A 62894-nucleotide genomic window follows, 5' to 3' on the forward strand; every position below is an offset into this window, starting at 1 on the left:
CAAAAATGAATATCAAAACAAAATAGCCAATAACCATTTTCTGTCAGTTTTCACATTGGCTCATCTGAGCTTTCTGATCCTAAGTTGTTTCTGTGTTTGTTCATGTGCTACTGACCCACCCAAAGAAAAGCTTTGTTCCCTCTTCTTTGTAATTCTCTTCTCAGGTGTTCCTCATGGGGCTGACTGGATTTGCATTTCAGTAGTAGAGGTGGCCATTGGCTCTACATTTCAGTAGTAGAGGTGGCCATTGGCTCTACATTTCAGTAGTAGAGATGACCATTGGCTCTACATTTCAGTAGCAGAGGTGGTCTTTGCGTAAAGGACAAAACTCCACTCTGTCAAAACACTGCTCATGAGTTATTCAGTCTGTTTTCTTCTCTGATTTGCTGCTTCATGAGCTGTAGGAAGCTCACACAGCAGCCACCGTGACTACCAGAGTAAAAGCCCCTCCCTCAGCTAAAGGGGAAAGGATGGTCCACAGACACCAGCAGCTCTCTCCCCAAATTAGTTCCTTTCCCTTTCGTGCCTGATGTTTTTGTGCATGTGATGTATGTGAGTGTGCGATGTACTGTAGCTTTGTAGCCATTTCTTGACCACCAGCCCCTGTGGAAAGGCCCTGCTTTGAAGCTTTACATATTTCCCCATCTGTGTTAGTGTTAGAGTGTGCAGATGCTACGCAGATTTCAAAACCATTTCTTTTTTTAAACAAGAATTTATTTATTATTTGGTGGGAGGTGTTGTGGTTGGTGTGGTGTAAGGTATCTGTCTTTTTAGGCATTCTGTTCTTGTGTTCTATTACACGAGTATCCAGATTGATGTCAATGTGAACTGATTTTGTTTTGATGTTTCTTAGTTTGTCTGATGTTTATTAAGCAAGTGTTTCTATGACTTTACTATCAGGTTTTTGTGTGGTGCTATTCATTCCCTATTACAGTTTTTGTGGATGGGGCTCCTGCCCTCCTGAATACCCAGTCTTGCTGAATCATAAATGAATACTCTGCTCGGACCCAAAAAGTGATCTTCTTACTCTTTTTCAGCAGCTCTCGCTGTGGTTCAATTGTCTTCCATGATTATAAGAAGAAAGCTTTTGAAAGCATAGTGCAACCCCAAGCCAAAGATATAGACTACGTTATTGAAGACAATCTTCCTCCCAGGACTGACTCCCAGTTGCCCTCTAAGATGACATCATTCCAAGACTGGAGATGAAAGTAATGGGGTACCGCCATGCTGGACACCCTTTAAGCTGCAGGGTCATTTTCTATGTCAGTTCTTCTGGTTTTCCCAGTTGCCGGCAATAATGAAAGAGGGTGGCCCTCTAGCTGTTCATATGCACAGTCGTTGTAAATAAGGTACTTTGTCTTCCCCCACTCTGGAGAGTGTTCACTCAAACACAAACACTTTAGAATTTCTTGTGTTCTTTAGACCCCATAAGTCTTGTGTCATGAGAGACAATTATTGGTAATGCAGGAAATAACTATCCTTAGTTACTAAAAGCATCAAGAAGAGAGAGATAGGATTTAAAAATAGAAAAAGAAAAAAAACTAAAAGTGTGTGTATGTGGGTGGGAAAACTTAATTTAGAAGTACTTCATGGTTATGGGTTTTTTTGTTTGTTTGTTTGTTTTTGTAACTCAAAATGTTCTTTTCCTCACCTTCCGCAAAAGGACTTTAGTCATGGGAACTGCAGGTTTTAATTTCTCTGGTAGATAAACAGAAAGGAGCCTAGAGGTGTGCATGCTTTTGAATGGCTCATGAAATATGAAACATGATGCACCGTTATATAGTGATCGTAGGATAAGGATGGGTGTTTCATGTCAGGAGAGGTTGCCTTGGTGAGAATGGACCAGGCAGACATCAGGGAAGAAAAAATGGACCTCGGACTGAGTTCATTAGTGCTGTTTCCACTGCAGTCTGACTTGGTGCTCAGTGTCCTGTCCTCACCCACTGGACTCTGAATTAGGTGCTGGAAGGAGACAATGCAGACATGAAGGGGGAAGGGGGAGCAGGACCCAGGATCTCTGCCTGAGAGAAGTCCTGTTCCAGGGGTGACCGGGTTTGGGACTATCACTGGTTTCATTCAGAATTCCAAATTTATAATTTTCTCCAGGCCATTTTTATATTTAATTTATTTCATAAAGAAAAAGCTCTTTCATAGTGAATCACTTGGTCAAAATCAATGAAATGTTTGGTTTTGTTAAGAGTTAACAAATATTATGGTATTGGTAGCTTCATTGCCAGTTGCATTGTCGACAAGAGCCAATTTGTAAGGGGATATTAATTTCTATATCAGTTTTCTGCCTCCTGAGTGCTGGCTCCCCCTAATTGTCTTCTTATCTCTACATACCCTCCATGGCAACTGTACACACACACACACACACACACACACACACACGCCTGCACGTGCACACACACATCCATGCACACACACAACCATGAATGCACATGTACACTCAATAAAGTGTAATACATTTAAAAGATTTAAATAATGATATGAGATAAGGTAGAAAGGGCCAAATTTAATACTGATTTATTGATTTATTGAATTTACCTAAAGTACAGTTTGTACTATTTGCCAAGAATGACTTCATTTGTTACCTGCAACACCATGATCTGGAGAAACAGCTGAAGCAATGGGTCATTGACCTTGACAACCTGCTGACTGTCACATATGCTTGTGTAAATGCTCGCTTATTTGCCTGCCCAATTTGTACTATTTTATAATTATTCTTTAAATATCTGGTTGTTTTCTAATGAGAGAGAAAGAAATGGTATGGATTTGAATAGCAGGAGAAATGGGGAGGATCTGGGAGGAGTTGGGGGAGGGGAACAGTACTCAGAATCAATTGTATGGGAAAGACTATTTTCAATAAAACAAAAGTGGAAAAAATGAGAACACCAACTGGAGCCGGCATGGGAGCCTTGTGGGGGCCATCCTGACTTTGGGTCTTTAGTGCCATCTCCTGTCTTCCACCTTTGCTGAGCTCAAGTGATTACTCCAGGAAGATTCACACAACAATAAGACATGGATAATTGACTAGTGTTTTAAATCAAATGACCACATTTTATGTGGTATATCATGTGGATATTCAAAATTATTTTTAAGGCAGTGGGGCCTTTTTCTGAAACAGGAAACCCAAAGGTTTGTGTGATCACCCTTGGAAGGATGAAAAGTCAGAGACCCAAAGAAGGTAAAAGACTAATGAGGAATTGCTGTGGAGCAACCTTTGCACACTGTAAATATGTATTACTCTCATTGGTTAGTAAAGAGATGACTGGTCTATAGCTGGGCAGAAGGAGATTGTGCAGGAAAGCCAGAATAGGAGGATGTTGAGAAGTGTGTGTGTGTGTGTGGGGGGGCGGTCTGAGGAGATGCCATGAGATGCAGAGTGAACAGGGTGGGAAGTATGTACATGAGGTAAAACAGCCTTGGGTGGCACACAGATTAATAGTAATGGGTTAAATTAAGTTATAAGAGCTAGCCAGAAACAACCCTAAGATATTGGCTGAGAATTTAAAATTAATATTAAGTCTCTGTGTGGTTATTTGGGGAGCAGCTGGTGGGATAGAAAAGTCTGCCTACAAGGAATCCTAACACATAGTATCTTTTCCTCATCCCACTATTATCAAAAGGGCTTGGTTGGACAAGCATTGTGGTATACATCTTTAATCCCAGTCTGTTGTGTGCAAGGTCATCAATCTACTCCTTCAGTACATTGCTAGTCCATGTACTATAATCTTAAAACAAGAGAACATGACCACATATACACCCACCACAAACTTGTTCAACCCAGGGGTTCCCAGTGCTGGCTACACCTGGGGAGGAGCTGTGTAAAAGGAGAATTCAGACTGTAACTGTGGAGACGATGACGCTCCTGTTTGGAGGGCGGAGCCTGAGCACTTGTCCTTATGACACTCTCCATATGATCTAAGGATCAGACATGGTCTTGAACCTCTGGTCTAGGCCTTCCCTCTCCTTCTCTAGACTGCATCCTTGAGTATGAAAACACATGGAAGGTACATCACTGGCCTTCACAGGTGAGGCCTCTTATCCCAGTTCTTCTTATTCTACTCCAGGACTGCAGCTAGGGAAGTCAGAGGTGATAATAATCCTTATGTTTATTATGATATCATGACCCAAGGGTGATTCTTACAGACAAAAAGGACATGGAAATGTCTACTCACCTGGTGTGGTGGCTAATTCCAGGTCTAATTTTTGATCATTCCCTAGACCAGGGAATTGTACCCTGTAGCAGTAGGACCCATGGTCATCTAGAGTCACATTCTCTATGGTCAGGGACACATCTCCTTTGAGGAAATTCCCCTTTAGCTGCTATCTGCTGGATTTCTGATATGTCACCTTTCTTTCATCATCTGAGACCCCAATTGACAACTGTGAAAAGAGACAGGGTCCCTTGTCCCAGCACATAGGCACAGGTGTCTCAAGGGCAGGTACGGTGTAGCTGCAGGGCAGATATGCATTCTTACCGACGAACTCTGCTACAAATGCATCTTCCAAAGACCCTACACAGAGAGGAAAGGAGGGCAAGATGTGAGGGAGAGGGTCCATTTCTGTTGGTAATGGCTCACAGAATAAAAGAGGAAACTATGGCTGCCCTGTTGGGAGGAGGATTGACTGTGCCAATGATTCTCTGACTTCAGAGGCAGCAGAAGCAGCAGAAGAGAGTCCTGTTCAAACACTTACTATGATTGCACATGCCTCTAATCCTGGAGCTTGGCAGGTGGAGACAGGAAGATCTGAATTAGGGACCAGACTGAACTATGGAACAAGTTCTAGGCTAGCCTGAGTGATGAAATCTTCTCTCCAAAAAGAAACTGACAGGTCAGAAAGTGATGACTTATACCTTTAATCCCTGTACTGAGGAATCTGTGGCAGAACTTCAGTGAGTTTGAGACCAGCCTGGGCAACCTGTGCTCATTCCCTAAAATGTCTGCCTCCATTGGTCTGAGGTGGAACATGGGAACTTGTGTTTGTGTTGTGTGTCCTTGACTCCCCACCCCCCACTTTTAGAATCATGGTCCTCCAACAGAATTCCTAACAGCTCTTTAAAGTTAAAAGGCAGAGCTAATGGAATCAACACTCAGGAAAAAAATGGGCATTGTTCCCCCAGGAAAATGGCCCATCTGTTGGGGTTCTGAGCTAGTTGTCTGTTCATTAGCCAAGGAAAGGGTGACCGAATCACCCCAATACAGTGAACAAAAACCTCGACAAATAAGAAGCTTGTGCATGTCAAACTACTGGGGTTGTTTTAAGAAGCTTGTGCATGTCAAACTACTGGGGTTGTTTTAATGTTTAGCATTAATTCATTTCACTAAATCTATATGTACTCATCTATGAACATGTGTGAAGTCATGACTCCCGTTCCAAACTCTTCCCATTCCATTCTGCTCATTTTGAGTCCAAACATTAAAATGTTTCCACACATTGCTGTTCCCTGACATTGTGTGTGTTGTGCCCAGGTTGTAAGACCCTCAAGCAAGACCACCACAGAGCCAATATCTGATGCAAGCACATAGAGGTTTTTAATAACAAAACAAGCAAGCTTGGTTAGAGTTCAACATCCAATACAGCAGGTGGCCCCGAGCACTCACTTTAAGGGGTTTATATAGGAAAGGTTTACTTGCAGCTTGGGATTGGATGAGGGGGCTAGGTGTGAGGTAGTTCTATGAAGTTACTGGCTGAACTATAAGCATGAGGTTACTGATGGCTAACAGGATTCAGGGTATCTATAGATACATAAATTTTTACTCCCTATGTCCTGCTTTTGTTGAACCCAGAATACATACATTCAGATTTATTGTTCCAGTTCTACTCTCCCCTGAGTTCAACTTCTTGTCAGTTGAGCCCATTACTCCTCATATCTTGTTTTGCCAAGTCCAGGATACATAGATTTATTGTCCCAGCCTTGTAAGTTCAACTTCTGGTCACTTCTAAAACTGCTGGTCAACAAATACCTTTGGAGGAGAGGATGGGGAAGCATCTCTCAAGATGGCTACTGATTTTTCCCTTTTATTTGCACAAACAGAAGTGTGTGTGAATCTACACCTTGATTTTCTCAGTAGCATTGTGGCTGATAGTATTCTACACTGGGTTGATCAATCAGGCTCATGATTTATATCATGGATATATCACATTTACTTAGTTTCCCACAGGTAGACATTTAGCATGCTGCCAACATGTGCTGTTACAAGCATCATTGCTATGACCATCCCTGTGTCTCTCTCCTGCCTTCTATGACATACTGATGTCATTACTGCTCAGCTGTGAGCTGAACTTGACATAAAACTCTTCAGTGAAAAGGAAAAGTAACTGGGCTGCTCTAGGAAGACTGTTTCACATGTTTATTCTATAATAGATTTCTATACCAGCATCCCCTGCTGGGCTGGAGCAATTTGGTTATAGTAAAGTTTACCATAGAGTTCAGACAAACATTCCTGACCTGGTGTTGACAGAACTGTTGTGGAATAATTCTCTTGTAGACTATAAAGTTTTGTTACTCGAATTGCTCTAATAAAATGTTGATTGGCCAATAGCCAGGCAGGAAGTATCGTTGGGGTGACCAAACTAAGGATGCTGAGATGAAGTAATGTAGAGTTAAGAGAGTCTCCAAGAGATACAGAGAAACAAAATGGGCATGTCATACTGAGAAAAGGTACCAAGTCACATGGTAAAAATACATAAGAAATATGGGGTTAATTTAAGTATAAGAGTTAGTTAGTAACAAGCCTGAGTTATCGGCTGAGTATTTATCATTTATATTAAGCCTCCATGTAGGTTATTTGGGAAACCAAAATGCAGAAAAGCTCTACCTACAGTGGAAGGAAAGCTCCAGTGCTGAAGGTGAGGGGCCTCAAGGCCTGTCTGCTCCAGGTCTCAGTGAAGTTCTCTGCAGTTTTCACTGTTCCTTCCAACAATGACATCTACCATCCTCCTCAGGCTAAAAGTTCCCATAAACATGCAGCAGCCTTACTATCCTGGAAGTTCAGGTAAAGACTCAAATCTGACATTTCACACCCTTCTAGCTGCTTCTTTCCAGTCAAGGTGTCACAAGGACCCTCTGGGCAGGGCAGCCTGATGAAGCTAATTGCTTTACAGTAGCCTGGGAAGATAGAGATCTCCTTGGATTGTTTATTTCCTTGTTGCTGTTGTTCAACTTTTTATCCTGAAATAATTTGGATCTGCAGCAAAATCCAAAATGTCCCTGTAATCATCCAGAGACATGCCAGCAGGGTACACACTATGATACTTTGATCAAAATGAAGAAACTGGCATGATATTGTTAACTGAGCCATGCTCCTTACTGAGAGTCCTAGGATTGATTCCTTAAGTTTGAATGTTTAGTTGGGTGTGAAATTCCAGCACTGGAGTGAAATTCTAATTGCTAATATGATGTCAGCCTGGTCTGTATAGCAAGACCCTGTGTCAAAAAAAAAAAAAAAATCAAAAAAGAAATAAACGAGTTGGAACTACAGGTCAGTAGTATAAATAAATAAATAAATAAATAAATAAATAAATAAATAAATAAATAATAACATGAAAGATTATGTTAATCTATACTGAAATATTAAAAAAAAATCAAAGTAAAATATACAGCAGAAATGACAATCATGAAATCTGGTACTCCAGAACTAGAGCTAATGGATAATGTAATATCATCCTCAGCTACAGAGACCTGAGATTCCTGGATTACATGAAACCTCGTCTCAAAACAAATAAACAAAACAACCAGCCAAGCACACAAAGACAAGCAGAGTCTAAGTTAAACACTGGAAATTCCTCATTCTGCTGTCATTGGGCATTCCCACAATCCCCAGGAGAGAATCATATAATTGCTCTGTCCTTCTGACTAGCACTGTCCAGTACTAATACAGTAAGGACTGCATAGCAGTTTTAATTTTCTACTACCATATTAAAAAGAAATGGGTGACAGAGCTTGAGAGATGGCTCAGCAGTTAGACGTACTCGCTGCCTAATCATGAAGGCCAGACTGAGCATCCGAGCCCTCACATAAGAAGACACCACCCCAAGAACACCTGATTCCCAGCCCTGAAATGGGGAGAGGGTGACAAAGGGAAATGGTAGACTTCTGGCTTCCAGTGTACTGAGAAAACCTGAGGTCCAGATCAGGGCGATCCTGACTCAGAGGAATAGGCAGGGAAATAGAAGAGGACACCAGATACCCTCTTCTGGCCTTCATGTGTGTGTACACCCCAGTACAAACACACACTGTGTATCCACTAAGAAAAGAAAATAATAAAAAAAACTAAAGCCCCCATTTAACATATACTTGTATATTGGTGAGTCTTCTCAAATACTCAGATGATGCATAAGTATAGAACATCAAGGCCAGAGAGATGGCTTCGTGGTTGGGAGTACTTCCTGCCCTTGCAGAGGACCTAGGTTAAGTTCTCAGCACCCACAGGACAACTCATCCCATGTGTCTCCAGTTTCAGAGGATCCATGGCCCTCACTTGGTGCCTGTGGGCTTATCCATGCACATGGTGCATGTACATATAGCCCTCCTCCTGGTATTAATATAATAAATTTTACAAACTTAAAAAAGAAATTTATTTTAAAAATAGAGAGCTTTAAACTCAAAATCTTTTTTATTTCATCCTGTTTCTCTACTAGGGATGGAACAATTTCTCCCTCCCCCCTTCATCCCACTCTCCATCTATCTATCTATCTATCTATCTATCTATCTATCTATCTATCTATCTATCCATCCATCTATCCATCCATCATCTATCCATCCATCTATCTATCTATCTATCTATCTATCTATCTATCTATCTATCTATCTATCCATCCATCATCTATCTAAATAAATAAATAAATAAATAAATAAATAAATAAATAAATAAATGAATGAATAAATAAAGTCTTACTTGATCAAGCTCTCTAGCTAGGCCAGGCTAACTTATTCCCCATATAGACCAGGCTAGCTTCAAACTCACAAAGCTCTGCCTCCTCTTGCCTTCCCAGTGATCCCCAATTTGCTCATGCCAAAACTGACCACTAGATCCCAGCCACACTCCCTGACCTGGAGTTGACCGTGCTGTTGTTGGGCAAAAGCTCCAGTGCCGAGGGCGAGGGGCTTTGAGACCTGTCTGCTCCAGGCCTCAGTGAAGTTCTCTGCAGGTTTCATCATTTCATCCAACAGTGATAACAACCATCTTCCTTAGACAATAAATTCCTGCTACAATTGCATCAACCTCACCATCCTGAAAGTTCAGATGAAGACTACAAACTCTGACATTCCACACTGCTCCAGCTGCTTCTTTCCAGTCAAGGAGTCATAAGAACGCTCTGGGCCGGGCAGCCTGCTGGAAGTTAGGACTCAACCTCAGCTCACCTCTCAGACTTTACTGGGGGCCACTATCTTGTTCTAGTTACAGTTTTGCTTTTGCCACCCACACAGACGGTTACTGGGGGTTCTCTGTTCCTGTCTTGTTTCTGCTGGGCCTTGACAGAGGTGGTGTATTCTCTTGTTTCAGAACAGACCTCAAAGGTCACCTCCCAATGTGCTCTCGCCGTTTGCATTTGTGAGAAAGGATGCTCTAAAGCATCCTGTTCTGGTGCACAATGTCTTGTTCTCTGAGAACTGAGAATATACCACTGTTATGAAAGTGTGTCAGGCCTTGGCTGATGGGAGTATTTAGGTCTTGAGTGTGGTGATGGTCTCCAAGTACAATCAAACTGAATGTTATTTTTTTCCTGAGACAGTCTCTCCTGCAGCCCACCCCGGCCTGGAACTCACTGTGGATGAGCTTAAACTTCTGATCCTCCTGCGTCTACCTCCAGAGAGTGTTGCAATTACAGATGTGGCACTGGGGGCTTCCTGCATGCTACAAAAGCCACTTTACCCCTGAACTACACCTTCAGACCCTAAGTTACTTGTTCAAGTAAAGACAAGTTGCTATGTGTGCTGATCACTGTGAGGAGAAACCCCAGTTCTTGAATTCCAGGCATCGTTCAGTGTTAAAGAGAGGTGCCTGAAAAAGCAACATAGAAACCCACACAGAGAGAGGTTGTGTTGTGTTTCCTAAAAAGTGTGGGTATATCTATAAATTAAAGAGTATTTGTACTTTTTCAATTATTGTGCATGTGTAATGTTACTGAGTTCAGAACTGGCCAGAAGAGCTGGACTTAGGACTCAGTTTACTCTCGCTGCAGGACTGAACCATTTTCTCATTCTGCCTTATGGCCTTATTGACAGTCTTGGTGACAGGTGCTAATGTACACTGAGAACACACTGTGACCAGACACTGGACTAACCATTCTGGACCCATTTTCTTATTGAAATCCCACAAGATGTAGCTTACGAGATGTATGACATGATGAGATGGGACTTCACCTATATTTCTCTCCTGTTACAGATAAATGAAAATAACTTCATAGAGTTTAAAAGCAGCACTCTACCCAGAAGTAAGTTGAGATTAACCTTCCTGATCAATGTGTCCTGAGGTCAGCTTCTTCTGTCCTATTTGTCTTCTGGGACAGCTTCCAACCTTGACTCTAGGAAGAATTCAGCTCCTCCTTATGTGGCTGAAATCTGAGGGAGCTGATGGTCTGCATTCAGCTAGAAAGGGCCCTGATTTCATCTAATCAATCCCTTAGCCCTGAATATAAGTAACAGTGTCAGCCAAGATTAAATCAGAAAATAACAAAGACAATAACCCATTACACTAAGTTTGCTTAACATTTAACTTAAATAGAATCATTTCTTATTTTACTAACTTCTTTAAAATTTATTTTACATACAGACCACAGTTTCCTCTCCCTTCTCTTCTCCCTTTCCTTCTCCCTCACCTCCCATCTTCCTCCATCTCCATCCACTCTTCCTCCATTTCCATTCAGAAAGGCGCAGGCCTCCCATGGGCTTGAACAAAGCCTGACACATCAAGTTGAGGTGGGACTGAGCTCCTCCCCCTTCATCAAGGCTGGGCGAGGTAATTCAGCATGGGGAACAGGTTCCCAAAAGCCAGCTAAGCACCTGGAACAGGTCCTGATCTCACTGCTAGAAACCTTAGAAATAGACCAAGCTACAGCCACAGAGAAATAGACACAGATACAGACACACACACACAGACACAGACACACACACACACACACACACACACACACACACACACACACACACACACACCTATATATTGAGACAGGATCTCTCTATTTAGCCCAGGCTACCTGTAACTCACTAAGTAGATCAGGCTGCCCTTGAACTTACAGGAAGCTGCCTGCCTTTGCCTCCCAAGTGTTGAGACTAACAGCATATACCACCATGCTAACCTCATACAATTCTAGTGTAGAGGATACCCATGCCTTTGCTTCTGCGTCTTTTCTCCCCACAGGCTGTGGTTAAGATACATTCAGCCATATCCTGCTTTTCATGGGGGTTCTTATACTCAACCTCAGGTCCTCATTCTTGGGAATATCTTTTTATCCATTGAGCCATCTCCCCAGCACCCTTGACAGCTTTTGACATATTTGTCCACATGCTGGGAATATTCCATATAGCAAGATGAAAATGCCTAGTTCAAATGAATTGGTGAACCTGAAAAAAAATGGCAAGTCATTTTTCAAAGAAACAATACTTTTTATTTTTTAATTATTATTTTATTATTTGGTGCTTATGGGTGTTTTGCCTGCATGTACGTCTGTGCACCATAGGCTTGTAGTTTCCATGGATGTCTGAAGAAAGTGTCTGATCCCCTGGGGATGGAGTTCAGACCATTGTGGGTTACCCTGTAGGTGCTGGAGATCAATCCAGATCTTCTGGGAGAGCAGCTAGTGTGCTTAACCATTGAGCCACAAGTCTAGCTTCTGAATATTGCATTTTTATTAATGATCAAGTGTTGAAGCTATCTTCTTCCAAGGCAGAGTACAGGTAATGGAATTGACAGTGTCTTGAGAGATCAGTATTGAAACACCATTCAACATGATCAAACAAGGCTTGTCCCAGGCAAGGCAGTGCACAACTTCAATCCCAGCATTCAGAAAGCAGAAGTAGGCGGGTCTCTGTGAATTTCAGGCTAGCCTATTCTACAGATGAAAATCCTAGGACAGTAGAGGTTACTTAGTAAGATCTTGTCTCAAGAAAACAAAACAAGGTGAAGCTAAAAACCAACCCCCCCCACATATATATGGTAATTTTTTTCACATTAACTAAATTTTTCTCCTTCCATCCTATTAATCCCCTGAGTTAACAATTTTTCCCATGATGTGAGAAAATTACAAAACATGAACTTTTTCAAAGGAAAACAACTTTTTTTTTTGTTTTTGTTTTTGTTTTTTGTTTTTTGTTTTTCGAGACAGGGTTTCTCTGTGTAGCTTTGCGCCTTTTCCTGGAACTCACTTGGTAGCCCAGGCTGGCCTCGAACTCACGGAGATTCGCCTGCCTCTGCCTCCCGAGTGCTGGGATTAAAGGCGTGCGCCACCACCGCCCGGCAGAAAACAACTTTTTAAAGAAAGATGACACATAAGATATTTATGAATGTATCAATAGTTAAGTCATTTACGGAACAAAAACTCCTGATCTCTTATTATTGTGGAATCTACTGGAGGAAAATTCTCACTCTGTAGGTTTTTCATCTTTAAAGAACTATTTTTTAATTTCATTTGAGATTTATTTGTATTTGTGTACCAGTGTGTGCCCACAGGGCCAGAAGGGAGGTGGTACATCCCCTGGAGCTAGAGTCCCAGGCAGTTATAAAACTCCTACTGTGGGTGCTGGGAACCCTCAGATCCTCTGCAAGAGCAGTATACCCTCTTGAGCCATCCCTACAAATCTTCAGAAACTCTCATGAGTAACATTTCATTGCAATGGCCACTATACACCAAGGTCAGCGTGGAAATGGTAACATTAGACAGATGGAGAGAAATAGGAACACAGAAGAAGTTCTACTACTGTTGTTACTCAGTGCTAGGATTCGAGCCCTGTTTTCCACTGAATCCCATATATTCGGTTGCACAGAACGCGCTAGTGCCATGTTCTTGACTGCAAGCAGGTTTAGGGAATGGGACAGACTGACCATGTCTACCATGCATCTCTAGGGAGACTGAAGAACCGAGCAGGCATCACAATTTCAGAGCCCTGCACCCACCAGGCAGGAATCAGGAAGGAGGCAGAAAGCTAAAGCCCTGCTTTGGTGTATAAGTGCCTCAAGCATAAGAAAAAGAAAACACTGTTGTTTAAATACAATCATTTCTAGAGCAAGTGAGGAAACCCCATTCAACAAACATTCAACAGAACTTTCCTTATCTGACCTCCCCAAGAAATCCCGAATCAGACACATGTTTATTTCCTAGAACTCTGTAGAACAGCAGTGGACTGTGGACTGAGATCCAGCATCCTGCTCTCCTACGGGCTGAGTGTCTCTAACTGGAGTCAGGACTTATTCACACTGAAATAGACATTAATATCCTCTTGAAAATCTGCTCTTCTCAACAACCAAACTGTTAATGAAGATGTCAATACAACAGCCTTTGTTAACTCTAGAAAAACCAAATATTTCATTAATTGTGATAAACTGATCTACTATGAAAAATGCTTTGTCTTTCTGAAATAAATTTAAGTCTGGAGGCAATTATACATTTAGAACCATGAATGAAACCAGTGATAGTTCCAAACCCGGTCACCCCTGGAACAGGACTTCTCTCAGGCAGAGAGCCTGGGTCCTGCTCCCCCTTTCCCCTTCATGTCTGCATTGTCTCCTTCCAGCACCTAATTCAGAGTCCAGTGGGTGAGGACAGGACACTGAGCACCAAGTCAGACTGCAGTGGAAACAGCACTAATGAACTCAGTCCTTGGTCCACTGTTTTCTTCCCTGATGTCTGCCTGGTCCATTCTCACCAAGGCAACCTCTCCTGACATGCAACACCCATCCTTATCCTAAGATTAGCCACATAACCACAAATCATATTTCAAGATCCATGAGAAAGTATGCACACCTCTAATGGTGATATTAGTCTCTCTTCTGTTCATCTATGGAGGAAAGTAAAACCTGTAGCTTCCATGACTAGAGCCCCTTGGAGATAGTAAGGATAAGTGACGTTTTGAGTTACACTAAGTAGACAAGACATAACCATGAAGTGCTTCTAACTTAAATCTCACCCTCCCCACTTTCGTTTTATTTTATTTTTATCTTTAAATCCTATTTCCTCTCTGCTGGATGGTTTTAGTAAACAACATAGAAGTCAATGGCCTCCATTACCAATGATTTTTCTTTCATGGACAAAAGAATTGTGGGGTCTAAAGGAAATCCAAACTATTAAAGTGTTCATGTTGAAAAAGGCTCTGCGGTGAGTGGAGAGACTGGACATCATTTCAACAGTGAGAGTGAGGCTGGCCAGGCAGAGGATCATCTTCTTCACTATGGCTGGAAAGCAGGAACACCCGATGAACCGACACAGAAAATAGTCCTGGAGCTTAAAGGGGTGTCCAGCTTGGTGACATCTCGTTGCTGTGTTCCACTGCAACTTAATCTTTGACAGGAGGACTGTCTTCAATAATGTAGATGTTTTCCTGGACTCGTGGTCGCACGTTCTTTGAGTTCTGTAAAGTTCTGATCTTACAGACACGGAATGCTACCAAGCTGCAGAGAGAGAGAGAGAGAGAGAGAGAGAGAGAGAGAGAGAGAGAGAGAGAGAGAGAGAGAGAGAGAGAGATGTTGACGAAAATAACTTGAGGTCACCATCACCATTCAGGGCTGAGCAGAGCTTTTACTTATGATGTACACTGGGGATTTGAGGGGCCCTATTCACAAAAACTGTAACAGTGAACAGAGCCACACAGGGCCCTAGTATTAAGCCATAGAAAAGTATGTTTCATAGGCATCAGACTAAGAATTATTTTAAAAATATCAGTTCATATTGGCATCCATCAGGATATGCATGTAATGGAACTCAACAGTGGATGATCCAAAGAGACACATACCTAACATCAAACCACCTAGTCACGATGTGTATGTGGGACCTGTGTTTGGAACAGGATGATGGCTGTGTTTACAGCTTTGCACTGTGACCCTTTAGAATGGGTCAGGAGAGCCTCGTGACCTGAGTGAGATCCCTGGAGCCCACATAAAGGTAGAAGGAAAGAGCCAGCTCCACAAAGTTGTCCTCTGACCTCCACAGATGCCATGGAACCTGTACACACACACACACACACACACACACACACACACACACACTAATAAATTCTTATTTAAAAGTAGAAAGGGTTTTGAAATCTGCATAGTATCTACATTCCCTAACATTAAGCATGGAGTACAAAAACATAGAAAAATACAGCGCCTTTTCACAAAAGCTGGCGGTCTATGACACAGTTTCAAAGACTACATGTATGCCATGCATATGACACAAGCCCAAAATTGTCGGTTATTTGAGGTCAAGGAATTAGTTTTGGGAGAGCGCTGTTAGTATCTGGGCACCAGCTATGCTCTCAGCTGTGGGAGGGGCTTCACTTGCAGAGCTCATCCTGCATCCCTATTAGTCAGGGTAGGCACAGTGGACTGACATTTGAGCTTCCAGAACTCATGGAGGGGCAAACCAGAGAAGAAAACAGATTAGCTTTAACTCATGGGTGGCATTTCAACACAGTGGAGTTTGTCATTTGTACACAGTGGCCGTCTCTATTACTGAAATGTGGAACCAGCACGAATAGTCAGGCACATGAAGAACACACCTCCTCTGAGAATTACAGAGAATGTGGACAAAGCTTTCCTACAATTTGTCAAGAAGTGGACTGTGTTTACTTGCCTGTTTAGTTTTGTTGCTTTTGTTTTTACTAGTTTAGTTTTTACTTTTCTTGCTAGAAGTCTAGGCTGGCCTCAAACAGCTTATTTTTCTTTTTATATGTTACATTTTCTTTGGTGTTTCTGAATAAATAACAACAACAACAATAATAATACAAACCCAAGATTTGGGGCTGGAGACATGATTTAGGGATAAGTGCATTTGTTGCACAAAGCAACTCATTCAATTCAGCTCCAAAGACCAAAATTTACCATTCAGCACTTACAACAAGTTGTCAGAGCTGAGGAGCTCCTTCGGTACCAGTTCAGACCCACAGATAGGGAAATCAGAATGCTGACACATCCCTGGAAGGTACGGTAACAAGAGAGGCTCCGGGAACTATAGTCTCCAAGGTGAACAATAGGAGCCAGGCAAAATGTCTCTGCCTGGAAAATGAAGGAGGAGAAAGAGGAAGATGGGAGGGGAGAGGGAAGGAAGGAAGAGGGAGAGAGATGGGAAGAGGAGAAGGAGAGGAGGAGGAAAGGGGAGAGGAGGAGGAGAAAAGAACAACAGCAACAAAAATCTCCAAGATAGCAAGTTCTCCAGAGCAAGCGACAGAAGCCAAGCCAGCTTACCTTAGAGATCCTGGCTTCTTTTTCACAAAGACGCAATCTAAATTTGGGTGAGAGGAGGCAGGGAGGGGGGGTTAAAAAGAAAATCGAACATGTCCTCAGAAACACTTGTGGTGCTTTTTTTCTTCTAATCAAGGATATTGTTTCTGTTTTTAGTTGAACCATTCCCTGGGAGGTTCCTTCCTATACCCTATAGGAAGTATCTTCTCTTCATTCATGGTTTGATACATTCACCCACATAGCATCCCTAACACACTAGAATGGCATCGGTAAATTGTCTTTCACTGAAAGAAATGAAGAACTCTCGGTTTTTAATTTGGCTGCTGGAGAATAAGCTAAATATAGACTCTACAAGGTGATCTGAGACACTGGTCCTGTTAATGATCTTGTCCATCAGGGATCCTTTAAAAACACTCACTAAAGTGACACTATATTGGCTTTCACTCCTTCCTTAGTGTAACTTAGGAGGTGTGGACCACTTACTCTCCCACCCACCCCTACTTCCTGTTAAAGATCTTTATATTCCCAGTAACCACCCTCCTTCAGGGGAGAATAAACATTGTCGGGCTAAAGAAGGGAATGTATTTGTAATTTATTTTACAATTTTTAGTCCCCTCTTTTAAACATTATCTTACTATTATAGTCCATGAGCTATGATTCTTCTGCCTCAGCAGCCCGAGTCCTGGAATTATAGGTGCATACCACCAGAGTCAGCTTAATCATTTTAGATAAACAAGATCTAAATAGAGGCAGGCATATTCTGATTCTCCGTTTTCTATCTAGTCATGTGAAACAGATCAATAATGAGCTCATGTTCGATGTCTTGGAACAAAAAAAAAACATGCATGCAAAGAACAATGCATAGACTGAGGAGGTTGTATTTAGGAATATATGTATGTATGCATATACATTCATGCATGTAATAATTTATGTAAAAGGTCATGAATTTGAGAGACAGAATGATATATGGGAGAGCTTGGGGGAAGAAAAGGTGAGGGGGAAATGATGTTATTATAGTATATTCTTAAAAAATAAAAGAAGTAATATTTAAAAAACGGCTGGAGCTAGAGACTTGGCTCAGTGGTTAAGAGCACTTGTTGCTTTTGCAGAGAACACTGATTGGGCTCCTAGTACCCATGTAGTGACTCAAAACGAAGGTCACATAATATTTCATAAGTTTTAGAAACAATCTCAGTGCACAGTATGTCCTAACACCTCCCTGGGATCCAGAAGGGATTGCAGTATGTATCTTGGATTGGGGAATATAGAGGAGTCATGTGAAATGTGAACCCCATGGCATGTGGAGTTACTGGAAGGCAGTCAGAGTGGCTGAGAATCCTTGTTCTAGTACCTTGGTCTGGGAAACCCACATGAAACATACTGTCTTCTAGCAAAGGGCTAAAGAAGACAGAGGAAGTGCCATCTTGAAAGAAATGTGGGAAGACTCCATTGGCAAGAAGAGCTGTGGAATAAGCATTTTCCTACCATCAAAATCTATGCTCAGACTCCATTCTCCCTAGTCACTGCACTGCTTTATAGGGCCAGTCTCAGGAGAATGCGAGGCCAAGCTCTGGGCATTTAGAGCACAGGACCCTTGATTTACACTTAAAGGCCCAGTGGGACCCCCACGGTATGCTTGTTCAGTGGATTAAAATGGCTTTGCACCCTTCTACAGAAGTAAAACCTTTTTCTTTGCAAACATTCTTTGGATTCTATGACCATTTATTATTTACCGTTTATCATTTATCCTACCATTTGGAACTATCTTAAAATTACTTACTTGTGATAACCATTGTGCTAACAAGAAGTAGAAGCACCAAGGCAATGGAGATTCCAATGTAGAAGCTTTTAGTCATGATCCTTGGTGGGTTCTGTGTCGGATCAGTTCCTAGGGAAATAGAAGTAAACTGAAGAGGGACCAAGTGAAATGAACAGGAAAATATCCTAGACCTTAGCATAGACCTTTACCTTTATTGGCCTGTGGCTAATCTAGAATATGGAAGAAGACCCAATGATCAGAGATAGCCATGCACAGTGGAACTCTGGGACTATAAAATGTATTTGACGATGATGGAAGTGTGTTCTTTTTTTGCTTGGGGTGATTACATAGATATATACCTCTTTCAAAATTCTAAGGAATGCATCATTTTTGTGCTTTTATCTGCATTAACAGTCAGTAGGGTATACCTCTACTGAGAAAAACAGTGGCTCTTCTCTGAATTGACATACTCTGATGTTACCCCAATGTGCTCAACTACTGGTTTGGGCTTTCATCACAGACCCTACTTGTCTTGTAAAAGGCAATTGAGCATAAACAATCAAGCCCAGTGATGAGTTTGGAATTAAACTGAGTGATTTGCTTTGTAAAAGAGGCACATGAATATGTGACTTCCACAGATCCCAGATACTGTGAGTAATATGGTAGCATAGCTGTCATCATATCTATGGCCAAAGAAACTTGGGAAGAAAATGGTTTACTCAGCTTATGCTTCCACCTCACAGTTCATCATCAATGAAGTCCAGATAGGAACTCAAGCAGGGCGGGGTCCTGGAGTCAGGAGCTGATGAAGAGGCCATGGATGCTGCTTACTGGCTTGCTCATCATGGCTTGCTCAGCCAGCTTTCTTATAGAATCCAGGGATGGCACCACTCACAATGGGCTGGGCCCTCTCCTGTCAATCACTAAGCAAGAAAATGCCCTTCAGGCTTTCCTCTATCCTGATCTTATAGAGAAATTTTCTTAATTGCAGTTCCCTCCTCTCAAATGACTTTAGTTTGTGTCAAGTTAACACAAAACTATCAGGCCTAGGAAGCATGAGATATGGGAAGGAAAATGGCTCATTGTCCTAAGATGGAGGAAAGGATACTATATTACCCACCTTGTTGACAGAGACATTGTTTCAGGTGACTGAGGTAGGGTGATCTATGAGTTTGAGGCCAGACTACTGATTGATATAGTGAGTTCCAGGCAAATAAGAGCTACAGAGTTATCCCACATCTTAAAGAAAAACAAATGAACAAACAAAAAACCTCAAAAAGATTCCACTAAATACCCCTAGCTGATCACATGATCACATCAGCCATCACTTTTTTTTTCTAAATCTCTGTTTTTCATCAGTCACTTATCCTTATCCTCCAAACTCAGCCATGAGCCCATCTTCTGAAACAGGCAGAAACTAAGTATTGAAAAGTTCTGTCAGTCCTGAGAGATCTCACAGTTCTCTAGTGTGTGCAGCCACCTGGAATAAAGTGCATTTTCTCACAAATCCTTATGCTCTAAAATCTCAATTATAACCTAGAGCCGTCTGCAAACTCATCTTGTAGTCTAGGCCTTCAGAGTCCTCCTAGTTGATGTACCCACCAGCCAATGGGAGGTGAGGAAATCAATACTTTTTCTAGGAAGAAAAAGCTGTGACACTTCTATTGCTTGCTAGAATTCCAGGATTTAGAAAGCAACATGAAAGCACAGATGGGTCAACAAGAAGAGACAAGAGCTTTTGCTATAGCACCAGCAAGAGGCTGTCCCCAGGCAGAGGCTTCTCTCCTGAACTTCTGTTCTTTGTCATTGACCAACTAGGACTGGGCAGGACTAATAGGAGGCAGCTGCACTTATCACATGGAGCTGAGTACAGAGCCCATGTTCCTAAGGACACACTGTATAAATGACAGGTGTCAGGTCCTCAGATGTCTAAGCATCTCTGTGAGATTGTGAGGGTATGGGGGCCCTGGGACTGATTGTCTACCTTTCACTGGTAAGTGACTGACTTCTACAGATTACAAGATCAGTATGCACAAAGCAGTCAGTTATAAGGGTACATACCACACAGCCCTGCATCTTAGCTGAAAGTAAACTAGCCCCATTGGCCTATGAGAGATCCCATGCGAGGCCCAACACAAGGGATTTGCTCATTTGAGTATAGAATGGACATACTATTCCTTTGTTTCTTCCAATCTAAGAGAAACAGGGTGAATTTCCCTTATCCAGAATTGCTTGGTACCAGGAGTTTCATAATTTGGGTATTTCTGAAAGTTTTGGGCTATTGCATATAGGTAATAACTTATGGATGGGGCTCAAGTCTAAATATGAATTGCCACAACATATACATATAGCCACATTGGTTAATACTGGTATGGTAACAAAGTCTTGATAATGCATGGAAATGGATAGTGCATGGAAATGACATGGTGTTGGATTTTCCAGATTTATCATCAAGTCAGTGCCCCCAAGTTCTCAGATCCTGAAGCACTGCATGTTGGGTAATAGTCTCAGGTCATGAGGCATTGAGTCAGGTTTTACTGAGTAATAGGCCCTAGCCATAAATAATTGAATAGCCCCATGCTGACCATTCAGTTCCACCTGCAGAAACAATATGCCTGGGTATTGAAAACAACCAACCCCACTCCTGGTCAAACCACGAAACAGCTGTAACTTCCTGGTAGCTGCGTGCACACACACACACACACACACACACACACACACACACACACACACACACAGAGTGTATGTGTATAATTATGTGTGTGAGTGGCGTGTGTGTGTGTGTGTGTGTGTGTGTTCCTCATCCCCTCTAAATGTGCTCAACCATCATCCCACAGAAAGGCCAGGGCTCCTCACTGTTCTAATAAAGCAGTCTTAGGCAGTTTTGAGATCGAGTCTGCTTTTCTGCCACATTTTTCTCACACTCAGACTTTGGATTCTCAAATTAGGCAGACTTGATCGGGAATTCACAAATCAAGAGTCAGGAGTGCTGTAAGAATCCAAACAGCTTACTGATGTTCTGAGAGTGCACAGATAGCCAATGAAGGGAATTAAGGGAAACGGGAGCCTGGAAGGAAATACTGAGTGAAGGACCCCAGCAGGAGCACACAGTGTTTTTGTCAGATGACAAGTTCCCTCATAAGCAGCTTTATCCAATCCTAACTCTGCTAACTACAAAATAAAACCTTGGGAATTGAGAACAATTGGCTTGACCTTGCTTTCCTTTAAAGGATAAAATGTAATTTGGAATCTAGATAGCTTTTGCCTTGAAAAAAGGAAAAGAAATGTGTGTACCTACAATATGCAGGGAAGCAGTAAATGCAAGGGTCAGCCTTCCTCTGTGTGTGTGTGTGTGTGTGTGTGTGTGTGTGTGTGTGTGTGTGTGTGTGTGTGTCCTATATGTAGAGGTCAGAGGACAGCTTGAGAGATGTTTTTTTCCTTCTACCTTGTGAGTCCCAGGACTTGAACTCAGGTTATTGAGCTTGGTAACAAGTGCTCCTACCATGGAAATGGAGCCATCTCTAACACCCTCTAACCCTTGTTCTTTGTAATGGCCAAATAGTAAATGTTTTCAGCCTGGGAACCTAAAAACATTGTTGACTAGCAAGCATGCACCTCAACCAGTTGGAAAGTCACGGCTTCCAACACAGCAATGAGTCCTGTGGCTGTGCTTCAGTGAAACTCTTCACACCAGTGAGTGGGTCTGTCACCTAACCAGATCCAGTCCTGGCTAAAGTTTGCTGAATCAGTCTAATGTGTAGCCAGATGCTTGAGCATGATCCAAGCCCCTCTCTGGAGAGTATAAATCTCTGAGGTGGAGAGAAAAGCAAGCCTGTGAAAAATCTAGTCAGAAGGTCACTATGAGAACAAATCCAGGAAAGAACCATCAGCTCAAGACCTTTGCTTTTCTTGCTCTGGGGCATTTTTTTCCTCCCAGGTAGATGGGGAAGTCCAAAGGAGCTGATGAGGGTCCTGGGACGCTGAAGAGGAAGCTCCGTGTGTTTAAACCATGAGAAGATATAGACTTGGTTGTTAAAGGATAAGGCAGAGTGTCACTCATGGACCCATTGACCAGCCAGCCAGAAGACTTTTCAACAGTGACCTGTGAAAGAATTTCTAAGCTTGATTAAAGCCTACTCTTAATAATTTCATGCAACTAGACATGGCAATATAGGCTTTTAATCCCATCACTCAGAAAGCAGGGGCAGTTGGATCTGTGTGTTCGAGGCCAGTCTGATCTACATATGGACATCCAGACCAGCCATACTATACACTGTGATCCTATATCAGCAATAAATAAATAAGTCAAAGAAATAAAAAATAAAAAGCAAAGTATAAGGTTGATATATACAATTACAAGATAATGGTCTGAATTGAAAAAGAATGCAGACAGGTTACCATAAACTTCTATAGTCAAGGGGATTAGGAAATAGCATCAGAAGTTGGCACATCCTCACAATTCAACCTTTAACTAAAAGCTGAAAGAAAATCAGGATGTCCACATCACAAAGGAACTCTAATGATTTAAGACCTAGAGCTTTCACAAACTTCTCACTAGTAACCACTCAACAGGTGTTGGAAGACAAACACTTTCCCATGTGGCCATTTTTGTATGTAAAAGGATAATTTTGTGACGTGATGTAAGGACTATTTTAAAAGCCCAAAGCAGGGCCTGACATGGAGTGGAACTTTCAGTCTATGATGTGGCCTGCACTCAGCAAGGTCAGCTGACCCTTGTTGAAGTCAGCTCATCTGCACAGCAGCATCCTGCATTGCCTGCTTTTCAGGTTAGAGCAGTTGTGCTTTTACAGTGCTTAGGACAGGTGGTTTAATGTCGCAAGACAGTAACTGGTGGGCATGGGGCTATTTCTGCTCAGTGGCCACAACGGTTGGTCCCTAGGCCAAGTTCTTCACTAGAAAGATGGACTGAACAAGAAAGCAAAGGATCACTTATGCTGCCACTAACAGTGACTGGGACTGCATCTTCCTGGGGGGATGTCTAAATCATCTGCACAGCAGCACCCTGCGTTGCCTGCTTTTCCGGTTAGAGCTATTGTGCTTTTACAGTGCTAAGGACAGGTGGTTTAATGTCACAAGACATTAACTCAGAGGCTGGGGGTCCCTTTCATTCAAGTCACTTCAGCTTAAATAAAGCTCCCCACTGGGTTTCAGGACAGAAAGTGGAGACAGTTTCATGGACCAACAAGACTGTCCCAAGTACACAGGTAGGGCATGGATCCTGGCTTAGCTCATGGTTTTGAATTAAGGTTGATCCAAGCACATGAAAGGTATTCTGTACCTCAGAAGGAAATATTCAGGCTGTGTTTGATGAAACTTATTTGTGTTCTCAGGACTAAAGAGCTAGAGGCATGGGGATCAGGAGATTGTAGAAATCAAGATACATGAGATTACATTTCAAAACAAAAAACAAAAGCAAGTGTTTAGTAGCAAAAATGTTTATAAGAGCTTTTGTTTCCTTGTTCTAGGAAAATAACAAATTATTAGCAAAATAGAAGACTCGGTTCACTTGTAAGAAATAAGCAAGGCAACAAGGCACGCTTACCTGGTTGAACTTGCAGTGAGATGGTCAGTCTCCGTACACCATTCCATCCTGCCATTTCCACCCGACAGCAGTAGAGACCACTGTCATTCTCAGTGACATTCTCTATTGTCAAGGACACATTTCCTCGAAGAAGCTGCCCCTTTAGGTGGTAACGATTGTTCCTCTCATAGTAGACGTAGTATCCATTGGTCAAAATAACAACATTTTTACATTTATCAGTAAAACATGCCAATCGGCCCCAACACGTGGGTGAGAGTCCGTTAGACACTGGATAAGTACACGGCAGTGTCACAGGGTGACCCACCACTCCATGTACTTCTGGGAAGGATTCTACAGCAGCTGTGGCAAAGAAGGGGAAATAGAGAAGGGGTTCTCTCTCTCTCTCTCATTCTCTCTCTCTCTCTCTCTCTTGTTTTTGGTTACTATTGTTTGTTTTTCTTTCATTTTCCTTTTTGAGTCAGAGCTCACTGGGTAGCCATGGCAGGCTTAGAACCCACTTATAAACTAGCTAGCCCGAAATTCTTAGAGATTCTCCTGCATCTACCTTCTGGATGTTGGGGTTAAAGTCCCCACCAGGCCTGACCTGTTGGTTTGCGTTTTACTCAGGGTCTTGCTCTGTAGCCTAAGCTTGCTCGCACTGACTATCCTCCTGCCTCAGATACCTGAAAGATGGAATTACAAGCATGTGCCACTGAGACCAGCTCTAATTTAATTTTTAAAAGTTATTTATTTTACTTTTTAAGATCAGATTATGATTACGTCATTTCCCCCTTTCCCAACCTCCCTTGAAACCCTCACATACAGCCCTCCTTGCTCTCTTTCAAACTTATGGCCTCTTTTTATCACTAATTGTTGTTACATGGATATATATATATATACACACACACATATATACATATATATATGTGTGTATATACATACATATATACATACATACTTATATAAATACAACCTGCTCCATCTCTATGTTACTGTACACCTGTATATCTATTCAGAGGTCTCTATTTGGTATCAGATAATGAAATGGTGAGCTCTTTCCTGGGCAAGACTAGTGCTGCTCTTAGCTAACTGGGACAGAGGATTGCAAACTGTACTTCAAGTTTAAGTTTTCAAACTTAAACCTGCTGTGTCCTAGAAGCCGTGTGTGTTGATGGGTACCTGCAAAAGCAGACTGTGAGAGGTGGAAGCAGGAAAGTCAGAAGTTCAAAGCCAGCCTAGGGTAACTAGTGAGTTCAAGAACAACCAGGGTTCAGGAGACCCTGTCCCAAACCACCTCTGTCCCTCCCCTTTATGATATTCAAAGTGGAACCATCAACTCCTTACCCTCCTCTCCTATACAAATAACAAAGCCAAGGTTTTGTTTACAGCATTATTGACTTAAAGGCAGAAGTTTTATACTTCAGCATCAATTTTCAGAAAGGATTTTAGAACTCTATGAGAAGTGAGGTTTTAGGATCAGTCCTTAAGAAAATCCAAGTAAGAATCCCTTGTTATAAGTGGGTGACATATCAGAAACATGAGCTCAGCCCTTATTAGTCTATCACATGCATGCACATGTAGTCACTCCTCATGTGCTCTTGTGGTTTTATTATTTATTTATTTATTTATTTATTTATTTATTTATTTATTTATTTATTTTTGGCCATCAGCTTTGAAATACATCCAAATAAATAATTTCTCCAGAACTCCAATTTTACCCTGGTTCTCTCCTCTCTACAGAATTCATAATCAACAAATACCAAGGAATGTATTTTTTCTGTGTCGTATCGAATCATCTCCACAACACACACCCTCCCCCAGCTCACCTACTCACTTACCTGGGAGAAGCAGTATGAGGCCTGAAATGAAGACTTGAGGATGCATCACGCTGTTGACCTGGAGGACAAAAAGAAGCTACTCTACTTGCCTGTGGCACTCAGTACATGGTATCTGGTCATGCCTTAATTCTCAGAATGCAACTTTTCTTTGACCCCTGATGACATGAATCATGTGAGCCTGTTCTCCTGGGCCAAGAAAGCCCATATTCAAAGGTTCTACCCAGGGCTCTGTAAGTTCCCAGTGGTGGAGGACTGTGTGCCTTGGACAGGGAAAGCTGTCCTCCAAAACAGCCTCTTCTTCCCGATCCATCCCCACACATAATCATCAATCTCGTTCCTGGTCTTGGCACAAATAAAGCAGCAAACACAGAGAAAACCGAAGGCAGAGACAAGAAGAATGTGTTTCCTGGTAGAACCCTGAGTGAGCACCAGCCTTCTGATGGCGAAGAGGAGCTTGCCCTCTGATGGGCATGGGGCTGTTTCTGCTCAGTGGCCACAATGGTTGGTCCCTAAGCCTCATCCAAGTTCTTCACTGGTGAGATGGAATGAACAAGAAAGCAAAGGATCACTCATGCTGCCCCTCACAGTGACTGAGGCCGCGTGTTCCGGAGGGATGTCTAGAGACACCCTGAAAAGCACTGGGTACAAATCCAAACCTTCCATTCACAGAGCCCCGCCATGCCTAGCTTTTCTTCTAGATAAAATAGCAGCAGTGTTTGCTCAGCTTTTCGGAGAATCTGCTGTGAAGGAGATGCTGGGCTGTTTACTCACAGGTACCTAATCCTCACAGAATCCCCAAGGCAGCTGCTTTTATAAATGACCATTTATAGAGGATGCTCTATGCATTCCAATTCTAACTTCTAGATTTCAACTTTTGCTTTTTAATTGCTAAGCCGTAAGAATAGAAAGAAGTAAGCCCACTAGTACTTTATGACCTTCACTTCTGTTCAGACATCCCAGGACCTCCTCTCAGAGAGGAAATGGACAGCCTTTTCTAGTCTCTGAGGCCAGTGACAGATGTCATGAGAACACCTGTGATGGGATGGCTCAGCATCCTCAGGCCTGGGACCCACACGACTCACACTAACAGCCTCTGTATTTGGAAGGGGATCAGGACCCCTAATGCTGCAAATGGCTGGCCAAACACTAAGACTATTTTGGGTGAGAAAAATCTAAAAGCTGTTAATTAATAGATAAATTTTAGAAATCTAAAGCCCACATGAGTATCAGCCTTGTGGCTTTTTATCAATAAAACTACTTGGCAGCATGTGGCACCTACCATTCTGTTCCTTTTGAGTTCTGCTGAGGACAGGGCACATACAGACATTCACTGCCTCACACACAGTGACCCCTTCCTTTTTTTTTTTTTTTTTTTTTTCGGTTACACACAGAGTTTCTCTGTGTGGCCCTGGCTGTCCTGGCACTCATTCTGTAGCCCAGGCTGGCCTCAAACTCAGAGATCTGCCTGACTCTACCTCCCTACTGCTGGGATTAAACATGTGCACCACCACCACCTGGCAGTAATGCCTTCTTGACACACAAACTCACTATCACCGAGCCATCCTACAGCTGCCCTTTGTTTTTTCTTTACATTTCATACAAATCATTTCTTACAAATTTTTCTTAATCTGCAAACGAACAAGTCAATGAAGAAGACTGAAGTTATAGCTGTGTTCTCACCTCCTTGTTCCCATTTTCATATTATTTAGATAACATTACATGTTACTCATAGACACCACCTAAATAAGTAGGGATTAATTCAAGAGTACCAGCCTGTTTTCTACAGCTTTCTTCTTATTTCTCATGTTAACCTTAATCAAGAAGGCTTTAATAACTCTTCTATGAGCCAGGCAGTGGTGACCCATACCTTTAATCCCAACACTCCGGAAGTAGAGGGAGGCAGATCTCTGTGAGTTTGAGGCTAGCCTGATCTATAGAGTGAGTTCCAGGACAGCCAAGGCTATGCAAAAAGAAATAGTCTTGAAAAACCCAAACAAACAAACAGCTCATCTATGAAAGTTTATTATTCCGTTTAAATAAAGATCTAACTCCAAGAATCCAAATAACTCTATTGGATGTTACGTTGCCCTAATGTCCCACATACAATCCCATATAATCCCATAACTCCAAGGAGCACTATCCTGATTGCTTCTCTCCAGCATGAGTCTGCAGAAGACTGTACTTACCAGTTAGGTAGGAGAGCCCCAGCTTCTTACAGTCTCTCCTTCAAATCTTAGCTGCTGATGGACTTCCAAAGCTGCTGATGGATAAAGACGAGTCTCTCCCAGAATTCCATTCTTATCACCCGGCCACACATTCACCTGTTCTGTGTGAAAATTGAGTCTCTCCAGTTCCCCAATCCACCTACTAGATAGCATCTACTCACTGATACAAACAGACTAGAGGAGAACATCACTAGGGTGGGAGCATTGCTAATGTGCCCCTGGGCTGTGTCTGAAGCTGCAGCAAAGATCTTCACTTGAGGTGTGACTCTAGGCCTGGGGACCATGCTGCTTTGGAGATGGCTGGAGAGTGGAGGGACTTTAACACCTGGACCAACCCTCTCAATTTACATGTGAATAAACTGCTCCAGAAAGAAGAATCAACTGTAGAAACCAGGAGTCCCTGGAGCAAGAGCAGAAGGGACACCTGCTCTTATTGTACCCACTGGTCTGCCCTTCAACTAACATCTTTCTAATACATGTTTACTAGTACTCCATATTAGAATAGGGGAGTTGAAAGAAATACATCTACCTCACAATCTCAGCTTCCAAAATCTTAGGTAATACAAGATATGGTGGTAGATACCTTGATCCCAGCACTGGTGAGGCAGAGGCAGGTGGATCTGTATTTTATGTCAGAAGGGTTACAGAGAGAGTTCCAGGTCAGCCAAGGCTACACAATGAGAAGAGATCTTAAACCATCTGAAGCCAAGCTTCTCCATACCCTGATGCACATTTCAGTTGTTACTAAATTGTCCATAGAGGCTCCCAGAGTGTGGGTGTTGAGTAAGCAGTGTGAGCACTTTCCCATCTGTCCGCGAGAGGGTGCTGTGTTCAAACAAGAGTTTCCAGAGGGTGTCCTCATCACTTCCCCCACCCTACATCTCCCCCCCCCCCAAAACCAAATTATAAAATAACTAGCTAACCTTGTATGGTCTTCCTAACGATACTGAGGACAGAGTTTTGAGGTAAGAATTCTACTGGATCATTGCCATCTCTCCATCTCTTTGGATGTGTCTTTTTTTTTTTTGAGACAGGATTTCTCTATGTAGTCCTGGCTGTCCTGGAACTCAGTCTGTAGACCAGGCTGGCCTCGAACTCAGAGATCTGCCTGCCTCTGCCTCCTGAGTACTGGGATCAAAGGTGTGTGCCACCACTGCCTGGATCATTGAATGTTAAGATGCTGCCACCACACCCATCTGTGTAAAGAGAGGGGTCCAGAATATTTATCACATAAGGCTTTACCGAATGGAGTCAAGACAGGATAATCATTTCAGTTCTGACTTGGATGTTGTTATTTTTTGTTTGTGTTTCTTGATTTGTTTTGAGACAGGGTCTCACTATGTAATGCAGGCTGGTCTTAAACTCTTTTGTGGCTGAACAACCATTAACTTCCAATCTTCTTTCCATTGGTGCTGGGATCACAGGTGTGTGCCATGCCCCATGGGTTCTACTGTGCTGAGGATCCAACCCAGGGTTTCTTGCACACCTGGCAAATAGAGCTACATCCCCAGCCACACTGATCATCTTATAAAGAACTGTGCATGCATACTGAACTGTCCATGCCAGGGCACCTGTACAAAATGTATGGTGTATTCTGCACATCCCAGCTCTGGGAATGAGTTGTCACACCATGTTTACTCTGCTTCTTAACAATGTGTACTTATTAAAAATAACAACTTTTAGCCAGGCGGTGGTGGCACACACCTGTGATCCCAGCACTTGGGAGGCAGAGCCAGGTAGAACTCTGTGAGTTCGAGACCAGCCTAGTCTACAGAGCTAGTCCAGGACAGGTTCCAAAGCTACAGAGAAACCCTGTCTTGAAAAACTAACTAACTAACTAACTAACTAACTAACTAACTAAATAAATAAATAAATAAATGAATAACAACTTTTGGGGGAACTGTGTGACTTCAAATATATTCAAGAAATGTAAGTGAAAAATAACACATAACTTGTTCCTTGGAATCCATTTTTGCAAAGCATCATAACTCAGTAGCATCATATTTAATGCATATGCCTATAGAATGGAAATGTGTGTGAGGGGGGATAAAAACCACCAGACTCTTCAAAGTACCTTGTAGAGAACCAGGATGAAATAAAATGACTTTTAGTTTAAAGCTCTCTAATTTTTAAAATAATTTTGTTTTTAAAGTTTTTTAATTTTATATTAATATCAGTGGGAAGGGCAAGCGAGTATATGTACATGCACCATGTGCATGGATAAGCCCACAGGCACCAGAAGAGGGCCATGGATCCTCTGGAACTGGAGACACATGGGATGAGTTGTCCTGTGGGTGCTGAGAACTTAACCTAGGTCCTCTGCAAGGGCAGGAAGTACTCCCAACCACTAAGCCATCTCTCTGGCCTTGATGTTCTATACTTATGTATCATCTGAGTATTTAAGAATGCTCACCAGTCATCTTAACATACTAATATATGTTAAATGGGGGCTTTAGTTTTTTTTTTTAATTTTCATTTCTCTGTGGATATGCAAGTGTGTGTTTGTGCTGGGGTGTACACACACATGAAGGCCAGAAGAGGGTATCTGATGTCCTCTTCTATTTCCCTGCCTATTCCTCTGAGTCAGGATGGCCCTGATCTGGACCTCAGGTTTTCTCAGTACACTGGAAGCCAAAAGACCACCATTCCCTTTTGCTCCCTCTCCCCATTTCGGAGCTGGGAATCAGGTGTTCTTGAGGTGGTGTCTTCTTATGTGAGGGCTGGGATGCTCAGGCTGGCCTTCATGATTAGGCAACAAGAATGTCTAACTGCTGAGCCATCTCTCAAGCCCTGTCACCCATTTCTTTTTAATATGGTAGTAGAAAATTAAAACTGCCATGCAGTCCTTACTGTATTAGTACTGGACAGTGCTGGTCTAGAAGTGCAGAGCAATTATTTGGTCCTCTCCTGGGGAGTGTGGGAATGCCCAATGATAAAGGAGAATGAGGAATTTCCAGTGTTTAACTTAGACTCTGCTTGTCTTTGTGTGCTTGGCTGGTTGTTTTGTTTGTTTTGAGATGAGCTTTTATGTAATCCAGGAATCTCAAGTCTCTGTAGTTGAGGCTGGCCTTAGACATTTATGTATGTGTGTATGTATGTATGTATGTATGTATGTATGGTTACTACTGACCTGTATTCCCACTTCTTTTATTTCTTTGTTGGTTTGGTTTTTCTGAGACAAAGTCTTGCTGTAGAGACCAGGCTGACATCATATTAGCAATCTCCCTGCCCAATACTGGATTTTCACTTGAATGCCGGAATTTCACTCATGTGCAGCCACATCCAACTAAACTGTTCAAACTTGAGGAACCGATCCCAGGACTCCCAGTAAGGAATGTGGCTCAATTAATAGTATCAGGCCAGTTTCTTTGTTTTGATCAAGGTATGTACCCTGCACTCAATAGAAAGAATTGAATGACTACAAGGACTTTGCTACAGATCTAAATGATTTCAGAATAAAAAGTTCAACAACACCAACAAGGAAATAAACAATCCAAAGAGATCTCTATCTTCCCAGGCTACTGTAAAGCAATTAGCTTCATCAGGCTGCCCTGCCCAGAGTGTCCTTGTGACACCTTGACTAGAAAGAAGCAGCTAGAAGGGTGTGAAATGTCAGATTTCAGAGTCCTTACCTGAACTTCCAGGATGGTGAGGCTGCTGCATGTGTATCAGGAACTTTTAGCCTGAGGAGGATGGTAGATGTCATTGTTGGAAGGAACAGTGAAAACTACAGAGAACTTCACTGAGGCCTGGAGCAGACAGGCCTTGATGCCCCTCACCCTCAGCACTGAGACTTCCTTCGACCACAGCTCAGTCAACTCCAGGTCAGGAGAGTTCAGCTAAAGTCTATGGTGAACTTTACCATTACCAAATTACTCCAGCCCAGCAGTGGGTGATGATGTAGAAGTCTTCTATAGAACAAACACATAGGAAACAGTTTCCTAGATCTGCCCAGTCACTCTCACTTTTTTCTGAAGAGTTTTATGTCAAGTTCAGCTCACAGCTGAGCAGTAATGACATCAATGTGTCATAGATGGCAGGAGAGAGACACAGGGATGGTCATAGCAATGATGCTTTTGACAGCACATGTTGGCAGCATTCCAAATGTCTGCCTGTGGGAAACTAGTTAATAAGTGTGATGCATTCATGATATAAGCCATGAGCCTGATTAATCACCAAGGTATAGAATGCCAGAAGTCACAGTGCTACTGAGAAAGGTGTAGATTCATATACACAATAGGCTTTTGTGTACACATGATGTAAGGGAACAGCAATGTGTGGAAACATTTTAATGTTTGGACTCAGAGTGAGCAGCATGGAATGGGAAGAGTTTGGAAAGGGAGTCATGACGTCACACATATTCAGTACGGCTTGACTGCTCTCCTACATAGATGTGTACATATGGATTTAGTGAAATGAATTAATGCTGAACATTAAAGCAACCCCAGTAGTTTGAAATGTACAAGCTTCTTATTTGTCGAGGTTTTTGTTCACTGTATTGTAGTGATTCAGCCATCCTTTCCTTGGCTAATGAACAGACAACTGGCTCAGATCCCAGACAGATGGCCATTTTTGAGGGCAACAATGCCCATTTTTCTGATTGTCAACTTCCATTAGCCCTGTCCCTTCATGTTCACAGAATTGATCCACAATTCTCCCCAAGGCAGTGTTTCTGAACATGAAGAAGCAGGACCCCCGAATATGGGAACTGACAGCAAGGCCACAGACTCAGCTTCCGACCATCTGAGCTGGAAGCCCTGCAATCCTCCATAGCTCAGGCTAGCCTCCAATTCACTGTGCAACCCAGGCTGGTCTGGAACTCAAGGTGGTCCCTTCTGCATCAGCCTCCTGAGTGCTGGGTGTCCAGGTGGGAACCATCCCTGACTTGTTGGATTTTGGAGGAAGTGTCTCATTGCTCAGAATGACCTGTAACTTGCTTATATAGCTCCTCTGCCTCCAACTTTTCAATTGCCCTGCCTCCAACTCTCTCCTGAGCTACAGGATACACAGACACTTGGGGAAGTACCATTTTAACTGGAGAGCTAAAGCTGAGCCTACACAGAGCTGGCCTTTGATTTTCCCTGCCAAGTACTAATGTTTTCACATCTTTTCTTCAACTGTGACCAGTTGTTGCTACTACTACTTTCTAGTACGTACTGGCCTGAACCTTTTCAGATGGAGAACGATTATTTCGCAGGGGCCAAGACAGAGATGCAGGATGGGCATAGTGATGGTATTTGTAACAGCATATGTTTGGAAGCAACCTAAATGTCAACAGTGGGAGACAGGGTAAGTAAATGATGCATCCATGATACAAGCAGGGAGCCTAATTGAACAACCTGATCAAGATGCTGGCATTCACAATGCTACAGAGAAAATCAAGCTGCACAATTAGGTGTGCAAGCATTTCCAGGGAAGAGCAGTGTGTGCACAATTTTGTAATGTTTGGGCTCTAAGAGTAGGAGCTGGGGGATGGGAAGAGTTGGTAGAGGGAGTCCAGCTTTCAAGTACCTTTCATGTAGTTAGTATACATTATCATATAGATGTGTTATTAAAGAGGAATTTATTTTAAACTTCAATGCAAAATATGAGGAGTTTCAAATATGCAAGCTACTGCTTTTTTCACCCCAAGGGGTTTATTTACTGGAGGGGGAAAGGGAAGGAGAGAGAAAGAGGAGAGAATGAGCATGAGGTTATCTTTCCTTTGCTAATGAACAGACTAGTTCAAATAGGTGGGCCAATTTCATGGGCAACAATTCCCTTTTTTCTAAGTGTTGACTCCATTAGCCCAGGCTTTCTTCTTCAAAGAACTGTTCGCAATTCTTTTTGAGGCCCATAATTCTGAAAGTGGGGTATGGGGAGTCAAGGACACACAACACGTGGGAAATGAGAGAAACGCAAGTTCCCATGTTCCACCTCAAACAAATGGAGCCAGACATTTTAGGAAATGAGCACAGGTTTCCCAGGCTGGCCTCAAACTCACTGCAGTTCTGCCACAGACCCCTCAGTACAGGGATTACAGGCATAAGTCATCACTTTCTGACTTGTCAATTCTCTTTTTTTATTTTTATTTTTTTTATTTCATTACTCAAGCTAGCCTGGAACTTGCTCTGCAGTCCAGTCTGGTCCCTAGTTCAGATCTTCCTGTCTCCACCTGCCAAGCTCCAGGATTAGAGGCATGTGCAATCATATTAAATGTTTGACCAGGACTCTCTTCTGATGCTTCTGCTGCCTCTGAAGTCAGAGGATCATTGGCACAGTCAATCCTCCTCCCAACAGGGCAGCCATAGTTTCCTCTTTTATTCTGTGAGGCATTGCCAACAGAAATAGACCCTCTCCCTCACCATCTTGCCCTCTTTCCCTCTCTGTGTAGGGTCTTTGGAAGATGCATTTGTAGCAGAGTTCGTCGGTAAGAATGCATATCTGCCCTGCAGCTACACTGTACCTACCCCTTGGACACCTGTGCCTATGTGCTGGGGCAGAGGACCCTGTCCTTTGTCATGGTGTGCCAATTGGGGTCTCAGCACTGATGAAAGAAAGGTGACATATCAGAAACCCAGCAGATAGCAGCTCAAGGGGAATTTCCTCAAAGGAGATGTGTCCCTGACCATAGAGAATGTGACTCTAGATGACCATGGGACCTATTGCTGCAGGGTAGAATTCCCTGGTCTAGGGAATGATCAAAAATTATTCCTGGAATTAGTCATCACACCAGGTGAGTAGACATTTCCATGTCCTCTTTGTCTGTAAGAATGACCCATGGGTCATGATATCATAATAAACATATGGATTATTATCACCTCTGGCTTTTCTAGCTACAGTCCTGGGGTAGGATGAGAAGAACTGGGATAAGAGGCCTCACCTGTGAAAGCCAGTGATGTACCTTCCATGTGTTTTTAAACCTAAGGATGCAGTCTAGAGAAGGGGAGGAAAAGCCTAGACCAGAGGTTCAAGACCCTGTCTGATCCTTAGATCACATGGAGAGTGTCATAAGGACAAGTGCTCAGGTTCTGCCCTCCAAACAGGAGCATCATCATCTCCACAGTTACAGTCTGAATTCTCGTTCTACACATCTCCTCCCCAGGTATAGCCAGCACTGGGAACCCCTGGGTTGAACAAGTTTGTGGTGGGTGTGTATGCGTGCATGTTCTCTTGTTTTAAGATTATAGTATATGGACTAGTAATGTATTGAAGGAGTATATTGCTGACCTTGCACACAACAGACTGGGATTAAAGGTGTGTTCCACATTCCCTAGCGAACCAAGCCTTTTGATCATATTGGGATGAGGAAAAAGGTACGGTGTTAAGATTCTGCATTAGTCACAAACTAACCTGGTGACCTGGGTCAAGGTCTTTCCCTTCTCTGGGTCTGTTTCCTCTTCAATCCAAGAGGTGACCACACAAAGTTCTGGGTTTCTTGTTTCAGGAAAATGCCCCCTGCCTCAAAATCAATTTTCGATATCCTCAAATTTTACCAAATAAGATGTGGCCATTGTTTCATTTAAAATGCTAGTCAATTATCCAGATCTTATTGTTGTGGAAATCTTCCTAGAGTAATCACTTGAGCTCAATGAAGGTGGAAGACAGGACACGGCATTGATGACCCAAAGCCAGGATGGCCCCCATAAGGCTACAATGCCGACTCCAGCTGGTGTTCTCATTTTTTTCTACTTTTCTTTTTATTGAAAATAGGTTTTTTTATACAATTTATTCTTATTAGTGTTTTTCCTCCCCCAGCTCCTCCAAGATCCTTCTCATCCCTCCTCTTACCAAATCCATACCATTTTTCTTTCTCATTAGAAAACATCTAGACATTCAAACAACAATAATACAATAATACAATAATACAAATTGGGCAGACAAATAAGAAGGATTTTTAAAGAAGCATGCATGGTAGTCAGCAAGTTGTCAAGGTCAATGACCCATTGCTTCAGCTGTTTCTCCAGATCATTCTGTTGCAGGTTACAAATGAAGTCATTCTTGGCAAACAGTCAATACAAATGGTGCTTTAGGTAAATCACTAAATAAATCAATAAATCAGCATTTAATCATTGGTCTTTTTTACCTTATTATATTCTATTATTTAAATTTTTAAATTATACTTCATTTTAGTTTGTGTGTGTGTGTGTGTGTGTGTGTGTGTGTGTGTGTGTGTCTGTGTGTGTGTGTGTAGTTGCCATAGAAGGCATGTGGAGAGAGTGGACTACTGGGGGAACCAGAAATCAGGAGGCAGAAAACATAGAAATTAATACTGCCTTGAAAATCAGATCTCAACAACCAAACTGTTAATGAAGATATCATCAATACTTCTGTTAACTCTAGCAAAACCAAGTATTTCATTGATGCTGGTTCACTATGGAAATGCTTATTCTTTGTGAGATAAATTAAATATACAAATGGCCTAGAGACAATTATAAATTAGGAACTCTGAATGAAACCAGTGATAGTCCCAAACCCGGTCACCCCTGGAACAGGACTTCTCTCAGGCAGAGAGCCTGGGTCCTGCTCCCCCTTTCCCCTTCATGTCTGCATTGTCTCCTTCCAGCACCTAATTCAGAGTCCAGTGGGTGAGGACAGGACACTGAGCACCAAGTCAGACTGCAGTGGAAACAGCACTAATGAACTCAGTCCTTGGTCCATTATTTTCTTCCCTGATGTCTGCCTGGTCCATTCTCACCATGGCAACCTCTCATGCCATGAAGCACCATCCTTATCCTAAGATCATCTATATAACAAACATTAGATACCATATGTCAGGAGCCATTAGAAAGCACACACACTTCTGGACTCCTATTTATCTACCAAGTTAAACCTGTAGCTCCCATGACTTCATTCCCTTGGTGGAAAGTGAATAAAACATAATCATGAAGTGCTTCCAAATTAAGTCTTGCCCCCCCTTTTATTTTATTTATTTTTTTACTTTTAAATCCTCTTCCTGATGGATTTAGTACCCAAGATAGAAGGTCATTTCTTACATTACCAATGATTGTCTCTCATGGATACAACTTATGGCATCTAAAGAACACAAGGAATTCTAAAGTATTCATGCTTGAGAGGACACTCCCCAGTGTGTGACAAGACTAAGCACTATATTAAGAGTGACTATGTATATGAACTAGTAGAGGGCCATTCTCTTTCCTCCTGCTCCAAGTGGGAACATCAGATGAACTGCCACAGAACAAATTTAACAGTGTGGTTATATCCCGTTACTTTCTTCTACAGTCTTGGGATGATGGCCCCTCAGAGAACAGCTAGGATTTAATCCTTGAATGAACACTGTCATCAACAATGTCAAACTTGTCCTCGGTTTGGGGCTGCACTGTAGATTGAAAGGTCTCATTCTGGTAAGCATGGAAGACGACTGGGCTGTGGAGAGAGTTGTTGAAAAAAGAACAAGCAAGTCACTTTTCAGGTCTGAGCAGAGTTTTCATTTATGATTTAGCAAGACTGGGTATTCAGGTGGGCAGGAGCCCCATTCCCAAAACTGTAACAGGGAATGAATAGCACCATATAGGGACCTGATATTAATTCATAGAAAAGTTTGCTTAATAAACATCAGAGAAATTAAGAATCATTAAAACAAAAACAATTCATATTGGCATCAATCTGGATACTCATGTAAGAGAACACAAATGTAGAAAGTCTAAAAAGACAGATATCTAATGTTAAACTGAGTTACCTGATCAAGATATGCATTTTGGAACTGGGGTAAGAACTGAATGACTCATGAATTTACAGCTTAGGACTGTGACACTTTAGAAAGGGTTAGGAAGGTCTGGTGACCTATGCTAGATGCCTGGATCCTTGGAAAAGTGGAAGGAGAGAACCAGCTTCACAAAGTTGTCCTCTGGCCTGCACAGGTGCCATGGAACCTGTACACACACACACACACACACACACACACACACACACACACACACACACACACAGCCACCACCACCATCTCCTACCACAATAAAAAATAATAAGTTCTTGTTTAAAAAAATAATTTTGAAATCTACATAGCATCTGCACACTCTAACACTAACACAGATGGGGAAATATGTAAAGCTTCAAAGCAGGGCTTTTCCACAGGGGCTGGTGGTCCGGGAAACAGCTGCAAGGTCTACAGTACAGCGCACACTCACATACATCACATGCACAAAAACATCAGGCACGATAGGGAAAGGAACTAATTTGGGGAGAGAGCTGCTGGTGTCTGCGGACCGTCCTTTCCCATCAGCTGGGGGAGGGGCTTTTACTCTGGTAGTCACGGTGGCTACTGTGTGAGCTTCCTACAGCTCATGAAGCAGCAAATCAGAGAAGAAAACAGACTGACTAACTCATGAGCAGTGTTTTGACAGAGTGAAGTTTTGTCTTTTATATAAAGGCCCTCTCTTCTACTGAAATGTAGAGCCAATGGCCATCTCTGCTACTGAAATGTAGAGTCAATGGCCATCTCTGCTCCTGAAATGTAGAGTCAATGGCCATCTCTGCTACTGAAATGTAGAGTCAATGGCCACCTCTGCTACTGAAATGTAGAGTCAATGGCCATCTCTACTACTGAAATGTACAGTCAATGGCCATCTCTGCTACTAAAATGTAGAGCCAATGGCCATCTCTGCTACTGAAATGTAGAGTCAATGGCCATCTCTGCTACTGAAATGTAGAGTCAATGGCCACCTCTGTTACTGAAATGTAGAGTCAATGGCCATCTCTACTACTGAAATGTAGAGTCAATGGCCACCTCTGCTACTGAAATGTAGAGTCAATGGCCATCTCTACTACTGAAATGTAGAGTCAATGGCCATCTCTGCTACTGAAATGTAGAGTCAATGGCCACCTCTGCTACTGAAATGTAGAGTCAATGGCCATCTCTACTACTGAAATGTACAGTCAATGGCCATCTCTACTACTGAAATGTACAGTCAATGGCCACCTCTGCTACTGAAATGTGCAGTCAATGGCCATCTCTACTACTGAAATGTAGAGTCAATGGCCATCTCTACTACTGAAATGTAGAGCCAATGGCCATCTCTACTACTGAAATGTAGAGTCAATGGCCATCTCTACTACTGAAATGTAGGACCAGTCAGCCACATGAAGAACACCTGTGCAGAGAGTTACAAAGAAGATGGGACAAAGCTTTTCTTTGAGTGGGTCAATAGCACATGAACAAGTATGGAAACAACTTAGGGTCAGAATGCTCAGGTGAGCCAATGTGACAACTGTCAGAAAACAGTCTTTTTTGTTTTGTTTTGTTCTTCATTTTTGTGTTATGGGTTTTATATGTTTCCCCCCCTTTTGTTGAAAGAGAGAACATAATGTAGGGTGGGTAGGAAGTGGTGTTATCCAAGAGGAGTTGGTGGGTGGAAAGGAATAGGATGAAAATATGTAATATGAAAAACACTTTAATTAAAAATAAGTAAATAGGGCTGAAGAGATGGCTCAGAGATTAAGATCACTGGCTGCTCTTCCAGAGGTCCTGAGTTCAATTCCCAGCAATCACATGGAGGCTCACAACCATCAATAATGAGATCTAGTACCCTCTGCTGGTGTGCAGACATACATACAGACAGAACACTGTATGCATAATAAAAAAAGAATAAGTAAATAAAAAGGGGGAAGGAATGGGAGAAAGAGGAGGAGAAAAGGAAAAGAAAGAAAGGAACAAGGAGAAATCCACGAGACTTTGAGTTCCAAAGCAGTGGACACAAGCCAAGACAACTTACAATTCTGACTTCCTCTTCTTTCTCATGTGTCTGCACTCTGAAATGGAGTCAGGGGAGTTAGGAAGAGTGGAAAGGGAAATTGAACATGTCATCAAAAACATTCATGATATTTTCTTCTAATCAAGGGTATTGATTTAATTGAACAGTTCCCCAGCAACCATGGGAGGCTCATTCATTCCTGTGCCCCACAGGAAGTATCTTTTCTTCGTTCGAAGATTGGCGCACTCACCCATATAGCATTCCTAACCCACTAGAGTGGCACTGGAAAATTGTCTTTCACTGAAAAAGATGAAGTCTAGGTTTGTAAATTAGCTACTGGAGCACAGGCTAAATGTGAAATCTCCCGGTGACCTGAGACACAAGGTCCTATTAGTGGCCTCTTCCATCAGGGACCCTTTAAAAATGTCACTAAAGCAGCACTATGCTGGCCTTGGCTCCTCCCATAACGTTGCTCAGGAAGTGTGTACCACTTATTCCTCACTCTCCACTTCCTGTCAAAGACTCCCAGTAGCCACCCTCCCTCAGGGGAGAATAAACAACTTTGGGCTAAGAAAGTGAATATATCTGTAGTATTTTATGCAATTTATATTCCCCTTTTAGACATTATCTTACGACTTTAGGTTAAGCTAGACCTGACCTGTGATTCTTCTGTATCAGTAGCCTGAGTCCTGGGATTATAGGCAGATGTCCTCAGGGTCAAATTAAATAATCATTATGAATAAACATGTTCTAAATATTGGAGGGAATCAGCCTGAAAGCTGGCAGCCATATTCTTGTTCTCTATTTTCGGTCCAGCCATGTGAAACTGGGCAGTAATGAGCGTATGTGTGGGGTCTTGAACAGTTGACAGCTGAGGGTCTTACACAGGGAGTGGACTGCGCAGACAGAATCACTGTGTACATGCCCACAAACTCAGCAGGAGGGGGTCATGAGGTCTGGCTTCCATCCTCAAAGAACTCCGGTTAGCATTAGTCATGTAGTTTCCTCTCCCAGTGTTTCATTTGCCTCTTCTATTAAATATGTTGTGTTCCAGAACACTCATAAATATCATCATGGGGAAAAAATAGATCCCCAAGCTAGGAGAAAGTACAGCCTAGGTTTTGTAATGGTCTGTGACCATCCAGATCTCATCCTGTGCTGCAAACTATTGTTCCATAGTCTCTAATTTCTCTTTCTTTGAAGATCTCTCTCTCTCTCTCTCTCTCTCTCTCTCTCTCTCTCTCTCTCTCTCTCTCTCTCTCTCTCTCTCTCCATGCTAGAGCACTCACGTGTTCCAGTTCCTGTGCCCGTGTGAGTATGTGCACTAGAGTTCAGGATCCTGATAAAGGGGAGGCATTTCATGAGGCATCCAATGGAGCTGTAGTTAAGGCAGTTATGACTCACCCACGCAAGAGTTGGGATGGGACTCATATCCTCTGCAAGTGCAGTACATGGTCCTAACTGCTGAACTATCTTTCTAGGCCCATATTAAATTTATTTAAGGAAAACTTGAGTTTAGTTTTTCTGTTGACATGACCAACAATTGAAGCACAGCTCATGGATGGTAGTGGAAGAAGGATAAAAAGGTCAACACTGGCCTCAGCTACACTGTAAGTTCAATGCCAGCCTGGGATGTACAAGACCCTGTCTCAAAAACTCCAAAGGAAACAAATCAAATGAACAGTGGAACTTAGGAAAAGAGCCACCAGTATTTAAATTTTACAAGTTAGATGAAACAGGAATCTTGATGATACTGTAACAGTGCTCACTGAGCACTTCACAAATGTTAGAAACAATCTCAGTGCACAGTAGTTCCTAACACATCCCTAGGATCCAGAGGGGACTGCATTATGTATCTTAGATTGGGGAACACAGAGGAGTCATATGAAATGTGAACCCCATGGCATGTGGAGTTACTTGAAGGCACTCAAAGTGGCTGAGAATCCTTGTTCTAGTTCCTTGGTCTGGGAAATATACATGAAACATACTGTCATCTAGCAAAGGGCTAAAGAAGACAGAGGAAGTGCCATCTTGAAAGAAATGTGGGAAGACTCTATTGGCAAGAAGAGCTATGGAGTAAGCATTTTCCTAGGATCAAAATCTATGCTTAGTCTCCATTCTCCCTAGTTACTACACTGCTTTATAGGGCCAGTCTCAGGAGAATCCGAGGCCAAGCTCTGAGCACTCAGAGACAGGCACAGGACCACTTTGTTTTAGAGGTGAAGGCTCAGCAGGACCCCCACTTTGCTCGGTGGATTTAAAGAGGCTTTGCACTATGCTACAAAAAGATTTTGCTCTGCCAACCTTCCTTGGATTTTGTGATCATTAATCAGGGAGACCCACTCCCATTGCTAACACCGAAAGCTCGATAGAGTTACTCACTTATGATCATCAGGATGCTCGTGAGAAGCAGCAGCACAACAGACACGGAGATGCTGATATAGAGGCCCTTGGTGTGGATCTTCAGGGGGTTTGGTGTGGGGACCACTTCCTAAGGAAACATCAATCATTGACGAGGCACCAAATGAGATGAGCAGAAAACACATCCTGGACCTCAGCCTAGACTTTTCCCTCCATTTTCTGTGGCTACTCTCGATTATGCAAGTAAGTGGGAGTGTGCACCTGGACTCCATCAGAGGCAGAAGACCATCTGAGAGTTCCAAGACAGTCTGATCTACACAGCAGTTCTGGGACAGCCAGGGCCACATGGAGAGATCATGTGTTTAAATAAATTAGAACATGCCAGTAAACACAAACAACCTGAACTGGTAATAAGCTGTGCAATGCTAGACAATGCAAACTTCAAACTGTCTAAGAGAAGGATGAAAATGTTTTCTATGTGGTTTGAGCTGACAGCATGGTTGTATATCTTGTGAGGGATTATATCTGCATTAATATTCCTAGGTTATTCCTCCATTGAGAAAAACAATGGCTCCTATCTAAATCAATGCTCTGATGTTGCCCATGTGTGCTCATTTGCGGAGACTGGTCTTTCCTCACAGATCCTAATTGTCTTATAAAAGACAATTCTGGATTCTTTTTCTCTCTCTCTCTCTCTCTCTCTCTCTCTCTCTCTCTCTCTCTCTCTCTCTCTCTCTCTCTCACTTTGTAGCCACAGGCAGCCTGGAACTCTCTATGAAGACCACACTTGCTTCTAATGCCGAGATGCACATGCTTCTGCCCCCTAATGGGTAGGATTAAAGCCATGGGTCCCCATGCCTGGCAAAATCTACATCTTTATAAACCATTCAGAAGAAGCTGCTCCTGGATGCAGCCTGATTAACACCATGTGATCAGACAGAAATGCAGAATCTCCCCTAGTGCCCTGGTGCAGGTGAAGAGGGATCAGCACATACTGAATAAGCAGGAGACAGGCTGGGCAGCAGGTGAGGCCCCTCTAATAGCTTAGCACTCATCTACCAACCCTAAACAGAGCCCATGGGATGGGTTTAACTGCAGGGAAGTGGAGAAATAGAGACCAGGTCTTTGCCACTGTATGAATGAGCCTTGTCTCTGGAGTCACAATCCCAGCTCCTCTGCCTAGTCAGGGAGACTATGGACAAGTTAGTTAAGCTCTGTGAACACTGTCTCTATGTCCTCAAACATGTTCAGCCGGAAGGGGAATTCTCAGGTCCTTCTTGACAAACACTGTGGGGATATAAAGTAATGTTCGTTGTTTTTGAGACAGGGTCTCCTGTATCCTAGGCTGGCCTGGGACTCACTATGCAGCCAATATGATGAACTTCTGATCCTCCTGCCTACATATTCTGAGTGCCTGGATCACAGGCAGGTCCACCATGCCCATGTGGACATTTACTTCATAACATTTTCCTGATTATGATATCCGAATTATGGCAGCAGTGGCTATCCTTTCTCATTTATCTTCCCATATGTTTTTTTCAATCTCTTCATGAGATAGAATCCAGGAAGTTAATCTACAGATTTAAAATGTATAGTGCTGTTCCTAAGCATGGAGGTGCACACCTGTAATCCCAGGACTTGGGAAATAGAGACAGTAGGTCCTGGAGTTTATGATCATTTTCAACTCCATAGAGAATTTGAGGCCAGCCTGTTCTCCAGGAGCCCCTGTCTCACAAACAAACAAACCCCAAACCTAGACACACGCACACAAATGTATCTCTGTGCACTGTTCTCAAGGCACCTAGAGCCAGATTGACAGCTTCAGAGTCCAGATGTTGCTATTTCTTGTTTTGAATATTTCTTCTTTCTGGTAAAGATGCCTGCACTGCAGTTAACCAAGCTCAGGTACAACTTCAACATGCAGGATTGTGTTAAAAACAGTACAAGTCTGCTCAATTAGTAATACTTTCAACATGGCATGATAGTTTCTGATACTGCACTAGAATACAAAAATATGTGTTAATTTATTCTCCTCTAGTTAGCACATTCTTTTTATTTTAACCATAGAAAATCAGTCAGTTTGTTTCTCTGTGTCCTTACCTCCCTCCATTGCTTTGTAAAATATCTTTTACTGGATATCTCTAACAAAGTTGCTTCCTAACACCCTTTTTAGAGTTAAATTCTTCTCTTCTTTTCAATGTATTTATTATCATACATTTAATACTGTCTGTCTCTCTGGGATCCTTTATTTCCCCCGGAGCTGAGGACCAAACCCAGGGCCTTGCATTTACTAGTCAAGCACTCTATCACTGAGCTAAATCCCCAGCCCCCTCTCTGGGATCTTTGAGACATGGTATTGGTATGTAACTCAAGCTGACCTGGTAGTCCAGGTTATCCTGAAACTTGGTATCTCCTGTGTCAGCTTCCTGAATCCTATGATGAAGGAATAAACAACTATGCCTGCCTCTTTTTCTTTTCTTCTATTTTTTTCTTCTTCTTTTGAGACAAAAGTCTGTGAACTAAATTGATTTACAAAGTCTTTAAATGCAATATGATTCCAGGAAGACAGACAAGTGAATCTCACTATTAACACAGGGAGGGATATGCTTACGGTGTGATTATTCCAAGGGCGGTGTGAAGATGTCACAGTGTCGATGTCAACTGCTCAAAAAGAATGAAAATTGTCATTAGAAAAACGTTCGATTTGCATTATAGACACCACACATATTCACAATAGCTTCTATGATGGATTGAAACTTAAATAACATGATCAAAAACTACAGACACACAGAGATCACAATAAATACTAGTATTTTGTTAAATTTATCTAGGAAGTTGTATATCTTAACCTTTCTGTTCTGGCTTCATGGAAAACTCTCTCCTCTTCTCCTCCTTTTCCTCATCCTCCTCATCCTCTTCCTCTTCCTTCTCCTGCTCCTGCTGCTCCTCTTCCTCCTCCTCCTTCCTTTCTCTCTCCTCCTCCTCCTTCCTTTCTCTCTCCTCTCTCCTCTCTCTCTCTCTCTCTCTCTCTCTCTCTCTCTCTCTCTCTCTCTCTCTTTCTCTCTCTCTAGATAATACATGTAAATGCCTGAGTATATCTACAAGTTTAATGGAACCAGAACACTTAGTTTTGGAACAGTCTAAGGTCTCACCTTATCTATACTTCCATATTAGCTAAGGATGGTAAGTGCACAAAGACCATATACACACTGAACGGTCAGGATGACTCTACTCATAATCAGTGGAACTACCACGACATCCATAACAGCTTGTGTGTATTCTTATCCAATATGTCAGTGTGCCTTTGCTTGGATCAGAACTGCTTCAGCAATCACTTATAATATCACTTACAAGTTGATGTGTCACACATGATGTGAAGATTGGGATTTCATATGGCAGGAGAGTCACCAAACTCCATTCACATATTGGGGTGTTTCTAACATACCTTTTTTTAAGAACAAATTATAATTTTTATGCTTTCTAAAATCTGTATGTACAGCATTCTCATTCTGCTGAATTACAGCAATAAACAAATGCTTTACATCCTAACAGTAAGCCCCCCAGTTTCATTTTATTCTTGAAAAAGCACATGTCAGATGATTACACAATTGTAATTTTAGCAAATGACAGACTTATTTGCTGGCAGCACACACATACAGGATGCCCAAACAGTGAGTGGAAATAGTACAGGTCTATGAAGTCCCAGTTACTGCCAAGGGCTTTGCCCAGCATGAGTGAAGTTGGATGACTCATAGGCCTCCTCAGTCCTCACATTACAGTGCTTACATTTTTACTCACTGGAGGCTCACTTCCAAGGAGCCAAAGGCAATTACTAGGTTTAGGTACCATCTACAGTCTGAGCTCTGTTTGTGACCTAGGACCTTAAGCAAGACCCTCCAAGTACAAGAGTAAGTGACTCAAATATGAAACAAGATAAAATTTTAATTCAACACTGGCAAGCATGGTGGTAACCACCTTTTATCACCAGAGGCAGAGGCAGAAAGATCTCTGTGACGTCAAGGCGAGCCTGGTCTACATCATGAGTTCCATACCAGCCATGTTAAGATCCGATCTCAACAAAATAAAACTCAGAGAATACTGCCCCAGCTGGTCACATGATCATGTCAGCTGTCACTACTTTTCTAAACCTCTGTTTTCCATGAAGTCAGTAACTTATCCATGTTCTCCAAACTCAGTCCATGATCCCATCCTTTGAAGCAGACAGAAAGTAAGCACTGAAAGATTTTGTCAATCCTGAGAGAAATCACAGTTCTCCAGTGTGTGCAGCTGCCTGGAACAAAATGGTTTTCTCACAAATCCTATTCTCTAAAATCCCAATTCTATCCTAAAGCCCTCTGTAACCTCAGCTTGTAGCTCAGTCCCTCAGAGTCATCCTGGTTGATGTACCCACAGGCCAATGGGAGGCAAGGAAATCAACACCTCCCATCAGATAGCAAAACAAAACAAGACAAAAAAAATCAGTGACCCTTGGCTGCTCACAGAATCTAGCCTTAACCTCAGGGGATGGATGAGTTGTAGCAAGCTTTATGTGTCTCTAACTGCTACTTTATCTTCCCTCCTGGATGTAGAAGATTTGAAGCCATCTTGTCTTTGGATACCAATCTTTTTCCCAATCTCTAAAAAACTATCCATTACTATTGTCTAAATTCATTTCTGTGGGAATTCGAAGTATGAACTTTAGGGTATCAGTCAAAGCATATGCATAAAATTTATTTTATATTAAATTGGTATATGCATATGCCATCTGTATATGGGTTTCTGCACTTAATTGTAAATGCTTATGGAGACCAGAGGTCTCAGATCCCCTGGAAGTGGAATTACAGGCATTTGTGAGCTGCTCAACATGGGTGCCTAGAACCAACTCAGGATGTCCTCAAGAACAATACTTGCTTTTATGTCTTTTTTTTTGGGGGGGGGGGGTTTCGAGACATGGTTTCTCTGTGTAGTTTTGCGCCTTTCCTGGAACTCACTTTTTAGACCAGGCTGGCCTCAAACTCAACGAGATCTGCCTGCCTCTGCCTCCCGAGTGCGGGGATTAAAGGCGTGTGCCACCACCGTCTGGCATCAATACTTGCTTTTAACTATGGCGCCATCTCTCCAGCCCAAGCTTGAACATGCCACCTTTCCTAAGGATTTTAACTCTAATGTGTAAAATCATTAGTATTAAAAACATCTTTTTGAATTTTCCTGTTTCACAAATAAATTAAAAGATCCTTGAAGCAAAAGGGAGACTTATGGAGTCTTCTTCCGTGAAGACTTGAATACAGGGCAAACCTTCCAAACATAAATCTCAGAGCCCATGGCAGGAGGTCTGACCCTGGACTCAGAAGAACCAGCTTCTAACCCAAGTGAACGGGGACAAAGTCTAAGCCACTTTCTGTCTTCATAAGTTCCATCGTGAACTTTCTGACTCTGTCAGTTCTTGTCACTATAAAATAGGGACAGGTCACAGCTATATAGGACACAAGTGTCTGAGAATTAAGCACTGCATCATGAAGCAAGTAGGATACTGCTTAATGTTCAGGAAATACCAAATGATAGCCTCCCTGCACTATGGCCTCAACTGGATGGCCCAATCCCAGAATGGATATAAAGGGTCAAGAGTCTCCCTACCCTGACACTAGTTCTCAGTCATTCACCATCCTCATCAGCTATCCTAGATCAAATATCCACCTGTTTGGCTAGTAGTGAATCCTCAGAGAATCTCACATAGAGAGACAGGTGTCCTCCATGTTCAAATTCTTACAGCAGAGCAGAGGGCGCATGCAAAAAATTTGGAGAATCACAGGCATTGTGAAGTCATTGTTTGGAACCCATCTAAGAACCCTTCACCTAGATCATACTTATGACTGCCTTGCTGTCCAGTATGTCCTACATCACCCCATGAGAAGGCCTCTGATTGCTGAACCACAATGGGTTTTACCTGGTTTTGGAGTTGGTGCATTTGCTGGTGGTGGAGGAGTAGAGGTAGAGATTCTGGTTGATTTTGGAGCATTTGTGGGTCTTGTTGAGGCAGTTGTGTGTTTTGTGGTAGTTGTGGATTTGATGGTTGTTGAGGATCTCCTTGGGGTAGTTGTGGGTTTTGTGGTAGTTGAGGGTCCCATTGGAGTAGTTGTGGGTTTTGTGATAGTTGCTGGTCTCCATGGAGCAGTTGTGGGTTTTGTGGTAGTTACTGGTCTCCTTGGAGTAGTTGTGGGTTTTGTGGTTGTTGAGGGTCTCCTTGGAGTAGTTGTGGGTTTTGTGGTTGTTGAGGGTCTCCTTGGAGTAGTTGTGGGTTTTGTGGTTGTTGAGGGTCTCCTTGGAGTAGTTGTGGGTTTTGTGGTTGTTGAGGGTCTCCTTGGAGTAGTTGTGGGTTTTGTGGTTGTTGCTGGTCTCCTTGGAGTAGTTGTGGGTTTTGTGATTGTTGAGGGTCTCCTTGGAGTAGTTGTGGGTTTTGTGGTTGTTGAGGGTCTCCTTGGAGTAGTTGTGGATTTTGTGGTAGTTACTGGTCTCCTTGGGGTAGTTGTGGGTTTTGTGGTTGTTGAGGGTCTCCTTGGAGTAGTTGTGGATTTTGTGGTAGTTACTGGTCTCCTTGGGGTAGTTGTGGGTTTTGTGGTTGTTGAGGGTCTCCTTGGAGTAGTTGTGGATTTTGTGATAGTTGCTGGTCTCCTTGTAGTAGTTGTGGGTTTTGTGATAGTTGCTGGTCTTCTTGGAGTAGTTGTGGGTTTTCTGGTTGTTTTTGGTCTTCTTGGAGTAGTTGTAGATTTTGTGGTAGTTGCTGGTCTTCTTGGAGTAGTTGTGGGTTTTCTGGTTGTTTTTGGTCTTCTTGGAGTAGTTGTAGATTTTGTGGTAGTTGCTGGTCTCTTTGGAGTAGTTGTGGGTTTTTTGGTTGTTTTTGGTCTTGGAGTAGTGACGGGTTTCTTTGGAGTAGTTCTGGGTCTCCTTGGAGTAGTTCTGGGTCTCCTTGGAGTAGTTCTGGGTCTCCTTGGAGTAATTCTGGGTCTCCTTGGAGTAATTCTGGGTTTCCTTAGAGTTGCTATGGGACTCGTTGGAGTAGGTCTGGGTCTATTGATAGGTTTGAATCCACCTGTAAGTCTCCCTGAAGAACTTGTTGAAACTCCTGAATTTAGAAATCAATGTGAAAGTAAGGGTCAGCCAAGCAAGAAGAAAGAAGAGCCTTCACTCCACCCACTCTCTAGTACACCAGGGAGAGGCTGTCCCCAGAGAGGCTCGTCTCCTGCACTTCTGTTCTTTGTCTTTGACCAACTAGGATGGGGCAGGACAGGGCACTGGGGATAGGCTCATCAATAGGAGGCAGCTGCACAGACAACATGGAGATGAGAACAGAGCCCATGTTCCTAAGGACACATAAATAACAGGTGTCAGATCCTCAGATGTCTCTAAGCATCTCTGTGACACTGAGAGGGTATGGGGGACTGGGACTGCTCTCAGTGGTGACTGACTTCATCCACAGACTACAGATTCAGCGTGTTCAATGCAGTCAGTTCTGAGAGGACACACCATATAGCATTGCATCATAAGGCTAACTGGGCTAGTTGGCCCACAGGAGTTCCCTTGCAAGGCCCAACACTAAATGATTTGCACATTTAAGTAGAGAAGAGACAGAGTCATTTATGGTTTCTTCCAATCTAAGAGAAGCAGTGTGAATATTCCTTATCCAAAAATTTTTGGTTCCAGGAGTTTCAGAATTTGGGTAATTCTGAAAATTTTGTAAAATTTACATGTAGCTTACTGACAGGCCTCAAGTCTAAATGTAGATAGATGTAGCATTCATATGCATACACTTTATATACATAGCTTATAGGTAGGTTTATAAACTATTGATATTCTGTGTATGAATACTTCATGGCTTTGAATTTTCCAGGTATATTACCAAGGCAATGCCCAAGAGGTTTCAGATCTTGAAGCACTGCAGATCTGATATTGGAACAAGGCAGGTTTAACCTGTAATTCACAAATTTAAAAAAACCCCACAAGTGCTGAGTGAATCCAAACGGCCTACTGGTGTTCTGAGAGTGCACAGAGATCCCAGACTGGGGTTCAGGGAAGAGAGTGCTTGGAAGCACAGTCCAGGAGAAGTCTGGAAGGTACACACACAGTACTTTGGTCAGCTGACAGTTTCCACATAAGCAGCTTCTGTCCATCTTAACCCTGCCAACTCCAAATACAACCCCAGGAACTGGGGACAACTCCTTTGAACACTCTTCTTTAATGGATGTGATGTCACTCAAATTGAGAGTTTTCTTTTTTGGGTTTTTTTTGTTGTTGTTGTTTTGTTTTCCAAGACAAGGTTTCTCTGTGCAGCTTTGCATCTTTCCTGGAACTCACTCTGTGGCCCAAGCTGGCCTCAAACTCACAAAGATCCACCTGGCTCTGCCTCCCTAGTGCTGGGATTAAAGGCGTGCACCAAAAGAAATGTGTTCACTTGTTACATGCAGGAAACTAGTGAAAGCAGAGTTCAGCCTGCTTCTAAAATTTAAAAAAAAATGTATTTCTGTTGCTCTCCCTGTCTCTGTCTGTCAGTCTGTTGACGCCCCCCCACCCCCGTCCCTGTGTGTGTTTGTGTGTGTGTGTGTGTGTGTGTGTGTGTGTGATTTTCCATGGCCAATGTGTTAAGGTCAGAAGATAACTTGAAGGAGTTGGTTCTCAACCTCTACCAAGTAGGCTGCAAGAACTGACCTCAGGTAATCAAGCTTGAGCAAGGCACTTTTACCCACTGTTGTGGTTTGAAAGAAAATGTCCCCCAAAGGGAGTGGCACTATTAAGAGGTGTGACTTTGTTGGAGTAGGTATGGCCTTTTTGAAATAGGTGTGGCATTGTTGGAGGGAAGTGTGTCACTGTAGAGGCAGGCTTTGAGATATCGTACCTATGCTTAAGCTACACCCAGTGAGACAGTTGATTTCCTGTTGCCTGCAGGTCAAGATGTAGGACTCTCAGCTCCTTCTCCAGAACCATGTCTGCCTGCACATTATCATGTCACACCATGATGATAATGTAAGCCACCCCAATTAGAAGTTTTTCCTTTATAGGAGTTGTCATGGTCATGGTGTCTCTTCCCAGCCAGCAATAGAAACCATGGCTAAGATACCCATGAGCCGTCTCACTGGCCTTCAAGCCCCTTTCCTATAGAGGGCCAGATAGTAAGTGTCTTGGACTCAGGAACCGAAGCATAGGTGCTCCAGAGCAAGCACTCATGTCAGTCAGCTTGAAAGTCACTGCTGATAACTTAGCAAGGAGTGGGTGTGGCTGTGCTGCAATAAAACTATTCACACTATTGGTTTCAAACTATGAGATTGCTGATCCAGTCCAACATGTGGGCAGAGGCCTGAGCACAATACACACCCTCCCTGGAGAGCATAAATCTCTGAGGTGGAGAGAAAAGCAAGCATGTGAACAACCTAGTCAGATCACTATGAGAACAAACCCAGGAAAGAATCACCAGCTCAGGAGATTTCCTTCTCTTGCTCTGGGGCATTTTTTTTCTCCCATGTAGGTGGGAAAATCTAAAGGAGCTGATGAGGTTCCCAGGACACCTAAAGAGGAAGCTCAGTGCGTTGGAATCACAAGAAATTATTTTTTAAAAAATGGTGGTTAAAAGATAAAGCAGAGTGTCATTTTTGAACCCCTTGACTAGCCAGAGGACTTTTAAACACTAGCCTGTGAAATAATTTCTATGCTTGATAACAGCTCACTGTAAATAATTTCAAGCAGCTGTACATTGTGAAACAGGCTTTTGATCCCATGGGTCAAAAGATAGGCAGTTGGTTCTGTGAGTTAGGCTAGTCTGATCTACTTGTAGAGATCCTGACCATCTATACAACATGGTGAGATTCAATGTCAAAAATAAATAGATAATAAATAAGAAAGTAAGTAAAAAAAACGGCAGAGGCTGAACAATTACAAAATGATATTCTGGATTTTAAAAATTGGAGGCAAGTTAGAATGGATGTCTATTGTCAGTGTAAGCCAAGGAGATCAGGGAATATCACCAGAAGGTGCATCCTCATGATTCAGCTCCTTCTATGAAAAGGATGTTCACATCAAAAAGGAAACTCTAATGATTTAAGAACTGGGGCTTTTATGAATTTCTCACTAGTAACCACTGAACAGGTGTTGGAAGAGAAATACTTTCCCTTGTGGTCATTTTTGTGTATAAAAATTTTGCGATGTGATGTGAGGACTATTGTTAAAGCTCAAGGCAGGGCAGACATGGAGTGGAACTTTCCATCTATGATGTGACCTGCTCTCAGTAAGGTCAGCTGACCCTCGTTGAAGCCAGCTCATCTGCACAGTGGCATCCTGCATTGACTGCTTTTCAGGTCAGAGCTGTTGTGCTTTACAGTGTTGAGGGCAGGTGTTTTGGGAGGGTGTGGTAACCCACGCCCACAGTACTTGGGAGGCAGAGGCAGGTGGATCTCTGTGAGCTCCAGGCCAGCCTGGAATGCAAAAGGAGTTCCAGAACAGCCAGGGCTGCACAGAGAAACCCTGTTCAAACAAATAAACAGAAACAAGAGTTTCACTATCATAAGACATTAACTCTGAGGCAGAGGATCCCTTTCATTCAAGTCACTTTGGCCTAAATGAAGCTCCCTACCGACAGAGTGGAGGCAGTTTCATGGACCAACATGACTGTCCCAAGTACAGTTAGGACCTGGGTCCTGACTTAGCTCATGATCTTGAATTAAGGTTGATTTTAGGGCTTAAACAAATAAATAAACAAGTTGGTGGTACACAACTATATTATCAGGACCAGAGTGCTATAGGCTGGAGAACCAGAAGGGCATGGCCATCGGGACAGTTTGAGACACAAGAGACTATGTCATTAAAAAAATAATAAAAAGCAAGTGTTTAATCACAAGCATGTTTATAAGAACTTTTGTTTCCTTGTTCTGGGAAAAGAACAAATTACTAGCAAGGCAACAAAGCATACTTACCAGGTTGAACTTGCAGTGAGGTGGTCAATCTCTGTACACCATTCCACCCCTTCATTTCCACCCGACAGCAGTAGAGACCACTGTCACTCTCAGTGACATTCTCTATCGTCAAGGACACATCTCCTTGAAGAAGCTGCCCCTTCAGCTGGTAGCGATTATTTGTCCGATAGTAGATTCTGTGTCCATCAGTCCAGATAAGTGTTTGTCCACATGTGTCAGAAGCACATGCCCCTCGGCCCCAGCACATGGATGAGAGTCCGTTAGACACTGGGTAAGTACATGGCAGTGTCACAGGGTGACCCATCACTCCATGCACTTGTGGGAAAGAATCCACGGCAGCTGTGATCAAAAGGTGGAATTGGAGAATGAGCACTCAACAGTTTCCTACAATTGATTCTACTTCTTCGTTTCTTTCCCATTTTCCCTTTTTGGCTGCAGATTAAACCTGGGGGCATGAGAGGTAAGTGCTCTATCACTGTGCTCCAGCACCAGCTCCTCTTTGCAGTTTTCTTTGTAGAGTTTTCATAGCTTAACATTTTCACTCTAAACAAATTTCTGTTAGCTTACTCTTCTTCTGTGTGGTTATGTAATGGTCATGTGTGTGGATAAAGCAACTTACCGCACAGTATTATATTCACACTGTATCTTTTTAATTTTTTTGTATTTCTTTCCCTTTCTTTCTCTCTTTCCTTCCTTTCTTCATCTTCTTTCCTTCCTTCCTTCTCTCTTTCCTTCCTTCCATCCTTCCTTCCTTCCTTCCTTCCTTCCTTCCTTCCTTCCTTCCTTCCTTCCTTCTTTCTCTCTTTCATTCTTTTTTTTCTTTTTGAGACAAAACTTACTAGGTAGTTCTCACAGGCCTAGAACCCTCTATGTAGAATAGGCTAGCACAAAACTCATAGAGATCTACCTAACTCTACCTTCTGACTGCCAGGATTAAAGGCATGTACCACCAACCTGACCTGTTGGTTTGTTTTTAGACAGGGTCTTGCTCTGTAGCCCAGGCTGGCTTGTCCTTTTACAACTGCTTTCCCAGAAACTGTGCATGATGATGGGTTCCTGTCAAACTGGAATTTGAAGGTGAAGTCAGGAAACTAGTGAATTCAAGACCAACCTGAGCTTATGAGGCCGGCTGTCATTGCTACTGACAAAGAAATCACCGACTTTAGCCACCTCTCCTGTACAATGAGCAGGGCCCAGGTTTCATTTCCAGCATTGTGGGTTAAAGGCAGAATGTTACCTACCAACTTCAATATCAGTTTTCAGATTGGCTTTTGTTTACTCACCTGGTTTTCGTTGGTTGTTTGAGACAAGGTCTTGCTATGTAACCCTTGACTAGCTTCAGTATTTAGTACTCTGTGTGTAGAACAGGCTGCCTGAATTCACAGAGATCTGCCTACGTCCACCTCCCCAGTGCTGGGATTAAAGATGTGCACCCCCAGGGCAAGCTCAGGATGGGTTTTGTAATACCATCAGGAGGACTGGGGCTTTAGGATCAGTTCTTTAAAAAATTAAGGAAAAAAAAAACTGAACAAGGATCCCATCTTATATGCTGGTAACATTCCAGAAACTGAGCAACATTTACTTGTAAAGTGAGACCACAAAATTGCAATGTTAAATCAAGAAATAAACCATACAGCTTTTAACCCTAAAATAATAGTTTTAATATGTGTCTGTTGAGATGATGGATTAAATGTTTCCAATTGCCTCCAGTAAGGGAGAGCTGAGGGCTGAAGAGGCAGCTCAAGGGTACCAGGCTCTCCTCACCCATGATCCCCTGGCTGGATCCCAGCACAGGAATAAACAAATAAGCAAACAGCACAAAACCGTAAACTGCGAGATCCACTCACTAGTCACCTATATTCAGGCCTAGGTCATAAGTTTGGGATCTAGTTGGAGAAAGCACGTTTCTTGTTCTGTAACATTAGTGTGTAACAGGTGTATCTATCTCACTGGGACACTAATCACTTGATTTTGCCTAATACTTTTTTTAGGATCACAAGTATAACACATGCTATCATAAAAAAATTATACGAATATCTGATAAGAATTAAGAACCTTCCACAATCTCACTTCCTAGAGGTTAGATTGTAAAATTTGTAATATATACCAGGTGTAGAGGCTCACAACTATAATCTTAGCTGTTGGGAAGCTTGAGGTTATTCTCAGTTGTCTATAGTGTGTGGAGGCAGCCTAGGCTACCTTAGACCTTGTCTCAAAAGAATTAATATTCAATTCACTATCTACCCCTACATCCTAGAATTTTTTCAGTTAGGATTTTTTCATTGAATAATTGAAAATGAATGTGTTTTTCTTTTTAAGGTATATAGGCTACGTGAAGGTTTGGTGCTCTTTCGTGTCCTTTCTTTGGCCCACAGACTTTGACTATAGCATGTACATACATGTACTCACCGTCACTTGAATGTACCATGCATGTACATATATTCACCCCTTACTTGACGGACTGTGGATCTTATTTTTTAGTTTAAATTTTGAAATTCATGTAGGTTAAGAAATTTCTCTGGAGCTGCCATTTCATGCTGTTTTTTTTTTTTTTAACCTGTAATACAGAGCCTAGGGAAACGTGTCCTCTGAACCTCTGTCCTCCTAGCCATCCCCCAGTTCACCTCTCACTTACCTGGGAGAAGGATTAAGAGGACTGAAATGAGGACTTGAGATCGCATCATGATGTTGACCTGAAGGACAATGAGAAGACACTCTGGTTGGCTGTCACTCAACCACACTGTGTCTGAGAAGGTCTCTCATCCTGAATGTATGAATCTCTTAGGCCTCTCTGCTAGGGCCCCCTGTCTTTCCAAACAGCCTCTTCTTCCCAGTCCTTCCCCACATATGGCCATCAGTCTCACTCCTGGTCTTGGCACAAAAAGCTGGCAGACAGAGAAAATTTGAAGGCGGAGATAAGACTGTGTTATCTCCATTGAGAGAACCTTATGCAAGGACCAGTCTTCCAGTGGCGGTGCACTTGGCCTCTGGTGGACTCAGGGCTGTTCCTGCTCAGCAGCCACAGTGGTTGGTCCCTAAGCCCCAATCAAGTCCATTATTAGTATCCATGGACAAAGAAGAACGGAAGTGTTGTGTGTAAACACATTGTCCCATACAGACAAGGGTTTTGAAGTTTTCCATTTTAGGTCCACTGTGACCACTAATAGACTGGGGCTGAGGGAGTATGAACAAATACTACTCTCACTAAAACATTAATACTAGGCTGCTGCAATGGCTCATGGTTAAGAGTGTCCACTGCTCTTACAAAACCCTGAGAGAGGTTCCCAGCACCCATGTTGGGAGGCTCCCAACCACTAATCCTGGAGATGTAGAAGACCCAAACATTCCTTAGACACCTGTGCCCACACACACACACACACACACACACACACACACACCACCACCACCACCACCATCATCATCATCATCACACACAGCACACACAATTAAAAACAATAAACCTAAATCTTAAAAATGGTAGTATGCTTATAATAACTTTAAAATCATATATTTATAGAATTATAAGGTGCCCAGTTTACTATAGTCAATACTAATATAATATTAAAATTTTACTCATTTCATGTATTCATTTCCTGTCTTCAAGAGAATACATATGATTCTATGAATCTAGACACTATCAATGAATCAAAGACCTTTTGTCTCATGTAGCTTACATCTATCTAGAAAATAAAAATTTGCTTATAAAATCCAGAAAACATAGGATACACTCTTACCCTGCATGTATGAACACATGGACAGAGAGAAAAACAGCAAGGAGAGTGTAGAGCAACTAAGGGACCGTTGGCAGCAGGGCCGGAGGGCTGTGGATGCAATTCTAACTCAGTTTGCCAGGCCTAACTGAACTTTCTAATGCCTTCCCAGAGAAGGTGGGATGTGAGCAAAGCTGAAGAAGACTTAGCCAACCAGAGAGAGCTGCCACAGGAGAAGAAAGAGGGAGGGCAAAGGTCCAGATGCTGCAGAGTGCCTGTGGCAGGGGAGGGTAAAGGGAGGGGCAGCAATGCACAGGATCAAGGGGAAGGCTGGGTATGGGACTCAGGAGACACTCTCCTCTTCACAAGGACACAGTCATTGCTGGGGTGGGAGTACCAGGACCTGGTGTCATCTGGGGACAGCTCTGACTGCTAGGGTGACAAATAAGGACACCTTAGGGTCCATGGCAGGAATTCAGTGTGGAAGAGACAACAGAAGGCAACATGATCAATGAAACCAAGACACTCATGTCAGTGTGCCCAGAAGGCAGAGCAAACTGGACTTCCTGTAGGCTGGACGTCTGAAGAGGATGAGTTCCTCAGGCCTGAGCAGGGCATGACGGGAGGGCATGTCAGCAGAGAAGGGAGGAGCTTTTTCCACCACAGGGTTTCCAGAGGATATTCTGGGTTTGAATCATGCTAGTTTGCAATATCTTTGGGACTCAAAGCTGGACTTGAACTCCTGATCCTATGCCTCCATCTCCCAAGGGCTGGGATTGAAAGTATTTGCCAACATGCTAAGGTTTATTTCTTTCTTAGTTTATTTCTTTAAATGATTGAAGTACCAGTGTGGGAGCTGGGTATATGAGCTGGTAGATGGCGGGCTAGTGTTTATGAACCCCTAGTTCCATCATCCACATCAAATCAGGAATTATGCTGTGTAGCTGTAATTCACAAACTTAGGAAATAGAGGATCAGAACTTCAAGGTTATCATTAGGTACCTATCAATTTGGAGGCCAGTCTGGGATACACAAAGGCATAATTTAAAAGAAAACAAAAACATAAGACCTAAGGATTTTATGGATATCATATTAGCAATCAGTAGGCTAAGAAAAGAGGATTGCAATGAGATCCAGGCCAATCTCAGCTGCAAAGTAAGTCTCCAGGTCCAAACTAAACAGAAGTCCCGTAACAGTGTGTGCATGTGTGATCTGAAGAGTATCCAAGCTACTATTGAATTCACCTTCCTCCTGCCTCAGCTCTTGAGTTGCTTTTCGACAAAGCAGAAGAGTTTTACTGAGCAATGGAAGGGTGGAATCCAGCACCGAAGAAAATGGTGTTAGCTCAGACATGAGTGGAGTCCCAGGGTGTCTGCAGAAGCTGTGGGCTGATGGCTTCCACACTGAAGGAAGAAGCGAACCAAGGGCCAGGGAGATGGATGGCTTAGTGGGTAAAGCCACTTCCTGCGAAGCTTCACAGCCTGAGTTAGATCTCCCCCCAAGTACTGACTGGTAAAAGAATAGACTCCTGAAAGTTGACCTTTTACACACACACACACACACACACACACACACACACACACACACACACACACACCTGTAATAAGAAGCAAGTTCAGCGTAAGACTTCATAATTGTGAGGATCTATTCAGTATCCACTGAGGCATATTTGCTATATTATATGACTTGTTTTAAGGTCCCAGTAAGCACAGGGAGGGATGGAGGGGTGGGAGGGGCTTCAGGACAGTGAAAGTACAGCCAGCAGCACCTGGGTGGTGAGAAGCACATGATCAGGACCGACAGACAGCCCAAGAAGAAGGACCCCAGCCACCAGCAGCTCCAGCCTTGGGGAGGAGTGAAGGAACCCCTTTAACAGATACAAACATTTAAAATACAGTTTTAAACTTTTCTCTAAAATTTCCTCTGTAGGTAAAGACTTCAGTGACTTCCCAGTCATTGGACAGCAAAGGCCAAGTCTAAAAGCTGCTCATCTTCCGGGGCAGACACTCCTTTCCCATCTCCAACATTCCAACTAAAGCAAAACTTAGTTACTCCTGTCCTTGGCTTCCTCACTGCTAACACAAAACCTCAAATGTCTGCAGCCAACTGAGGTTCTTCCTCACACTGCATACAGCTATTTTGTACAAAAGCTCCCATTCTGCAAACCACAAGAGTCAATGAAGAACACTGCAATATATCTATGCCCTCACCTCCCTGGTCCCAGTTCTGTAGTCTATAGTATGTATGACTTATACAGACCAGGAGTACCAAACTGTTTTCTACAGTTTTCTTCTTATCTCTCATGTTAACTTTGCTTAAGATGGCTTTAATAATAGCTCATCTATGAAATTCCATCATTCCATTTAAATGAGGATCCACCTTCCAAGAATCTGAAGAACTCTATTGGATGCTAAGTTGCCCTAATGTCTAGAGACTCGCCCCCCCCCATTGTCCTAATGTTCCACATACAATCCCACATCATCCCATATGTACTTCCATATGGTACAGAAACTCCACAGAGCACTATCCTGATTGTCTAGCATGAGTCTATAGAAGACTCGGCTTACCTGTTATTTAGGAGAGAGTGGAAACTTCTTGTCAGTTTGTCCTTCCAGTCCTCTGATGCTGAGGAATGCTTCCAGAGCTATTTATGGATAAAGAGGAGGCCCTCTTACAATTCCATCCTTATCTCCTAGCCACACATTCACCTGTTCTGTGTGAAAATTGAGTCTCTCCAGTTCCCCAATCCACCTACTAGATAGCATCTACTCACTGATACAAACAGACTAGAGGAGAACATCAGTGGGTGGGAGCATTGCTAATGTGCCCCTGGGCTGTGCGCCAAGCTGCAGCAAAGATCTTCACTTGAGGTGTGACTCTAGGCCTGGGGACCATGCTGCTTTGGAGATGGCTGGAGAGTGGAGGGACTTTAACACCTGGACCAACCCTCTCAATTTACATGTGAATAAACTGCTCCAGAAAGAAGAATCAACTGTAGAAACCAGGAGTCCCTGGAGCAAGAGCAGAAGGGACACCTGCTCTTATTGTACCCACTGGTCTGCCCTTCAACTAACATCTTTCTAATACATGTTTACTAGTACTCCATATTAGAATAGGGGAGTTGAAAGAAATAAATCTACCTCACAATCTCAGCTCTCAAAAGCTTAGGGAATACAAGATATGGTTGTAGATACCTTGATCCCAGCACTGGTGAGGCAGAGGCAGGTGGATCTGTATTTTATGTCAGAAGGATTACAGAGAGAGTTCCAGGTCAGCCAAGGCTACACAATGAGAAGAGATCTTAAACCATCTGAAGCCAAGCTTCTCCATACCCTGATGCACATTTCAGTTGTTACTAAATTGTCCATAGAGGCTCCCAGAGTGTGGGTGTTGAGTAAGCAGTGTGAGCACTTTCCCATCTGTCCGCGAGAGGGTGCTGTGTTCAAACAAGAGTTTCCAGAGGGTGTCCTCATCACTCCCCCCCACCCCACATCTCCCGCCCCCAAAACCAAATTATAAAATAACTAGCCAACCTTGTATGGTCTTCCTAACGATACTGAGGACAGAGTTTTGAGGTAAGAATTCTACTGGATCATTGCCATCTCTCCATCTCTTTGGATGTGTCTTTTTTTTTTTGAGACAGGATTTCTCTATGTAGTCCTGGCTGTCCTGGAACTCAGTCTGTAGACCAGGCTGGCCTCGAACTCAGAGATCTGCCTGCCTCTGCCTCCTGAGTACTGGGATCAAAGGTGTGTGCCACCACTGCCTGGATCATTGAATGTTAAGATGCTGCCACCACACCCATCTGTGTAAAGAGAGGGGTCCAGAAGATTTATCACATAAGGCTTTACCGAATGGAGTCAAGACAGGATAATCATTTCAGTTCTGACTTGGATGTTGTTATTTTTTGTTTGTGTTTCTTGATTCGTTTTGAGACAGGGTCTCACTATGTAATGCAGGCTGGTCTTAAACTCTTTTGTGGCTGAACAACCATTAACTTCCAATCTTCTTTCCATTGGTGCTGGGATCACAGGTGTGTGCCATGCCCCATGGGTTCTACTGTGCTGAGGATCCAACCCAGGGTTTCTTGCACACCTGGCAAATAGAGCTACATCCCCAGCCACAATGATCATCTTATAAAGAACTGTGCATGCATACTGAACTGTCCATGCCAGGGCACCTGTACAAAATGTATGGTGTATTCTGCACATCCCTGCTCTGGGAATGAGTTGTCACACCATGTTTACTCTGCTTCTTAACAATGTGTACTTGTTAAAAATAACAACTTTTAGCCGGGCGGTGGTGGCACACACCTGTGATCCCAGCACTTGGGAGGCAGAGCCAGGTAGAACTCTGTGAGTTTGAGACCAGCCTAGTCTACAGAGATAGTCCAGGACAGGTTCCAAAGCTACAGAGAAACCCTGTCTTGAAAAACTAACTAACTAACTAAATAAATAAATAAATAAATAAATAAATAAATAAATAAATAAATGAATAACAACTTTTGGGGGAACTGTGTGACTTCAAATATATTCAAGAAATGTAAGTGAAAAATAACACATAACTTGTTTCTTGGAATTCATTTTTGCAAAGCATCATAACTCAGTAGCATCATATTTAATGCATATACCTATAGAATGGAAATGTGTGTGAGGGGGGATAAAAACCACCAGACTCTTCAAAGTACCTTGTAGAGAACCAGGATGAAATAAAATTACTTTTAGTTTAAAGCTCTCTAATTTTTAAAATAATTTTGTTTTTAAAGTTTTTTAATTTTATATTAATATCAGTGGGAAGGGCAAGCGAGTATATGTACATGCACCATGTGCATGGATAAGCCCACAGGCACCAGAAGAGGGCCATGGATCCTCTGGAACTGGAGACACATTGGATGAGTTGTCCTGTGGGTGCTGAGAACTTAACCTAGGTCCTCTGCAAGGGCAGGAAGTACTCCCAACCACTAAGCCATCTCTCTGGCCTTGATGTTCTATACTTATGTATCATCTGAGTATTTAAGAATGCTTACCAGTCATCTTAACATACTAATATATGTTAAATGGGGGCTTTAGTTTTTTTTTAATTTTCATTTCTCTGTGGATATGCAAGTGTGTGTTTGTGCTGGGGTGTACACACACATGAAGGCCAGAAGAGGGTATCTGATGTCCTCTTCTATTTCCCTGCCTATTCCTCTGAGTCAGGATGGCCCTGATCTGGACCTCAGGTTTTCTCAGTACACTGGAAGCCAAAAGACCACCATTCCCTTTTGCTCCCTCTCCCCATTTCGGAGCTGGGAATCAGGTGTTCTTGAGGTGGTGTCTTCTTATGTGAGGGCTGGGATGCTCAGGCTGGCCTTCATGATTAGGCAAAAGAATGTCTAACTGCTGAGCCATCTCTCAAGCCCTGTCACCCATTTCTTTTTAATATGGTAGTAGAAAATTAAAACTGCCATGCAGTCCTTACTGTATTAGTATTGGACAGTGCTGGTCTAGAAGTGCAGAGCAATTATTTGGTCCTCTCCTGGGGAGTGTTGGAATGCCCAATGATAAAGGAGAATGCGGAATTTCCAGTGTTTAACTTAGACTCTGCTTGTCTTTGTGTGCTTGGCTGGTTGTTTTGTTTGTTTTGAGATGAGCTTTTATGTAATCCAGGAATCTCAAGTCTCTGTAGTTGAGGCTGGCCTTAGACATTTATGTATGTGTGTATGTATGTATGTATGTATGTATGTATGGTTATTACTGACCTGTATTCCCACTTCTTTTATTTCTTTGTTGGTTTGGTTTTTCTGAGACAAAGTCTTGCTGTAGAGACCAGGCTGACATCATATTAGCAATCTCCCTGCCCAATACTGGATTTTCACTTGAATGCCGGAATTTCACTCATGTGCAGCCACATCCAACTAAACTGTTCAAACTTGAGGAACCGATCCCAGGACTCCCAGTAAGGAATGTGGCTCAATTAATAGTATCAGGCCAGTTTCTTTGTTTTGATCAAGGTATGTACCCTGCACACAATAGAAAGAATTGAATGACAACAAAAACTTTGCTACAGATCTAAATGATTTCAGAATAAAAAGTTCAACAACAGCAACAAGGAAATAAACAATCCAAAGAGATCTCTATCTTCCCAGGCTACTGTAAAGCAATTAGCTTCATCAGGCTGCCCTGCCCAGAGTGTCCTTGTGACACCTTGACTAGAAAGAAGCAACTAGAAGGGTGTGAAATGTCAGATTTCAGAGTCCTTACCTGAACTTCCAGGATGGTGAGGCTGCTGCATGTGTATCAGGAACTTTTAGCCTGAGGAGGATGGTAGATGTCATTGTTGGAAGGAACAGTGAAAACTGCAGAGAACGTCACTGAGGCCTGGAGCAGACAGGCCTTGATGCCCCTCACCCTCAGCACTGAGTCTTCCTTCGACCACAGCTCAGTCAAC

At 42.7% G+C, this 62894-nt stretch overlaps 3 protein-coding genes across 3 annotated transcripts in view; 1 reads left to right on the forward strand and 2 right to left on the reverse strand.

Moving 5' to 3' along the window:
- Positions 1–1206, forward strand: part of LOC102922933 (hepatitis A virus cellular receptor 1 homolog) — a 13891-nt gene extending 12685 nt beyond the window's left edge. Inside the window, exon 6 of the mRNA XM_006991612.1 lies at positions 1038–1206. Coding sequence (XP_006991674.1) covers positions 1038–1206 — 169 coding nt within the window. The remainder of the gene's footprint in view (positions 1–1037) is intronic.
- A 12903-nt stretch (positions 1207–14109) lies between these two features.
- LOC102923251 (hepatitis A virus cellular receptor 1 homolog) lies at positions 14110–27850 on the reverse strand. Its single transcript, XM_042283888.2, has 6 exons — positions 27711–27850; positions 25525–25582; positions 23708–24046; positions 18166–18273; positions 16389–16425; positions 14110–14615 (listed from the first exon to the last, which is right to left on the reverse strand). Exons 2-6 carry the CDS (start codon positions 25568–25570, stop codon positions 14501–14503), a joined length of 645 nt encoding a protein of 214 aa, XP_042139822.2. The 5' UTR covers positions 25571–25582; positions 27711–27850; the 3' UTR covers positions 14110–14500.
- A 14014-nt stretch (positions 27851–41864) lies between these two features.
- LOC121826403 (uncharacterized) lies at positions 41865–55439 on the reverse strand. The gene is made up of 6 exons (XM_076543975.1): positions 55391–55439; positions 52752–53094; positions 49068–49158; positions 47745–48865; positions 44412–44461; positions 41865–41930 (listed from the first exon to the last, which is right to left on the reverse strand). Exons 1-5 carry the CDS (start codon positions 55437–55439, stop codon positions 44458–44460), a joined length of 1608 nt encoding a protein of 535 aa, XP_076400090.1. The 3' UTR covers positions 41865–41930; positions 44412–44457.
- Between the last annotated feature and the right edge of the window lie 7455 nt (positions 55440–62894).

This window comes from Peromyscus maniculatus, chromosome 8 (genome assembly GCF_049852395.1).
Source record: "Peromyscus maniculatus bairdii isolate BWxNUB_F1_BW_parent chromosome 8, HU_Pman_BW_mat_3.1, whole genome shotgun sequence".
Taxonomy (NCBI): Eukaryota; Metazoa; Chordata; class Mammalia; order Rodentia; family Cricetidae; genus Peromyscus; species Peromyscus maniculatus.

Coding starts and splice junctions, on each gene's coding strand:
- LOC102923251 (XM_042283888.2), bottom strand. CDS start 25,570: ATGCATCCTCAAGTCTTCATTTCAGGCCTCATACTGCTTCTCCCAG. Junction 16,426..18,165: donor TAGCACAATGGTTATCACAA/GTAAGTAATTTT, acceptor ACCCAAATTTAG/ATTGCGTCTTTGTGAAAAAG. Junction 14,616..16,388: donor AAGAAGCCAGGATCTCTAAG/GTAAGCTGGCTT, acceptor CTCTCTCTGCAG/CTTGGTAGCATTCCGTGTCT.
- LOC121826403 (XM_076543975.1), bottom strand. CDS start 55,439: ATGATGCGATCTCAAGTCCTCATTTCAGTCCTCTTAATCCTTCTCCCA. Junction 53,095..55,390: donor CCTCTTAATCCTTCTCCCAG/GTAAGTGAGAGG, acceptor TTTTGATCACAG/CTGCCGTGGATTCTTTCCCA. Junction 49,159..52,751: donor CTGCAAGTTCAACCTGGTAA/GTATGCTTTGTT, acceptor ATGTGTCCTTAG/GAACATGGGCTCTGTTCTCA.